At 32.7% G+C, this 72,089-nt stretch overlaps 1 non-coding gene across 1 annotated transcript; it reads left to right on the top strand.

Annotated features, from left to right (window-relative positions):
- Positions 1-41,545: 41,545 nt before the first annotated feature.
- Positions 41,546-41,652, top strand: LOC139886836 (small nucleolar RNA R71). Its single transcript, XR_011772697.1, has one exon. It is a non-coding gene; the product is annotated as a small nucleolar RNA R71 (small nucleolar RNA).
- The last annotated feature ends 30,437 nt before the right edge of the window (positions 41,653-72,089 follow it).

The raw sequence follows: 72,089 nt of genomic DNA, 5'->3' as shown, positions 1-72,089 counted from the left end.
TAAATATGTGTTGAAGACTTTTGTGGTCGGTATATATAATACTTTTAACCCCATATAAGTAGTGCCTCCAAGTCTTTAATACAAAAACAACCGCGCCTAATTCCAAATCATGCGTCGTATAATTTTGCTCGTGAATCTTCAATTGTCTAGACGCATAAGCAATCACCGTCATCCGTTGCATTAATACACAACCGAGACCTTGCTTTGATGCATCACAATAAATCACAAAATCATCATTCCCTTCAGGCAATGACAATATAGGTGCCGTAGTTAGCTTTTTCTTCAATAATTGAAACGCCTTCTCTTGTTCATCCTTCTATTCAAATTTCTTCCCTTTATGCGTTAATGCAGTCAAGGGTTTTGCTATTTTGGAGAAATCTTAGATGAATCTTCTGTAGTAACCAGCCAATCCTAAAAATTGTCGTATATGCTTCGGAGTTTTTGGGGTTTCCCACTTTTCAACGATTTCGATCTTTGCCGGGTCCACCTGGATACCTTCTTTGTTCACTATGTGACCGAGGAATTGAACTTCTTCCAACCAAAATGCACACTTTGAAAACTTAGCGTACAGTTTTTCTTTCCTCAATACTTCTAGCACTTTTCTCAAATGTTCTTCGTGCTCTTGATCATTCTTTGAGTAAATAAGTATATCATCGATGAAAACAATGACAAACTTGTCAAGATATGGCCCACACACACGGTTCATAAGGTCCATGAACACAGCTGGTGCATTAGTCAATACAAACGGCATAACCATAAACTCGTAATGACCATAACGCGTCCTAAAAGCAGTTTTTGGAATATCATCCTCCTTTACTCGCATTTGATGATATCCAGATCGTAAATCGATCTTCGAATAAACCGACGAGCCTTGTAGTTGATCAAATAAGTAGTCAATTCTCGGCAGTGGATAACAGTTTTTGATGGTAAGTTTGTTCAACTTTCTGTAGTCAATACACAACCTAAATGTACCACCCTTCTTCTTGACAAACAAAACAGGAGCTCCCCATGGTGATGTGCTTGGTCGAATGAAACCACGTTCTAATAGTTCTTGCAGTTGGCTTTGCAATTCTTTCATCTCGCTGGGTGCGAGTCTATAAGGAGCACGAGCTATTGGTGCAGCTCTTGGTACAAGATCTATTTGAAATTCAACAGATCGATGTGGAGGTAGTCCCGGTAATTCTTTCGGAAATACATCGGGAAATTCTTTTGCGACGGAAACATCATTGATGCTCTTTTCTTCAGTTTGTACTTTATCGACGTGTGCTAGAACAACATAGCAACCTTTTCTTATTAGTTTTTGTGCCTTCAAATTACTAATAAGATGTAGCTTCATGTTACCCTTTTCTCCGTACACCATTAAGGGTTCTCCTTCTTCTCGTACAATGCGAATTGCATTTTTATAACATACGATCTCTGCTTTCACCTTCTTCAGCCAGTCCATGCCAACTATTACATCAAAACTCCCTAACTCTACTGGTATCAAATCAATCTTAAATATTTCGCTACCTAGTTTAATTTCTCGATTCCGGCATATATTATCTGCTGAAATTAATTTACCGTTTGCTAATTCGAGTAAAAATTTACTATCCAACGGCGTCAATGGACAACTTAATTTAGCACAAAAATCTCTACTCATATAGCTTCTATCCGCACCCGAATCAAATAAAACGTAAGCAGATTTATTGTCAATAAGAAACGTACCCGTAACACGCTCCTGGTCTTCCTGTGCCTCTGCCGCATTAATATTGAAAACTCTTCCGCGGCCTTATCCATTCGTGTTCTCCTGGTTCGGGCAATTTCTAATAATGTGGCCCGATTTTCCACATTTATAACAAACTACATTGGCATAACTTGCTCCGACACTACTTGCTCCGCCATTACTCGTTCCGACACCATTTGTTCCTTTCGTTCTGTTAACCCCTGGTCCGTAGACCTCACACTTCGCCGCGCTATGACCATTTCTTTTACACTTGTTGCAAAATTTGGTGCAGAACCCCGAGTGATACTTTTCACACCTTTGGCATAGCTGCTTCTGATTGTTGTTGTTGTTGCGGTTGTTATTGTTGTTGGGATGATTGTTGTAGTTGCTGCTGTTGTTGTTGTTGTTGTTGTTGTTGTTGGGCCGTTTGTTATAGTTGCGATTGATGTTGCGATTGTTGGGATAATTGTTGCGATTATTATTGTAATTGCTGTTGTTATTGTATTGGTGATTCTTATCACCGTTTTCCTCCCACTTTCTTTTGACTTGCTTCACATTGGCCTCTTCAGCCGTCTGTTCTTTAATTCTTTCCTCAATCTGGTTCACTAGTTTGTGAGCCATTCTACATGCCTGTTGTTTGGAGGCGGGCTCGTGTGAACTTATATCTTCTTGGATTCTTTCCGGTAATCCTTTCACAAACACGTCGATCTTCTCTTCCTCATCTTCGAACGGTCCCGGACACAATAGGCACAATTCTGTGAATCGTCTTTCGTACGTGGTAATATCAAATTCTTGGGTTCGTAACCCTCTAAGTTCTGTCTTGAGCTTATTGACCTCGGTTCTGGGACGGTACTTCTCGTTCATCAAGTGCTTGAATGCTGACTGTGATGACCCAGAAATTTCGACTAAATTTAAACTTAATCTTTGTATGATTAACATTTCCGACACGATAAGCAAAGTCTGTAAAACTGAATCTCAAAATTTTTGAATTACTTTTATATATTTAAATACCCTTCGGTTGTTTTCGACGATTCGCGAACAATTATATGTAAATAGATACATATATACTATAACATGAAAAGGTAACAATGTATTAATTGTTTGATACCGTACATTAAACTTACTGGTTTAAATATCTATTTGAATGTATATGATAAGTTGAAATATTTATTATTAAAATTTATTTATAAATAACTTCCAATGTGTATTTAAAAACTGATTTATGTATATTAAAAAGATATATACATATATATAATAAACGATAGTAACATTCGTTTATTGATTCAATTGATATTTAGATAAGTTAACTAAAGCGTTTAAGATGAACCAGTTAAACACTAATTTGTTACAGTGTTTTCAAATTGCCACATTACTCAAAATGCTACAGTGTTTTCGAAAATCACTATTTGCTACAGTGAAATTGACTTTGCTACAGTGAATTGCTACAGTGAATTGATTTCGATAGATTAGAATCCAAGTCAAGATTAAACGAAAAACATCACTCTTAGATTCCTACATCTTTCAAAACCATGCTTCGAAAACCATGCTTTGAATTCAGAACAGTACTAGAACATCATATGATTACATTTTGCGTTCAAACCCATCGAAATTCTTGGAAACACTTCAACTAATGAACAAACGAGAAGACAAACCAACTACACGATATCTACGAGAAGAAAGATTTGTACTTATAATCATATATCTGGAAAGCTCTCGAAACCTAAGTAAAACTTTAACACGTATCTGTGATAAATCCTTCGGCATTATTATTACTGAAAATAACCTTGCAATTCCTTTTTAAAAGTATCCAGTATTATCACCCATTCAACTAGTCAATGACGACCTTTCAGACTTATAACTTTGGCATATACGTTTTTGTTACTGGGGAACCTTTTATATTCCACCATATTAGCAGTAAATGTACCAGCGACTCCGTCACTCTGCTATTTGAAACTCTCCGGAAATCACTATATATACATTGAAACCCTATCATGTACTCATTCACATCTTGTAACAATAGTTGCCATTCCAACTATCGGGAATTTGCAATCAGTATTTTGAAATCTTGTAGCACGTCTATGCCAACAGTTATATGTGTACATATAACGTCTACCTCCTCGAATTACATACTTCGAATGTGAAGTTTTTGAAAAACACCCCAAACTATGAAACTAGTTCTCTGAAATTGGAACAATGCTGATGAAGCAGCAAAAACTGTAAACGACCTTAACAGTCAAAAGTTTGATGATAAAGAATAATATGGTGGTAAAGCTGAGAAAAAGAGAAGGTTTGAAACTGGAAAACGGATTGAGCAAAGTATGAAGGAGGGCTGTGGATAAATCACAAAGACTAAACCTGCCTTCAAAGAATACAAATGATTCAGTATCTGCTGAAGTCATTAACGAATACCTTGCTCCTGATACTAAACCCCTACGGACAATATTCTTCATCATCCTTCGATATTAGAAATTCTAAGATATTATCATATCTTTCATTATAAATATCTTCGATATTTCTGAAGATATCTTCATAACTATTATCATCCGAAATTATTTATCTCTTCACGCTATCTGTGTTACATCATAAAAGAAACTATTTTAGTTTCTAATTTCTGAAAATTTTGAAAAATGGATGTTTTTGAAGTAGTGTTGGGAACTGAAGCATGAGTTAGTATAATATAATGACACTTGATCAACGTGATTATATTACAGTAAGTCATGCTGAGTTTCTAATGGAACGTGATAAAGGTTCACAGATCCCACCCTCATAATGAACCATGTTACATAACTCTTTTATTCTATTTAACCTCTAAACATATCAAGAAAATATTTTCTTGATGATTTGGTCTTTTCCGGATATTCTGGTAATTTGACAAATCAAGATCGTGCCATTGCGATTACCTTCTTAGAACATTAACTATGTTCATTCTGAAATGTATAGCTACGAATTCTGGACCAGTATCCGCTTGACTTAAGGTCGGGAAGAGAAAACGAAAGCATGAAGCTCCGAAATATAATGGAAAATAAAAGCCAGATAAAAACACATAAATTTACAAACCGTATATATCAATGCGTATAGCAATATAAAGACACGGGAGAATGATAAATACAACTATCCCTAGAGCATAATAGAAATAAACAGATTCTTCTGGTGGGAGCTGGAAAAGAAGGATGAGTGTGGCAAACGTCAATATTAGGTCAAGAACCAGAACTGGATTAAACATTTTCACAATCTTTTGAATGTATTAATTGGGAAAGAAAGTAGGAGTGGTGAAAATAAATGAAACGGAAGAGGTCAATTTATAGCGAAATATCAGACATAGCAATCGAGGTAGATTACGCATTTAATCAAAGGAAATAATAATTTCCTTAATTCCCGAAGAATCAAATCTTATTTAGATAATGAAGATTTTCTATTCCTTAAATTCCGGAAATCAATCGTTACTACATCAAGAGATAAGACGCATCTCTATTCTCCATTTCACTCTATTACGATAACTTCTCTTATACGCTCCGAGTAATTGGATTGTTTTATCCATATTACTCAACGGTAATAAAATTCTATTTATCAACTCATATTCGTCATGAAAACATTTTTATTGTTAGCCAAGACGACCTCACTCAAATTTCGGGACGAAATTTCTTTAACGGGTAGGTACTGTGATGACCCAGAAATTTCGACTAAATTTAAACTTAATCTTTGTATGATTAACATTTCCGACACGATAAGCAAAGTCTGTAAAACTGAATCTCAAAATTTTTGAATTACTTTTATATATTTAAATACCCTTCGGTTGTTTTCGACGATTCGCGAACAATTATATGTAAATAGATACATATATACTATAACATGAAAAGGTAACAATGTATTAATTGTTTGATACCGTACATTAAACTTACTGGTTTAAATATCTATTTGAATGTATATGATAAGTTGAAATATTTATTATTAAAATTTATTTATAAATAACTTCCAATGTGTATTTAAAAACTGATTTATGTATATTAAAAAGATATATACATATATATAATAAACGATAGTAACATTCGTTTATTGATTCAATTGATATTTAGATAAGTTAACTAAAGCGTTTAAGATGAACCAGTTAAACACTAATTTGTTACAGTGTTTTCAAATTGCCACATTACTCAAAATGCTACAGTGTTTTCGAAAATCACTATTTGCTACAGTGAAATTGACTTTGCTACAGTGAATTGCTACAGTAAAATTTGACTTTGCTACAGTAACTTTGCTACAGTAAAACACTATTATAAAAATGTATTTTAACAAATAGCGAGACGATGATTTATAGAAGTAAATGACCAAAACACTCGAAAGTTTAAGATACACTTTGAGTGATATAATTAAGGGATAATTTAAGGCTATATTTTGACAAAGGTACGTGTCACGAAATGTAAAATGCAAGTTTTCTAAGCGTACGAAAATGCGTTCGAGAAATCGGAACCGGGACATAAGTCGAGTGATGACGTACGACTTATCGGAACAAAAATTACAAGTCAACTATGCACGTGAATTTAATATAATATATAATTAATTATATAAATTATATAAATTATATTTATATTTATTTAATATGTCGACAAGCAAAATGTTAAAAATTTGTGAGCTGTCCCAGGGTGCCATGCGATCGCATGGCCTTGAAGCACAAATCCCATGCGATCGCATGGGGTGCTTTTTCAGGTATGATTGCTATAAATTGCAGTTTTTGGCTCGAGATAATCACACACATACATATTACTCCGTATTTATTTTATTTATTATTTATATTATTATTATTATTATTATTATTATTATTATTATTAATAAGATTATTATTAATCTTATTATTTTTTATTATTAGTGTTATTATTTTTGCGATACAAAAATAATAATGTACATCAAATATTACGACGGAGTGCTGTCCAAGTAATTTTCAAAATGAGTTTTCGAGCAAGCTAGAGCTAAGGAAATTATGGGTTATTGCCAAGGAGGTTATGGGTAATGTTCGGGGGCTTGATATCCCCGTCCGAGCTAGAGCGCTAGCCTTTTAACGGACGTATGCTATTTGAGAAGCGTACACGTTGGTTTGCGTGTATTATTAAGATGATTATACAAAGGGTACAAATTATATAAACGTTAAAGTTTAGTTACCAGGGTGCTCAATTTTGTAGAACCGATTGATAAACGTTTCGGATGAAACAACTGAAATCTTGTGATCCACCTTTTATGTAAAACCTATTGATAAACGTTTTGAATAAAACAACTGAACTTTTGTAATCCACATTGATATACGGATTATGTGTAATATTAAAACTATGAACTCACCAACCTTTGAGTTGACACTTGAAGCATGTTTATTCTCAGGTTTCTATAAGTCTTCCGCTGTTTGCTCATACGTGATACAAGTTATGTGCTTGGAGTCATACATGCTATATACAAGAAACTTGCATTCACCAAACCATTACCATGTATCTTATTTTGACTGTATTGTCAACAGATGTACTATTGTAAACCATTTAAATGGTGATTGTCTATACCTAGGAATCATCAGATGTTAAAAACCTGGAATTTATATATTCATTTATGAAATACCTTTTCAAACGAATGCAATATTACAAAACGTATCACATAGAGGTCAAATACCTCGCAATGAAATCAATGAATGACGTGTTCGTCCATATGGATTTGGAGCGATCGTCACAGTTGGTATCAGAGCGTTGGTCTTAGCGAACCAGAATTTGCATTAGTGTGTCTAACCGGTTATTGTTATGATACATTAGTGAGTCTGGACTTCGACCATGTCTGCATGATAAAAGTTGTTGCTTATAATTTTTTTGTTAGAAATTACCTGCTTATCATTCCTTGTGTGGAAAATTACCTGCTTATCATTTGTAGTCTAGACACACCTTATTGCATGGATTGCATGACTAGTGTATAGACAAAATGAATATCTTAGCGTATCTGTTACTGTTACCTTTACTTGACAGTTTTCGAAAGTTTCTCCGTAATTTGCGGATCCTTTGTACTATATAAAGGTATTCTATGTAATTAGAATATCATCCGATATCCGAAAATCATTTCACATCGAAAATTATTTATCTAACCGTGTAAGATGAATTCTGCAAGTAATTCGAGTTCTTCGGATTCCGATATGAGCTTCCACCTGAGTTCCGAAAGCAGTGTAACCGGAATGAATCAACCAATCAGTCACCACCAATTCTGGATGAATTGGGGATGGGTTCGTAATCAACTTAATCAATGGAGACAAGAGGAAGGTGATCCTTTCCACCAACCGAATTCACCTCTTGGTGAGGAACCTGAGGCACTTACCGGCGAACCCGTTCGAAACACTATCTTTACCCTAATTTCCAGGATATTTCGCAACGATTATATGATAACTAGAATTTTAAACTTTATTCATCCTCTCGTACCAACCGCCAATCATCCCGGAATAATAGAAAAAGTTAACGAGCTTCGCGCTCGAGTTGTGGCTTTGGAGAATATGATGCACAATTTGCAGGCATCACAGGCAGCACCGGTAGCACCACCAGAACCAGCAGCACAACCAACAACAGTACCAGTACCACCAACAACAACATCCGCACTGTAAACCTTAACCTCATAATCTGTCCCACGAGTATCAACCTCATACACACCGTAGGCACCGAAGAATACTAATAACCATAAACGATGAAGTATTAATTCATAACTTCATTAGAGAAATATCCTGCGACGATTATGTAATCTTTAATATAGAAGAGATTATTCGTTTCTAGTTCTAACCGAAAATCAAATGAGTTTAATAACTCATTAAATCTATATTACATCTGAAGGAAATATACATACATATATTTTCATAAAGATTGTAATTGAAAATCCTTTTGTACAAACTGTTAATGATGAGAATATTTTAACGGGTAGGTAATACCCTAGAAATATATAAATTCCACATTAATATGTTACACTATACATTCTTCAATTCTGATTCAGCAATCATTAACTATACTGCTCAAACCTATAGATATACGTATCTGTTCATCGCAGAATAACCATTTTCATTCAATTTCATATTCTGATTTCGATAGATTAGAATCCAAGTCAAGATTAAACGAAAAACATCACTCTTAGATTCCTACATCTTTCAAAACCATGCTTCGAAAACCATGCTTTGAATTCAGAACAGTACTAGAACATCATATGATTACATTTTGCGTTCAAACCCATCGAAATTCTTGGAAACACTTCAACTAATGAACAAACGAGAAGACAAACCAACTACACGATATCTACGAGAAGAAAGATTTGTACTTATAATCATATATCTGGAAAGCTCTCGAAACCTAAGTAAAACTTTAACACGTATCTGTGATAAATCCTTCGGCATTATTATTACTGAAAATAACCTTGCAATTCCTTTTTAAAAGTATCCAGTATTATCACCCATTCAACTAGTCAATGACGACCTTTCAGACTTATAACTTTGGCATATACGTTTTTGTTACTGGGGAACCTTTTATATTCCACCATATTAGCAGTAAATGTACCAGCGACTCCGTCACTCTGCTATTTGAAACTCTCCGGAAATCACTATATATACATTGAAACCCTATCATGTACTCATTCACATCTTGTAACAATAGTTGCCATTCCAACTATCGGGAATTTGCAATCAGTATTTTGAAATCTTGTAGCACGTCTATGCCAACAGTTATATGTGTACATATAACGTCTACCTCCTCGAATTACATACTTCGAATGTGAAGTTTTTGAAAAACACCCCAAACTATGAAACTAGTTCTCTGAAATTGGAACAATGCTGATGAAGCAGCAAAAACTGTAAACGACCTTAACAGTCAAAAGTTTGATGATAAAGAATAATATGGTGGTAAAGCTGAGAAAAAGAGAAGGTTTGAAACTGGAAAACGGATTGAGCAAAGTATGAAGGAGGGCTGTGGATAAATCACAAAGACTAAACCTGCCTTCAAAGAATACAAATGATTCAGTATCTGCTGAAGTCATTAACGAATACCTTGCTCCTGATACTAAACCCCTACGGACAATATTCTTCATCATCCTTCGATATTAGAAATTCTAAGATATTATCATATCTTTCATTATAAATATCTTCGATATTTCTGAAGATATCTTCATAACTATTATCATCCGAAATTATTTATCTCTTCACGCTATCTGTGTTACATCATAAAAGAAACTATTTTAGTTTCTAATTTCTGAAAATTTTGAAAAATGGATGTTTTTGAAGTAGTGTTGGGAACTGAAGCATGAGTTAGTATAATATAATGACACTTGATCAACGTGATTATATTACAGTAAGTCATGCTGAGTTTCTAATGGAACGTGATAAAGGTTCACAGATCCCACCCTCATAATGAACCATGTTACATAACTCTTTTATTCTATTTAACCTCTAAACATATCAAGAAAATATTTTCTTGATGATTTGGTCTTTTCCGGATATTCTGGTAATTTGACAAATCAAGATCGTGCCATTGCGATTACCTTCTTAGAACATTAACTATGTTCATTCTGAAATGTATAGCTACGAATTCTGGACCAGTATCCGCTTGACTTAAGGTCGGGAAGAGAAAACGAAAGCATGAAGCTCCGAAATATAATGGAAAATAAAAGCCAGATAAAAACACATAAATTTACAAACCGTATATATCAATGCGTATAGCAATATAAAGACACGGGAGAATGATAAATACAACTATCCCTAGAGCATAATAGAAATAAACAGATTCTTCTGGTGGGAGCTGGAAAAGAAGGATGAGTGTGGCAAACGTCAATATTAGGTCAAGAACCAGAACTGGATTAAACATTTTCACAATCTTTTGAATGTATTAATTGGGAAAGAAAGTAGGAGTGGTGAAAATAAATGAAACGGAAGAGGTCAATTTATAGCGAAATATCAGACATAGCAATCGAGGTAGATTACGCATTTAATCAAAGGAAATAATAATTTCCTTAATTCCCGAAGAATCAAATCTTATTTAGATAATGAAGATTTTCTATTCCTTAAATTCCGGAAATCAATCGTTACTACATCAAGAGATAAGACGCATCTCTATTCTCCATTTCACTCTATTACGATAACTTCTCTTATACGCTCCGAGTAATTGGATTGTTTTATCCATATTACTCAACGGTAATAAAATTCTATTTATCAACTCATATTCGTCATGAAAACATTTTTATTGTTAGCCAAGACGACCTCACTCAAATTTCGGGACGAAATTTCTTTAACGGGTAGGTACTGTGATGACCCAGAAATTTCGACTAAATTTAAACTTAATCTTTGTATGATTAACATTTCCGACACGATAAGCAAAGTCTGTAAAACTGAATCTCAAAATTTTTGAATTACTTTTATATATTTAAATACCCTTCGGTTGTTTTCGACGATTCGCGAACAATTATATGTAAATAGATACATATATACTATAACATGAAAAGGTAACAATGTATTAATTGTTTGATACCGTACATTAAACTTACTGGTTTAAATATCTATTTGAATGTATATGATAAGTTGAAATATTTATTATTAAAATTTATTTATAAATAACTTCCAATGTGTATTTAAAAACTGATTTATGTATATTAAAAAGATATATACATATATATAATAAACGATAGTAACATTCGTTTATTGATTCAATTGATATTTAGATAAGTTAACTAAAGCGTTTAAGATGAACCAGTTAAACACTAATTTGTTACAGTGTTTTCAAATTGCCACATTACTCAAAATGCTACAGTGTTTTCGAAAATCACTATTTGCTACAGTGAAATTGACTTTGCTACAGTGAATTGCTACAGTAAAATTTGACTTTGCTACAGTAACTTTGCTACAGTAAAACACTATTATAAAAATGTATTTTAACAAATAGCGAGACGATGATTTATAGAAGTAAATGACCAAAACACTCGAAAGTTTAAGATACACTTTGAGTGATATAATTAAGGGATAATTTAAGGCTATATTTTGACAAAGGTACGTGTCACGAAATGTAAAATGCAAGTTTTCTAAGCGTACGAAAATGCGTTCGAGAAATCGGAACCGGGACATAAGTCGAGTGATGACGTACGACTTATCGGAACAAAAATTACAAGTCAACTATGCACGTGAATTTAATATAATATATAATTAATTATATAAATTATATAAATTATATTTATATTTATTTAATATGTCGACAAGCAAAATGTTAAAAATTTGTGAGCTGTCCCAGGGTGCCATGCGATCGCATGGCCTTGAAGCACAAATCCCATGCGATCGCATGGGGTGCTTTTTCAGGTATGATTGCTATAAATTGCAGTTTTTGGCTCGAGATAATCACACACATACATATTACTCCGTATTTATTTTATTTATTATTTATATTATTATTATTATTATTATTATTATTATTATTATTAATAAGATTATTATTAATCTTATTATTTTTTATTATTAGTGTTATTATTTTTGCGATACAAAAATAATAATGTACATCAAATATTACGACGGAGTGCTGTCCAAGTAATTTTCAAAATGAGTTTTCGAGCAAGCTAGAGCTAAGGAAATTATGGGTTATTGCCAAGGAGGTTATGGGTAATGTTCGGGGGCTTGATATCCCCGTCCGAGCTAGAGCGCTAGCCTTTTAACGGACGTATGCTATTTGAGAAGCGTACACGTTGGTTTGCGTGTATTATTAAGATGATTATACAAAGGGTACAAATTATATAAACGTTAAAGTTTAGTTACCAGGGTGCTCAATTTTGTAGAACCGATTGATAAACGTTTCGGATGAAACAACTGAAATCTTGTGATCCACCTTTTATGTAAAACCTATTGATAAACGTTTTGAATAAAACAACTGAACTTTTGTAATCCACATTGATATACGGATTATGTGTAATATTAAAACTATGAACTCACCAACCTTTGTGTTGACACTTGAAGCATGTTTATTCTCAGGTTTCTATAAGTCTTCCGCTGTTTGCTCATACGTGATACAAGTTATGTGCTTGGAGTCATACATGCTATATACAAGAAACTTGCATTCACCAAACCATTACCATGTATCTTATTTTGACTGTATTGTCAACAGATGTACTATTGTAAACCATTTAAATGGTGATTGTCTATACCTAGGAATCATCAGATGTTAAAAACCTGGAATTTATATATTCATTTATGAAATACCTTTTCAAACGAATGCAATATTACAAAACGTATCACATAGAGGTCAAATACCTCGCAATGAAATTAATGAATGACGTGTTCGTCCATATGGATTTGGAGCGATCGTCACACTGACCACGGTAGTGCGTACGCATCATCTTGTCCCACTTGCTCTAGATAGGTATTCCACCATGTTAACGCAGAACCTGTAAAGGTATGTGTAGCGTACTTCACTTTGTCCTCTTCAGTACACTTACTTATGTCAAACACCGATTCGACCTTCTCGGTCCACCGTTTCAATCTGATCGGTCCTTCGGTTCCATCAAATTCCAAAGATTTACAGGCAGTGAATTCTTTGTAGGTGCATCCTACACGATTTCCTGTACTGCTAGATCCAAGGTTATTGTTGGTATGTAGCGCAGCCTGTACTGTGGCTATCTTTGAAGCTAGAAAATTACGGAATTCCTCTTCATTTATATTCACGGTGTGTCGAGTAGTCGGTGCCATTTCCTTCAAAATATTCAAATGGAACAAGTTAATCATACAGAATATTAAGAGTAGTTAATAGTATTTCGTAGCATAATATGAACTCATTTATAAAAGCTTTTTCTTCATATTAGCGTTTTATAAGTTTAAATTCGGGTAGTACCTACCCGTTAAGTTCATACTTAGTAGCTAATATACAATTCAACTACTACAATTCTATATGAAAAACTGATTATAATAATATTTCGCTTTCAAACTTTTATACAATATTTTACAAACTTACAATACCGCTTATTTTACATAAAGCATGGAATATAGCACACAATAACTTTGATACAAGATAGTTGTAAAGATAATTCTAGCTAGTACACAAGTCGTTCAGCAAAGGCAATAAAGACACGTAATTCATACGTCCAGGAACAAGTCATGCATTTTGGTTTTACTAGGACTACTTTCCATCCTTGGTCTTGCGGAACATAACCATTATGGCCATTGATAAGACAGCGTGTTGTAACGTCGTCAAAGGGACGAGGGTTACGTAATGACCAACAGTCTCGTAATAACCTAAAAACCTCATTTCTTACCCCAATTACCGACTCCGTCACTTGTGGGAACGTTTTGTTTAATAGTTGTAGCCCGATGTTCTTTTTCTCACTTTGGTGAGAAGCAAACATTACTAACCCGTAAGCATAGCATGCTTCTTTATGTTGCATGTTAGCCGCTTTTTCTAAATCATGAAGTCCTATATTTGGATACATTGAGTCAAAATAATTTCTTAACCCGTTGCGTAAAATAGCATTTGGGTTCCCCGCAATATATGCGTCAAAGTAAACACATCGTAACTTATGGGTATCCCAATGTGATATCCCCCATCTTTCAAACGAATGTCTCTTATAAACCAAGACATTCTTGGAATGTTCTTCGAATGTCTTACAAACTGATTTCACCGTAAATAGTTGTGCCGAAGAATTCTGACCGACTCTAGACAAGATTTCATCAATCATGTCTCCGGGTAGGTCTCTTAAAATATTGGGTTGTCTATCCATTTTGTGTTTTTATACTGTAAAATAGACAAGAGTTAGATTCATAAAAAAAAAAATACTTATTAATACAAGCAATTTTTACATATATCATAAAGCATAAGCACACTATATTACATATATTACACCACACGAATACAACTATCTTATTCCGACTCGCTCGTTTTTTCTTCTTTGGTTTTGGTTCGTTTTGCCAAGTTTCTAGGGATATATGATGTTCCCCTAATACGAGCTGTCGTTTTCCACAACGGTTTAGAAAAACCTGGTGGTTTAGAGGTTCCCGGGTCATTGTTACAACTTAAGGGCTTCGGGGGTTGACGATACATATAAAGTTCATCGGGGTTGGAATTAGATTTCTCTATTTTTATGCCCTTTCCCTTATTATTTTCTTTTGCCTTTTTAAATTCAGTTGGGGTAATTTCTATAACATCATCGGAATTCTCGTCGGAATCCGATTCATCGGAGAATTGGTAATCCTCCCAATATTTTGCTTCCTTGGCGGAAACACCATTGACCATAATTAACCTTGGTCGGTTGGTTAAGGATTTTCTTTTACTTAACCGTTTTATTATTTCCCCCACCGGTTCTATTTCCTCCTCCGGTTTCTCCTCTTCCGGTTCTGATTCTTCTTCCGGTTCTGATTCTTCTTCCGGTTCTTCTTCGGGAACTTGTGAATCAGTCCAATATATATTCGACTCTTCGTTATTATTAGGTGAGTCAATGGGATTTGTGCTAGAGGTAGACATCTATCACACAATATCAAACATGTTAAGAGATTAATATATCACATAATATATATATGTTAATAATATATAGTTTCCAACAAAAATGTTAAGCAATCATTTTTAAAGAAAACACGGTCGAAGTCCAGACTCACTAATGCATCCTAACAAACTCGATAAGATACACTAATGCAAATTTTCTAGTTCTCTAAGACCAACGCTCGGATACCAACTGAAATGTCCCGTTCTTATTGATTAAAAACGTTCCATATTAATTGATTTCCTTGCGAGGTTTTTACCTCTATATGAGACGTTTTTCAAAGACTGCATTCATTTTTAAAACAAACCATAACCTTTATTTTATAAATAAAGGTTTAAAAAGCTTTACGTAGATTATCAAATAATGATAATCTAAAATATCCTGTTTACACACGACCATTACATAATGGTTTACAATACAAATATGTTACAACGAAATCAGTTTCTTGAATGCAGTTTTTACACAATATCATACAAACATGGACTCCAAATCTTGTCCTTATTTTAGTATGCAATAGCGGAAGCTCTTAGTATTCACCTGAGAATAAACATGCTTTAAACGTCAACAAAAATGTTGGTGAGTTATAGGTTTAACCTATATATATCAAATCGTAACAATAGACCACAAGATTTCATATTTCAATACACATCCCATACATAGAGATAAAAATCATTCATATGGTGAACACCTGGTAACCAACATTAACAAGATGCATATATAAGAATATCCCCATCATTCCGGGACACCCTTCGGATATGATATAAATTTCGAAGTACTAAAGCATTCGGTACTTTGGATGGGGTTTGTTAGGCCCAATAGATCTATCTTTAGGATTCGCGTCAATTAGGGTGTCTGTTCCCTAATTCTTAGATTACTTGACTTAATAAAAAGGGGCATATTCGATTTCGATCATTCAACCATAGAATGTAGTTTCACGTACTTGTGTCTATTTTGTAAATCATTTATAAAACCTGCATGTATTCTCATCCCAAAAATATTAGATTTTAAAAGTGAGACTATAACTCACTTTCACAGATTTTTACTTCTTCGGGAAGTAAGACTTGGCCACTGGTTGATTCAGAACCTATAACAATATATACATATATATCAAAGTATGTTCAAAATATATTTACAACACTTTTAATATATTTTTGATGTTTTAAGTTTATTAAGTCAGCTGTCCTCGTTAGTAACCTACAACTAGTTGTCCACAGTTAGATGTACAGAAATAAATCAATAAATATTATCTTGAATCAATCCACGACCCAGTGTATACGTATCTCAGTATTGATCACAACTCAAACTATATATATATTTTAGAATCAACCTCAACCCTGTATAGCTAACTCCAACATTCACATATAGAGTGTCTATGGTTGTTCCGAAATATATATAGATGTGTCGACATGATAGGTCGAAACATTGTATACGTGTCTATGGTATCTCAAGATTACATAATATACAATACAAGTTGATTAAGTTATGGTTGGAGTAGATTTGTTACCAATTTTCACGTAGCTAAAATGAGAAAAATTATCCAATCTTGTTTTACCCATAACTTCTTCATTTTAAATCCGTTTTGAGTGAATCAAATTGCTATGGTTTCATATTGAAATCTATTTTATGAATCTAAATAGAAAAAGTATAGGTTTATAGTCGGAAAAATAAGTTACAAGTCATTTTTTTAAAGGTAGTCATTTCAGTCGAAAGAACGACGTCTAGATGACCATTTTAGAAAACATACTTCCACTTTGAGTTTAACCATAATTTTTGGATATAGTTTCATGTTCATAATAAAAATTTTTTTCCCAGAATAACAACTTTTAAATCAAAGTTTATCATAGTTTTTAATTAACTAACCCAAAATAGCCCGCGGTGTTACTACGACGGCGTAAATCCGGTTTTACGGTGTTTTTCGTGTTTCCAGGTTTTAAATCATTAAGTTAGCATATCATATAGATATAGAACATGTGTTTAGTTGATTTTAAAAGTCAAGTTAGAAAAATTAACTTTTATTTGCGAACAAGTTTAGAATTAACTAAACTATGTTCTAGTGATTACAAGTTTAAACCTTCGAATAAGATAGTTTTATATGTATGAATCGAATGATGTTATGAACATCATTACTACCTCAAGTTCCTTGGATAAACCTACTATAAATGAGAAAAATAGATCTAGCTTCAAAGGATCCTTGGATGGCTTGAAAGTTCTTGAAGCAGAATCATGACACGAAAACAATTTCAAGTAAGATTTCCACTCGAAATAAGATTGTTATAGTTATAGAAATTGAATTAAAGTTTGAATATGATTATTACCTTGTATTAGAAAGATAACCTACTGTAAGTAACAAAGGTTTCTTGATCTTGGATGATTACTTGGAATGGATTTAGAAAACTTGGAAGTAAACTTGCAATCTTGGAAGTATTCTTGATTTTATGAAACTAGAACTTTTGGAATTTATGAAGAACACTTAGAACTTGAAGATAGAACTTGAGAGAGATCAATTAGATGAAGAAAATTGAAGAATTAAAGTGTTTGTAGGTGTTTTTGATCGTTGGTGTATGGATTAGATATAAAGGATATGTAATTTTGTTTTCATGTAAATAAGTCATGAATGATTACTCATATTTTTGTAATTTTATGAGATATTTCATGCTAGTTGCCAAATGATGGTTCCCACATGTGTTAGGTGACTCACATGGGCTGCTAAGAGCTGATCATTGGAGTGTATATACCAATAGTACATACATCTAAAAGCTGTGTATTGTACGAGTACGAATACGGGTGCATACGAGTAGAATTGTTGATGAAACTGAACGAGGATGTAATTGTAAGCATTTTTGTTAAGTAGAAGTATTTTGATAAGTGTCTTGAAGTCTTTCAAAAGTGTATGAATACATATTAAAACACTACATGTATATACATTTTAACTGAGTCGTTAAGTCATCGTTAGTCGTTACATGTAAATGTTGTTTTGAAACCTTTAGGTTAACGATCTTGTTGAATGTTGTTAACCCATTGTTTATTATAACAAATGAGATGTTAAATTGTTATATTATCATGATATTATGATATATAATATATCTTAGTATGATATATATATATATATATATATATATATATATATATATATATATATATATAGTTAAATGTCGTTACAACGATAATCGTTACATATATGTCTTGTTTCGAAATCATTAAGTTAGTAGTCTTATTTTTACATATGTATTTCATTATTAATACACTTAATAATATATTTAATTATATTTAACATAATTAACCAAGTGTATCAATATCTTAATATGATTCATATGTACCTAGTAAGACGTTGTTATAACGATAATCGTTATATATATCGTTTTCGAGTTTCTTAAATTAATAGTCTCATTTTTATGTATATAACTCATTGTTAAAATACCTAATGAGATACATACTTATAATAAAATCATGTTAACTATATATATAACCATATATATGTCATCGTATAGTTTTTACAAGTTTTAACGCTCGTGAATCACCGGTCAACTTGAGTGGTCAATTGTCTATATGAAACCTATTTCAATTAATCAAGTCTTAACAAGTTTGATTGCTTAACATGTTGGAAACACTTAATCATGTAAGTAACAATTTCATTTAATATATATATATAAACATGGAAAAGTTCGGGTCACTACAGATACACTGAACCAACACGCGAATTTATAGGCCTTGTGATCTAATAAAGTTGGCCATGTGATCGCATGGGATTTCTTCCTCCAGGTCATGCGATCGCATGGCCGTCGGTGACAGCTCAAAGTTCTTGTTTTCTTGTTTGTCGACGTTTTAATTAAATAAATATAATATATAAATAATTATAAGAATTATTTAAATATTATATTATATTTATGTGCATAGTTGACTTGTAATTTTTAGTCCGTTGCGTCGAGTGTTGAGAGTTGACTATGGTCCCGGTTCCGAATTTTCAAACGTCCTTGCGTATAATTTAATATCTTGTACTTTGCGTTTTGAATCTTGTACTCTTGTAATTTTGAGACGTTTCTTATCAATAATTGGAACCTCTTTGATTGTATTTTGTACTTTTGAGCTTTTTGGTCGTTTGCGTCTTCAATTCGTCGAATTTGTCTTTTGTCTTCACCTTTTATTATTTAAACGAATATCACTTGTAAATAGAACAGTTGCAACTAAAAGCTTGTCTTTCTTGAGGAATAATGATATGAAATATATGTTCGTTTTTAGCATTATCAAATATTCCTACACTTGAGCGTTGCTTGTCCTCAAGCAATATATTCTTGAAATACTAGAATCACTTCTTTATTCTTCACACTTTGTACATCAGTGATTTCTATACGGCGGTATGAACAATTGTAGTAACGATGTGGCTTACAGTCCTACATGACTATAAAATTTAGATCCATTAAGGAAATTGGATCTTTATGAAAACATATGATCTTTTTGAAAATTAAATCTAGCTTTTACCCTAGATAAGTTTTCTGGAATAACCCTTCACCGGTGTTTGCAAAATATTTTTGTGGGTTTGGTGGGTTTCAGATTTGAAAATTTTAGCTCAAAACTTGCGGTTTTGTGTCACCCACTTGCTAACCTTGTATTAGGAAAGCAACACGTCCAGTATACTTGCTCCGAATATTACCTTTCGATAAACTACCATCCGGTTGTAAAGGAAAGCGTTGAACAAGCAACTGTTAAGGCAATGTCCCCTGACATGCTTTTAATTATGGTCTATAACGTGTCGGACGCAATTACTATCCTTTGTAGGAGCAATAGTAAAGCTCACCCTTATAATTTGCCGGTCTGGCACAAGGTCCTGTCTTTGACCATGCTATGCAACCACCGTTCTTACGGTTGACACCTGATTTGGTTCAGGTGACCTAATGAATTCCAGGTGAATTCCTAGGATTTTACGTTCAATGGTAATGAACGCATTGAAAAATGGGTTTTCAGAAAACAAATCGGTTTGTAATTTTGATCAAAATATTTTCTCGTTCAAGCTCGAATTTAGATATCATTGAATTCCATGAGTTTGTAATTCTCAATCTTTAAGGTCAATCTCTAGGATTGAGTAATATCAGGCTTAAAAGCTGATTTTTGATCTTTTAAGGAGATTATCCTTTCTGGGGATCTGATTCATTAGTCTTATCAAGCTAATTTGCATGGTGCCCCCCATTGTACGAGATAAATCCTTCTCATGGTTAGGATAAATCTGACTACTTGGCGACCCTGTTTTATGCTGAGGTCCGTGGATTTCCTGCTGATTTTAGTGATGACTTTTCTAGGTTTTTCGTCAACCTACAGCTGGTCTGGACGACAACTTCATGACCTAAATCAAGAAGCGCGTTTCTTTTTCGGAAGACTTTACTTCCTTTTAATGATGGAATTGATTCATCGTGTAGATCCATCTCTTCTTTTCTTTCATCGGGTAAAACAGTTAATTATCGTTCAAAACAAAAGTATTTTCAATTATTTGTTTACGGAAATATGTGACATATGTTTAAGATAACTTGGTGAATTTTCCCACACTTGGCTTTTATTTTTCCTTTTTGTTCTCCTCTATTCCATTCTTAAATAAATTCTAACATTTTGGTTTATTTCTCAATTTATGTCCTTTCTGAGGTAACAATAATTTCGGTGTTAATACCTAGTTTTATCGTTCATAAATATGTATAAACATGATTTTGAATTCATTTAATTGAAAATTTTGAAAAATTTTACTAGAATTGGGTAGTCAGTATATAAGACTAGGGCTGTTCTTTATTATCAGAGAGCACTAGATTCTAATACAACTACTGCTTTACTAGTATTTCTAATGGTAACCAAGTGTATAAAGTAAAAATTTTAAAATCCGAAAGAATTTAACCCCTTCCCACACTTAAGATTTTGCAATGCCCTCATTTGCAAGAAATCAGTAACAATTTAAATTATTGAGGGTGATTAGCGTAGAAATGATTAAATTTTACCAAAGTTTCCAAACATATTGGCGTTTCTTTTGCTGAATGATAAATTATGCATATCATTTGTTCTTTCCTTCTGTTGTTACATCACATTTATTTGTCATCTTGTCGTCAAAATTAGTAGCTTTTGCTGAACTTAATGCCAGTCTTTGAAAATGCGCTGTTTTACCCTGTTTTATACAATCGACAATATACATACATACAAATATAAACATGCATGGCAATTTGAAATGGGACTTAATATCCCACTTTCAAATCCTAAATGTGAAATATTAGTACACAATAATAATAAAAATGATAAAAATTACACAAATATATCCAATAACATAAGTTTAAACATGAAAAAGTTAAAAGATAAAAACATAACAATCATAAAAATAACCAAATGGAACCAAATCAGTCTGGATAGGGGTTCCGGTTCATCTCATCAGGTGGGTTCCATTGTTGGTTATAGGTGTTCTGATAGGCTTGGTTATAGTCATACCGATTAAAGGGTGGTCGGATATTGGGGTTGTGTGGTGAAAAATAAGCAGGTCGAGTAGGTACATAGTTATTTGGTACCTGATATGATAGCTGGCTCATGATTTGGTGCTGATGAACTAACCAGCTATCGTGTTGGCGTCGCCTATAATCCTCGTATACTCGCTCGGAGTTCCACTGCTCGTACATACTATGTCTGGCCGCGTTCGTCATTGATTCCTCCTCTATACGAACGTGGACGTCGAGAATTGCATCTCGAAAGACATCCCTAATGTCTTTCGCTTCCTCCATTTCCTCGTCTGAGCCCCTTTCTACCTATGGATGAGGTCCCTCATAGGGTACTGCCTGGTTACGTCTACTTTTCAATACCTTAGCACCCACATAAACTTTCAATCCTAAGGGCTCAACCTGTTCTCTACAAAGCTGTAATGGACCCCCTTGGTTCCTATCAACACCTAAATACTCTCCAATGAGAGTAACAAAAATACCTCCTCCTATTATACTCCCGTCCTGCATTCCCTCTACCATTTTAGATAAATAAAAAGCAATACAGTAAGGGATATTAACAAAGCTTCTAGGATCCCGAATACACTTTAGGTAGAATAAATCATGTAAGGTAATTTTTTTTTATTATGACCTCTCTGTGTAATCGAGTTAGCCAAAAATCTATGAATAATACGAAGCTCGGCTCTGTCAATATGTGTATAGGAGTGTCCTCCTGCTCGTGTAAAAACATCAAAATGTGACATACGCCTCCAAATGGCGTCAGTGTCAAAGTTGCTATCTACCCTTTCACCATAATGAATCAAGTTTGTACAATCGGGTAGTAGCAACTCACCAGGAGTATATATCTGTAAAGCCCTGGCCATGTCCAGTATGGACATTCTGTACATCCTACCGCCAAGGATAAACCTAAGAAATCTTCTATCATCTATTCTAACTATATTTGTATCAAGTGATACAGTACTCATCAACTCAACACACCATTCCTTATATACAGGTCTACGAATGGTGAAAAGACGTTCCCAATCTGTAAAAAAAGAACTGCCATACCTTTGAACTAAAAGCTGTCTAACACGGTCAGCTAGATGGACCGTTTCCAAAGGAACCCAATCGATTACCCTTGACACCTCTACATTTTTTGTTATCAATTTGAATTTGTTCCTTTGATATGTCTCGTAATCTCTCCATCTCCTATCAAATCTCAGATTAAGATGCAGAGTGTGCTCAGGAATCGTTGGGAATTCTACTGGCGGCCTCATTGGGAATACTATGAATTCATCAACAAACTGTACCGGATCATAATAAGGTATGTGCTGATCAAGCTGTTGTTGTGGTTCTTGTTCGTGTTGCATTTCTGGTTCTTTTTCTGGTGCTGGTGCTGGTCGTCTAGATGATGATGCTCCTGAACCTCCCGTATCGGTTTTTTGCAAAACACATTAAACACAAAATTTGTGCATCCAAATATGCATTAGTGTTAGCAAAATAACAACTTAAAACAATCACTATAACATGTTAAATCAAAATTAAACTTATACACATTTTCACAATTTTTCACAATTCTTCACTTTTTCAAATGAGCACATATGAAAATGTATATAAAGTTCATAAGCATTTAACTCAAATAACATGTCAAAATAGTCATTACTAATAATTAAACAAGTCTCAAATGGCAATTACATCAAATTAATCAAGTTCATGAATTTTGGATTTAAAAAGTCCACTTTAATCTCTAAAAATCATGTTTAGGATCAATGTTTGGATCATTTAACTATCTAAACATGTTACACTACTCAATTTAGCAATAATTCATGACAAAAATCGGCCATAACCTGTTTATATCAAAAAGTCCCAAATTGCTCAAGAACATAAACCCTAGATTTCTAAAAATTTTGAAGTTTTTGGCTTCAAATCATGTTAAATAGCATCAATCTAGGTTATACATGCATAAAATACTAACAATTTAACACTAGAAATTAACAAAATTGCATTAGGTAAAATATTAGTAATTATCACAAAAACTAGGAATTTATAGAGTTTAGGGGTGTAATTTTTACCATTTTGCTGAAGAATGAGAATCTAGGCATGATTAGAGCAAGAAAAATGACGAATTACGGTGGAAAATTGGCGAAATTTGGTGAAGATTTGAGAGAGTTTCGTGTTTGTGTGTGTGTTGTGTGGAGAAGACAGACCCGTTGGCCTGTTTGTATCAGGCCTGAAATCCAGCTCCATGCGATCGCATGGAGTTGGAGTTTAAATCCCATGCGATCGCATGGGTATCCGGCTACAGTGATTTGGCTTTTTTTTTTTTTAACCTTATACTTTATAAAACATAAAATTAATAAAATTTTAAAAATTTGATTTCCTTTAGGAGCGAGGGCGTTTCGGATCGTCGTCATAGTCTGTCCCTCGACAAAATTTTAAAATTTGTCAATTCAAAGCGCGGTTTTAAAAGTAAAGATTTTTGGGTTTTTTTTTAATGTTTTTGGCATACTTTAATTCAATAAGATTAAAAATAATGATAATAAAAGTTCTCGTCCCTCCCTCGGGTAAAGCAATTTCGGTTCAATGACCTAGTCTTCAACTTACGACGAATTTTAAAAATCATATTTTTAACTTAGCAAAATAAAGTAAATTTTTGTTTTTAAATTCACACCAAACTTAAATTTAAAATGCATAAAATTAAAAATTCACACCAAACTTAATTAAAAATTCATATTATAAATTCACACCAAACTTATATTATATTTTTGTTTTTTATACATACAAACTTATATTAAAAAGATTAATTTTTTCAAATATTTACAATTTTAAATATATTGATTTAAAAAGTTTACAATTTTAATATTAATATATTTATTTTAAAACATGGTAAAAATAAAATTAAAAATCTTTTTGGCTTTTTATCCCACTTTAATCAATCAAATATTATCAAAAATATGCGCCCCTCTTTTCGGTAAAGTAATTTCGGTTCCATGACCTAATTTAACTCATGACGAATTTTTGAAATATTTTGGTTGATTGATTAAAGATATTTATACCTTAAGAATAAACGTTAAATTTCGCAGTGATGTAATAAATTTTTGAATGATATCAATAATTTCGGTCGCTAAACCTAATTTCATCGAATACCAATTTAATACTTTATAGCGAACAAATTAGCGTTTATTATCAAAAGGTTAAAAATAAAAATAAAAAAATAAAAACTGTACAGACTTACTTGTGAGATAGTATTCTTAGTGATACGATCTATCCCACTCATAAAATAGTCGGTTTAATTGGTTTTCCATAGCTACATAGGCGTAACCTCGAGCATTCAGTGTTTTTTCTTCTAAACATATGAACGGTCCGTTTCTGCATAAAGTAACAAATTCGGTGTTTGAATTGGTTTGATTATTTGAACATTTACCTCCATGTGACCATTTTCCGCATTTGTGACATTTTTCAAGGTGTCGTGCTCTTCTTTTCACTGCGGATTTTGATTTTCCTTTACCAAATTGTAACTTATTATCTTCGCATCTGGATTCTTTTCTTACTCCGTCCAATCTTTCTCTGATTACTGATACTAGTTCACTTGGAAGTGTGTCATTATTACGTTTAGTGATCAAAGCGTGTAGCATTAGACCATGGTTTAGTTCACAGGAAGTCTTCATTTCGTAAAAACCTAAAAAAAATAAAAATTCAGAATGGGGGGAGAAGACTAGTTCTTTAGGGTCTGCTAGGGAAAGGCCATTCGGGTTCCATTTTTGAGAATTACACGAAAACAGAAAATCTAACTCTAACAGAAATACATATTATCCTTTAAAGACTTGATTCTCCCCACACTTAGTTAGCTGTGGTATCGAAATTGTGATTAACTTCGTTGTCGACTTCCATCGGACTATGTATGTAATGTTTAACTCTGTGAACATTAACTTTAAATTCAATCCCATTTAAATTTATTAATTCTACTGTTCCGTATGGGAAAACTCTTTTGACTATGAATGGTCCAGACCATCTTGATTTCAATTTTCCAGGAAATAGCTTGAATCGTGAATTGAAAAGAAGAACTCTGTCTCCTTCTTTAAATTCTTTTAAACTTCTGATTCTTTTATCATGCCATTTCTTTGTTCTTTCTTTATAGATTAACGAATTTTCGTATGCTTCATGTCTTAATTCTTCTAATTAGTTTAGTTAACTTAACCGTAGACGTCCAGCTTCATGTAAATCAAGATTACATGTCTTCAAAGCCCAAAATGCTTTGTGTTCAATTTCTACTGGAAGATGACATGCTTTTCCATAAACGAGTCTAAAAGGTGTGGTTCCAATTGGAGTTTTGTAGGCTGTTCTAAAAGCCCAAAGTGCATCCTCCAATTTTATGGACCATTCCTTCGGATTTGATCCTACGATTTTTTCTAGAATACGTTTTAAAGCTCGGTTGGTATTTTCAACTTGTCCACTTGTTTGTGGATGATATGCAGTGGAGATTTTATGAGTTACTCCATATCTTTTGAGAACTTTCTCAAGTTGATTATTACAAAAATTAGTTCCCCGATCACTTATTAAAGCTTTCGGTGTTCCAAACCTTGCAAAAAGACGTTTTAAAAAGTTGACTACAACTCGTGCATCGTTAGTTGGGAGAGCTTGTGCTTCCGCCCATTTAGATACATAATCAATGGCTACGAGAATATATAGATTATTATGAGATTTTGGAAATGGACCCATAAAGTCAATACCCCAAATGTCAAATACTTCACATACTTGAATGACATTTTGTGGCATTTCATCACGTTGACTTATTTTTCCGGCCTTTTGATAAGCATCACAGGATTTGCAAAGAAGGTGTGCGTCTTTGTAAATTGTAGGCCAATAGAATCCAGCATCATAAATTTTTCTTGCTGTTAGTTGAGGCCCATAATGCCCTCCTGTTGGTCCTGTGTGACAATGGTTTAAAATTTTACTAGCTTCATCTCCGAATACACATCGGCGTATTATTTCATCTGGACAACTTTTAAACAAATGTGGATCTTCCCAGAAATAGTGTTTTATATCACGGAAGAATTTCTTTCGTTTTTGGTACGATAATCCTTTTTCAAGGAATCCACATACTAAGTAGTTTGCATAGTCTGCAAACCATGGAATTTCATTATAATCTATCTTCAATAGATATTCATCAGGAAAGTTGTCTTGTATGGCCGATTCATTTAGAACTTCTAATCCGGGATTTTCAAGACGAGAAAGATGATCAGCGGCGAGATTTTCTGCTCCTCTTTTATATCGGATTTCAATATCGAACTCTTGTAAGAGTAAGATCCAACGGATTAATCTTGGTTTGGCATCTTGTTTCGAAAATAGGTATCTAAGAGCAGAATGGTCGGTATAGACCACCGTTTTTGCTAGAACGAGATATGAACGAAATTTTTCAAAAGCAAAGACAATAGCAAGGAGATCTTTTTCAGTAGTTGTGTAATTTGTTTGTGCTCCTTGTAACGTCTTACTAGCATAATATATAGGTTGAAATCGTTTTTCAATCCTTTGTCCTAAAACGGCTCCCATTGCAAAATCACTTGCATCGCACATTAGTTCAAATGGTAGATTCCAATTTGGTGTTATCATGATCGGCGCATTAGTGAGTTTCTCTTTAAGAATATTAAAAGATTTGATGCATTCATCTGAAAAGATGAATGGAGCATCTTTTTCTAGGAGTTTATTCATAGGAGTGGCAATTTTAGAAAAATCTTTTATGAAACGTCGGTAAAAACCGGCATGCCCTAGAAAACTCCTAACTCCTCTAACATTGGTGGGATGAGGAAGTTTAGCAATTACATCTACTTTAGCTCTATCCACTTCAATTCCTTCTTTTGAAATTTTATGTCCAAGAACGATGCCTTCTTTAACCATGAAATGGCATTTCTCCCAATTAAGTACTAGATTTGATTGTTCGCATCTAATAAGCATTCGTTCCAGATTAACTAGACATGATTCAAAAGTATCACCGAAGACTGAAAAGTCATCCATGAAAACTTCCATGCATTCTTCTATCATGTCGTGAAAAATCGCCATCATGCACCTTTGAAAGGTTGCAGGGGTGTTGCAAAGTCTAAATGGCATGCGTTTGTAAGCAAAAGTACCATAAGGGCATGTGAACGTGGTTTTCTCTTGGTCCTCGGGTGCTATTGGAATTTGAAAATATCCGAAAAAACCATCAAGAAAACAATAGTAACTATTTCCGGCTAATCTTTCCAACATTTGATCAATGAAAGGTAAGGGAAAGTGATCTTTTCTGGTGGCGTCATTTAATTTTCTATAATCAATAAAAACACGCCATCCTGTTACAGTCCTAGTAGGAATAAGCTCATTTTTATCATTTGTGATGACAGTCATGCCACCCTTCTTAGGCACGCATTGAACTGGGCTTACCCATGGACTATCAGAAATTGGATAAATTAAACCTGCATCTAGCAGTTTAATTATTTCTTTTTTAACAACATCTTGCATATTAGGATTTAGTCTTCGTTGGCGTTGCACATACGTTTTATGACCTTCTTTCATAAGGATTTTATGTGTGCAATACGAAGGACTTATTCCTTTAATATCATGAATCTTCCATGCAATGGCTGGTTTATGAGCTTTCAACACAGAAATGAGTTGAGATTTTTCATTTTCAGTAAGAGAAGACAATATTATTACAGGTAATTCAGATTCACCATGTAAATAAGCGTATTCTAAATGGTTTGGAAGTGGCTTTAACTCTAATTTCGGAGGTTCTTCTATCGATAATTTATATCGATATCTGTCTTCTTCTTTTAGCATTTGAATTTCTTCTGTTGTTGGTTCATATCCATTAGCCATAAGTGTAGCTAACATTTCAGCTTCATCAATTGGTTCAGTTCCTTCTCCTAAAGAACATTATCCTGTTCCTTGTAATTCTGAAAATTCTTCTAACAATTCTGCATGTGAATCTATAGTTTGAATATAATAACATGTATCATCTGCAGATTGCGGTTGTTGCATTGCTTTATCAACTGAAAAGGTAACACTCTCGTCCTCTATACTTAGGGTCAGTTTCTTACCAAACACATCTATCATTGCTTTAGCCGTGTTTAAGAATGGTCTTCCTAATATGAGAGGAACTTGAGAATCTTCTTCCATGTCCAGAACAACAAAATCTACTGGAAATACTAAAGTACCAACTTTAACTAGCATGTTCTCCATTATCCCTCTAGGATATTTTATTGATCTATCGGCTAGTTGTATACTTATTCTTGTTGGTTTCAATTATCCAAGGTCTAGTTTAGTGTATAGTGAATACGGCATTAAATTTATACTAGCACCTAAGTCTGCTAATGCTTCTATTGAACTAAGACTACCCAGAAAATATGGAATTGTGAAACTTCCTAGATCAGATAGTTTTTCTGGTATCTTATTCAACAGCACTGCTGAACAATTAGCATTCATAGTAACAGCTGAGAGTTCTTCCATTTTCTTTCTATTTGAGATCAGATCTTTCAAGAATTTAGCATATCTAGGCATTCCTGAAATCACATCAATGAAAGGAAGATTGACATTTATTTGTTTAAACATATTCAAGAATTTGGATTGCTCGGCTTCAAGTTTCTCTTTTTTCATTTTACTCGGGTAAGGAAGTGGTGGTTGGTATGGTTTAACATAAGGTTTAGCCTTAACTATGTTATCTTCATTAACCTTTTCAACTACCGGTTCTTTTTCCTTATCTTGATCAGGTTGTGGTTCTTGTGGAGTAGGAATAGTTTCATCAGAAGTTACAGGTATTTCAGATGGTTTAAGTGTTGTACCACTTCTTGTGGTAATGGCTTTAGTTGTTTCATTCTGGGGGTTTGCATTTGTATCACTAGGTAAACTTCCCGGTTTTCTTTCACCTATTAACCTTGCTAGGTTACTTACTTCTTGTTCTAAATTTTGAATAGAAGTTTGTTGATTTCTAAATGCTTGAGCATTTTGTTCATTCGTTTGTTTCAGAGATGTGAAAAACTGCGTTTGAGTTTCAACTAGCTTTATCATCATATCTTCTAAATTCGGCTTTTTATCATCGGTTTGTGGTGGTTTGTTTTGAAAATTAGGTCTTTGCTGATTGTAAGTATTATTGGATACTTGTTGATTACTAGGACCTTGTTGGTTGTTGTATGAAACATTTCGATTATAATTCTGGTTTTGATTGTAAATCGGTCTTGGTGGTTGACAATTATTCTGATAATTAATTCCAGGCCTTTGGTTTATGTATGAAATATTCTCTCTTTGTTCCATCATTAGCTCAATACTAAGACAATCTTTTGTCAAATGTGGTCCTCCACATTGCTCACAACTAATTCGTATTAAGTGTATATCTTTAGTCATCTTTTCCATTCATCTCTCGATAGCATCTATCTTTACTGAAATGGAATCTAAGTCATGGCTAGAATCGGCTCTAGCTGCTTTAGATGATCTAACGATATCTTTTTCTTGGTGCCACTCATGTGAGTGGGAAGCAGTGTTATCAATAATTTTGTAAGCATCAGTTTCGGTTTTCTTCATAATAGAACCACCAGCTGCTATATCGATGTCTTTCCTTGTAGTGATGTCGCATCCTTGGTAGAATATTTGTACTATTTGACAGGTGTCTAAACCATGTTGCGGACATCCTCTTAATAACTTTCCAAATCTTGTCTACGCCTCATATAGAGTTTTATTCGGTTTCTGTGTGAACTTAACAATTTCTCCTTGAAGTCTTATGGCTTTAGATGCCGGAAAGAATTGTTTAAGAAATTTTTCAGCTAAAACGTCCCATGTATCGATCGCCCCTTCAGGTAATGATTCCAACCAATCTTTGGCTTCTCCCTTTAAAGTCCAGGGAAATAACATGAGATATATCTATTCATCCTCAACTTCTCTTATTTTAAATAGTGTGCAGATCCTATTAAAGGTACGAAGATGTTCGTTTGGATCTTCCTTCGGCGCACCACTAAATTGGCATTGATTAGTCACCATGTGTAGAATTTGTCCTTTGATTTCATAATCTGGCACATTAATGTCAGGATGAGTAATTGCGTGACCTTGGCCAGTGCGTTTAGCTCTCATTCGGTCTTCCATGCTTAAAGGTTCCAGATTCTCCATAATTGAATTTGTTGAATCGGAATCACTAGAGGATTCTGATTTAATGGTTCGTTCCTCATCAATCTCTGTTTGAATGATTGGTGGTTCCGGAGGAAAAATTAATGGTTCAGGATCTATGAATCGTCCCTGAATATTCTCCGGATTCTCAATTGTGAGGTCGGGTTCAAAAAATAGATTATCGGAAATTTGAATTGGAGTACTTGGTCGACTGGATGATGATTCTAAAGAAAAATCAACGGCGGTAATATTTGCTAGATGTCTTGATCTGGTTACAGGTGGTGAACGTACAAAAGGTGGTGAACGTCTTGCTCGGTGCATTAACTGAATATCCTATTAGTTTTTAAAAGGAATGAAAAATTATGTAAGTTATCCAATTAATAGACTTTTCTGATTTTGCCCACGTTTCGAATAGCCAAAAGATGCAGCAGAGGGGCAGGATTCGTTTGGTCTCAATATAATTGAGGACTGTTTGGCTCCAATAACCCGGTCCACGTACAAATCCAACTATTACTACGAACCAGAAAATTTTGATGTCTATCAATTTAACCACTTAAAATAAATTTTCGTAATTTTAAGAAATTTAGATAAGAAGTAGAATAAAAATCTATGTCCTAAAAACTAGAATAGCGAGAAATAAGAAAGAAAAAGAGCGTCGAAAAAGGTTGAAAAACAAAAGGCGTCGAAAAATAAGAAAGAAAAAGAGATACTTATAAAACTTAAAAACACTCGACTAACCCAACCTTATTACTATCACTAACTTAAAATTAAAATTGCAAATTGAGATTACTAATTGGAGTGATAATTGATACATAGGTAAAAGGCGTCGAAAAATAAAAGTAAGAAAGTAGCGTGTTGAAACTTAAAAAGGCACTAAAAACTAAAAATTAAAAGTTGCTTCTAAAAATATTAAAGCTTACAAGTAAAACTATATCCCAAATGGAAATAACATAAAAAGGTACTAAAACTTAAAAAGGCGTCGCAAAATTCTAAAGCACCTAAATCTTAATTTAAAGAAAAAGCACTTAAGGTATTTTACGGCAAAGCCTAAAAATCTAGAAGGTAAAAAAATAACTATGGAAAAAACTATATTTAAAAACTAAATACGAACGAAAAATACAAATATTACGCTAAAAACAATTAAAAAGGAATAAAATATAAAAATATACTAAAAGTTGTAAAAATTACAATTTTTATAAAAATATTATTTTTATATTATTTATTTTATAAAAGTATTAATTGTATAAATTATTAAAACTAATTAAACATAAAAATACAAATTAAATAAACTAAACTAAATTAACTAATAAAATACTAAACCCTAATTAGGGTTTAAGTATAATTAATAATAATACTCCGTAATGATTACTGAATTGGTCAACCCTGGCGTGTCTGCAGGGCTCATGCGATCGCATGAGTCCTATGTTAACCAGCCATGCGATCGCATGGGCTAGGGTTTCGGGCACAGAGTGGGCTGCTACAGTACGGGTCGAATATAATTTTTTTTTTTAGTTTTGTTTTTGCTGTATTTATTTTTTTCTGTTTTAAATATTTATATAATATATTTATATAAATTAAATAAAACTTATATTTTTGTAAAATAAAGATAAAGAAACTTTTATAGAACTTAAATATTTAACAAACTCTAAAAAAATATTTATATTTTTGTTTTTCTTTTAATATTTAAAACGTATTTTTACAAAAGCGTATTTTTTTTATAAAAGTAACTAAAAATTAAATTTTTTATTTTTATTTTTTTATTTAGCGTTGCGCTTTCGGCTTTTAAGCTAGATTTTAAGTTCCCCGACAGCGGCGCCAAAAATACTTGATGTTCTGCGAGGTGTATATAAAATAGCTTTATTTTTACAACGAAATACTATTAAATATGATACAATTTTTACACAAGATATTTATTTATTTATAGAATGGATATACTTAAACCTTGCTACAACACTTATAGGCAGTGTACCTAATCGTACAGTAGTGTAGTTTTTAGTAAGTCTGGTTCGTTCCACAGGGAATCTTTTAATCAAAGCTTAACGCTATATTAGTTTTATTTTATAAAAATACAAATATATATATAAGTAATATTATTATTATAAAGGGGGGTTTTTACCGTTTAATGATTGGTTTGTCAATTTTAAAAACTTAAGTCGCAGTTAAAACCAAATGTAAAATATTAAAAATAAATACAAGACTTAATCTAAAGCGTAAAATAAATAACGATAATGAAATTGCAATAAATAAAAGTGCGATAAAATAAAATTGCGATAATTAAAAAGTACGATAATTAAAAGTGCAATTAAATACAATAACAATAAATAAAAGTACGATAATTAGAAGTGCAATTAAATATAAAATAAAGGAAATTAAATATGAAATAAAAGAATTATGCTTATTTAAACTTCCGTAATCATGATGTTTGATGTGTTGATTTTAGTTTTATGCCCATGGGTTAATTGTCCTTTGTCCTGGATTATTTAATATGTCCGTCTGGTTTTTGTCCATAACAGTCCATCAGTCATAAATATAAAGTGCGAGTGTCCTCGTCAAATTATCCTTATACTCGAAGTTAAATATTCCAACTAATTGGGGACTTAAACTGTAACAAGGTTTTAATACTTTGTTATCAATTATGCCAAGTGTCCTTGTACATAATTTCACCCCTGTTTTAATAATTCCATAGACTATTAATCCATTCCCGTGTCCGGTTAAATGAACGATTATTCGTACATATAAATACCCCGCCCATCGTGTCCGATTGAGTGTATATGGTTATTCATAGGGACGTCCAATTGTAAATCTTTATATTAAAATTAACAAATTATCATTTAGTTAAACAAATATAAAGCCCATTAATAGCCCATAGTCTAATTTCCACAAGTGTAGTTCTTTTGTTCAAACCCCAATTATGGTACAAAGCCCAATTACCCAATTTTAATAATTAGCCCAACATCATGATTACTTCGGCTTAAATAAGCATAATAATAACTTAGCTACGAGACATTAATGTAAAAAGGTTAAACATAACTTACAATGATTAAAAATAGCGTAGCGTTACACGGACAGAATTTCGACTTACACCCTTACAACATTTGCTAACATACCCTTATTATTAGAATTAAAATTAAAATTATAATATATATATATATATATATATATATATATATATATATATATATATATATATATATATATATATATATATATATATATTACGTTTGTAAGATAGAGAGATAGGATGGATGATACACTGAACCAACACGCGAATTTATAGGCCATGTGATCTGAAAAAGTTGGCCATGCGATCGCATGGGATTTCTTCCTCCAGGTCACGCGATCGCATGGCCGTCGGTGACAGCTCAAAGTTCTTGTTTTCTTGTTTGTCGACGTTTTAATTAAATAAATATAATATATAAATAATTATAAGAATTATTTAAATATTATATTATATTTATGTGCATAGTTGACTTGTAATTTTTAGTCCGTTGCATCGAGCGTTGAGAGTTGACTATGGTCCCGGTTCCGGATTTTTGAACGTCCTTGCGTATAATTTAATATCTTGTACTTTGCGTTTTGAATCTTGTACTCTTGTAATTTTGAGACGTTTCTTATCAATAATTGGAACCTCTTTGATTGTATTTTGTACTTTTGAGCTTTTTGGTCGTTTGCGTCTTCAATTCGTCGAATATGTCTTTTGTCTTCACCTTTTATTATTTAAACGAATATCACTTGTAAATAGAACAGTTGCAACTAAAAGCTTGTCTTTCTTGAGGAATAATGCTATGAAATATATGTTCGTTTTTAGCATTATCAGTGACCTGTAAACACGTTCTAAATAATGTGTGATACATGAACCTAATTTTTAACTTAATATTATATTAATTACTCCGTGAATTCATGAAATCATTAAGGGACTATGTATTTGATTCAATTGATTAGTTATCTATCCCAATCCATCATTATCCATCTTAATCTATCTCTATCTCTATCTTTCACATCTCTTTTTCTAATTCTCCACTAACTCTATAAAACATATATGCATATACATGCACCAGAAAAGTAGGAATTATCTTGCTCTCTTTTCAATCTCTCTTCTTGAATTCTGTTATAACCAAGAACACTACCAAATCACCATCAAACCACCAAGAAACCTTTAAAACCTTACAACCATAACACACCTTCAATCACTAATCATCTAACCATTATCATCATTGTTTCTTGTTCGAACCATCTCCACCACTCCACCATGAGCACCACCACCTACTGCTATTTAGTTACCTGTTGTTATTGTTAGCCACACAGATATTGGGTTTTCATGATTGCCGCACAAGACTGAAACCAACGAAAACCCATCACAACACATGAACTCACTCATGTATCGTCATGATTCAAACTCCTATATATATATTTTTTTGTTGCTGCTATGCTTGAAAACCCCACAAACCATCGAGGAAACTACTGCTAAAATTGGTCGGACACCAACCAACCATGCGGCTACTACTACTGCTCGTTTTACAGCTAAATGATGCAGTTGCTGTAACCGTTTTCTATTTCATACCTTGGCCGCTGTTGTGCATTTATGTTTCACTAAACAACCCAAACAACACCCCACTTTCGGTGTTATCTTTTTTGTTTTCTACACAAAGAGTGCTACTACTAATCATGAAGGTGATATAACTTTTGTTTCCTATTATTTAATTCTAATAAAACTGACCATCACCATCGAAATTCCTTTATTTAATGTGCTCCCCACTAGTGATTAACAAATTGGACTTAATCTTTTGATGGGGTCGTAGATTTGTGTGATATGCCAAAGTGAGTAGGGATGGGGAGAATTCAAGGTGGGGATTGATGTGTTCTAGAGGGTGTGTATGAAACAGCTATCAGTTTTATATTTATTTACTACAGGAAATCACATAAATTAAACTAAAACACAAAAGGCAAGTATACCTATCGTGTAATAATATAGCTAAGGTAAAGTCCAGGAGGTCGATCCGTGGACACTATTATTGGGTGTCTTACTAGGTCAAATTAGTTAATTAAGTAGTTAAGCTAGATATAGTAATTATAGGTGACTTTGGGGGGATTTACCGTTTAATGACCGGTTTGTCGATTTTATATTTTAAGCGTACAGATAAATGATGATAATTAAAGTGCGTAAAATAAATAACAATATTAAAATGACAATAAATAAAATTGCGAGTAAATGAAAGTACGATGAGAAATACAATAAAAGAATTATGTTTATTTAAACTTCCATAATTATGATGTTTGACATTTTGATTTTAATTTATTATGCTGGGTTAATTGTCCTTTGTCCTGAATTTATTTGATACCTATCTGGTTTTTGCCCATAATAGTTCATTGGTCATAATTATAAAATGATCGTCAAATTAACCTTATATCCGAAGTCAAATATTCCAACTAATCGGGGATTCAAACTGTAACAAGGTCTTAATACTTTGTTAATAATTACACCAGGTTATCGACTGTGTGTAATCCAAGGTCTTAATACTTTGTTAACAATTACACCAATTACCCTTGTATGTAATCCACCCCTGTTTTAATTAGTCCATGATTATTAATTTACCCACTTGGCCAGAATGAATAATAAATTACCCAACCCAATTGATTAATTAAATGATTTTAAAAGATGTCGTATAAACGTCACTAAATAGGACATGCATAATCATTTAATAAATATTAGATTAACTAATTTAAAGATAGGTTCGACAGACTCCAAAGAGTTGTCATTCGATTAGACAATACCCCCCATCTATTAATGGTCCATGGTCCAATGTCCACAAGTGTCGGTCTTTTGTCCATACCCTAATTATGGTACAAAATCCAATAACCCAATCTTTAATATTTAGTCCAACATCATGATTACTTCAGCTCAAATAAGCATAATAATGACTTAGTTACGAGACATTAATTTAAAAAGGAAGAACATAGCTTACAGTGGTGAATAATCGCGTAGCGTTACACGGACAGAGTTCCGACTTTAAAACCCGTAAAACATTTCTTACAATAACTCAATTATTATTAAACTTAAATTAAAATTATAATTATAAATATATAAATTACATATATAGAGAAAGAAGATTGGAAAAAGGTGTGTCTTTCTTCATTCTCTGTAGTCTCGTTTTATAAGCAAATGTTGATTTGAAATTTTCACTTATGACCCCTTAACTATGCTCAATTAACAACTTTTTATTATTTATTATTATTCTTATTATGAATTATTTAAATATTATATTATATTCTTGTGCATAGTTGACTTGTACTTTCAGCTCCGTTGCGTCGAGCGTTGAAAGTTGGTTCATGTCCCAGTTTCGGATTTTTGAACGCCTTTTCGTATAATTTAATATCTTGTACTTTGCGTTTTGCGGCTTGTACGTTTGTAATTTTTAGATGTTTCTCATCAATATATTGAACCACTTGGATTGTACTTTGTACTTTTAGCTTTTTGGTCGTTTGCGTCTTCAAATCCTCGAATCTGCCTTTTGTCTTCACCTTTTATTATTTAAACGAATATCACTTGTAAATAGAACAATTGCAACTAAAATCTTGTCTTTCTTTAGGGATAATGCTATGAAATATGTGTTCGTTTTTAGCATTATCAATATTCCCACACTTGAGCGTTGCTTGTCCTCAAGCAATATAGTCTTGAAATAAAAACATACTTGAATCACTTCTTTATTCTTCACACTTTGTACATCAGTGATTTCAATACTGCGGTTATGAACAATGATAGTAACGATGCGGTTTACAGTCTCACATGACTATAAAAATTTAGATCCGTTAGGAAATTAGATCTTTATGAAAACATTTGATCTTTTGAAAATTCAATCTAGTTTTTATCCTAGATAAGTTTTCCGGAATAACCCTTCACCGGTGTTGCAAAATGTTTTTGTGGGTTGTGTGGGTTTTAGATTTGAAAATTTTAGCTCAAAACTTATGGTTTTGTGTAACCCACTTGCTAACCTTGTATTAGGAAAGCAACACGTCCAGTTTACTTGTTTCGTATATTACCTTTCAGTAAACTACCGTCCGGTTGTAATGAAAAGCGTTGAACAAGCAACTGTTAAGGCAATGTCTAATGACATGCTTTTGATTATGGTCTATATCGTGTCGGATGCAATTACTATCCTTTGTAGGAGCAATAGTAAAGCTCACCCTTATGGTTTTTCGGTCTGGCACAAGGTCCAGTCTTTGACCATGCTATGCAACCACCGTTCTTACGGTTGACACCCGATTTGATTCAGGTGACCTAATGAATTCTGATGAATTCTCAGGATTTTACGTTCAATGGTAATGAACGCATTGAAAATAGGTTTTCAAAAAATAAATCGGTTTGTAATTTGATCAAAATATTTTCTTTTTCAAGTTCGAGTTTAGATATCATCGAATTCCATGAGTTTGTAATTCTCAATCTTTAAAGTCAATCTCAAAGATTGAGTAATATCAGGCTTAAAAGCTGATTTTTAATCTTTAAGGAGATTATCCTTACTGGGGGGTCTGATTTATTAGTCTTATCAAGCTAATTTGCACGGCGCCCTCCCCATTTTACGAGACATATCCTCTCATGGTTAGGATAAGTCTGACCACATGGCGACCCTGTTTGATGCTGAGGTCCGTGGATTTCCTGCTGATTTTAGAGATGACTTTTCTAGATTTTTCGTCAACCTACAGCTGGTCTGAACGACAACTTCTTGACCTAAATCAAGAAGCGTGTGTCTTTTTCGGAAGACTTTACTTCCTTATAATGATGGAATTGATTCATCGTGTAGATCCATCTTTCTTTCAAAAGTATTACAATAAATCGGGTAAAACTGATTAGTTTAGTCCAAAACAAAAGTACCTACAATAAGCTTGTACAGATATGTGATATATGTTTTAAAGAACTTGGTGAATTCCTTGGTGAATTCTTCCCACACTCAGCTTTTATTTATTTCTTTCTTTGCCTTTTTATTCTCCTCTATTCCATTTTAAATGAATTCAAGCGTTTTGGGTTGTTTCTCAATTTATATCCTTTCCAAGGTAACAATAATTTCGGTAGTATCACCTAGTTTTATCGTTCATAAATATGTATAAACATGATTTTGAATTCATTTAGTTGAAAATTTTTCAAATTTTCACAAAATTTGGCAATTAAACCAAGCGTAAACCCGAGAGAATTTATAACCATTCCCCACACTTGAGATCTTGCAATGCCCTCATTTGCAAGAAATCAGTAAAAATTTAAATTCATGAGGGTGATTAGTGTAGAAAAATGATTAAAATTACCGAGTTTGCAAACATATTGTTGTTATTTCACATTTGATATTTTGCGTCTTGTCGTCAAAATTAGTAGCTTTTGCTGAACTTAATGACAGTCTTTGAAAGTGTATTGTTTTACCCTGTTTTGTACATAAGATAAACTACAAACATATATACATATTTTTGAAGTTTGGTATATTACCCCACTTTCAAAAATTTATAAAATCTAATATATTTTTTTGGCATACTTTAAATTAAAAATAATGATAACAAAATTTGTCGTCCCGCCCTCGGGTAAAGCAATTTCGGTTCAATGACCTAGTGTTTAACTCACGACGAATTTTAGAAATCATTTTTTTTAAACTTAATTAAATAAAGTAAATTTTTGTTTTTAAAATCACACAAAACTTAAATTTAAAAAGCATATTAATTTCATATAAAACCTACAAAACAAAAAAAAAAAATTCAGAATGGGGGGAGAAAACTAGTTCTTTAGTGTCTGCTAGTGAAAAAGACCAATCGGATTCTATTCTCGGAACTACACGAGAACAGAACAATTAACTCTAGACAGCATTTTCTTTTTAGAACATTTTGAATCTCCCCACACTTAGGTAGCTGTGGAGTCAAAATTGTGATTAACTTCATCGTCAATTTTTCTTGGACCATAATCAACTTGCATATCTGTGACTTTTGCTTTAAGCCATTGGTCGGATTCTTGTGTAATATCCACAAATTCAACTAATTTCGCCTTTTCTTTAGGCGATAGATTGGATACTAACCGGTTACATAACTTAAAGTTTCCCTTGGTTCTAGCATCGCGAATTCGTTTAATAAGTTTCTTCATTGAACTATTAATAACGGGATCATTTAATTTCGTATCAACAACGGGGTTCTTTGTTATCAGGTCATCATTAGGTGTTACTTCATTTTCCCCACACTTAGGCGTTTTATTATTGTTGAGCACTACCATTGGAGTTGGTAAAACAACATGGTTCTTACCAATCGTTTTTGCTGGTTCAACGGTTTTGGTTGGTGGAGATTTAGACTTTCGAATCATAAAGGTGATCGATTTCTCATCATTACTAAGTGTCATTCTACCCTTTCTTACATCAAATAACGCCCCGGTGGACGCTAAGAATGGTCGACCTAAAATTAGAGGAATGTTTGGGTCCTCTTCTATGTCAATGACAATGAATTCGACTAGAAAGGTTAAATTACCTACTTGAACGAGTAGGTTGTCAGCAATTCCAACTGGGTGCTTAATGGTTTGATCAAGGAGTCGAACACTCATATCCGTTGGACCTAACTCACCTACTCCTAATCTCTTATATAATGAAAGAGGCATAACACTCACACTTGCACCTAAATCTACTAGTGCATCATACATGACACAGTCACTTAGTAGACAAGGAACAACAAATTCACCCGGATCACCTACCCTAGGTGGAGGTTTTGGTGGAACTGTCTTCACCGGGTTTACTTCTACGGTTTTTGTTTCTTGCACTTTCTTATTCTTCTTCTTCTTCTTTTTTCCAAAGGTATCACAAAATTTATTACCTATCACTTGCTCATACTCAACTCCTTTTCTTGGAAACGGGATGGGTGTTTTGTATGGTGCCACCACTGGCTTTACATACTCGGGTGGTGGTGGTGTTGTAACTTCTTCATTGTTACTCACATCTAAAACTTTCCCATCTTCTGGTGTTGGTTTTTCAGAATTTGTTGATACCATGTTAACATTTTCATTCCGAGGATTTACTTCATTATTACTCGGTAGCTTTCCTTGTTCCCTTTCACTCATCAATCTAACAAGAGTACCTACTTGTTTTTCTAGATTCAAAATGGAAGCTTGTTGAGTTCTAAATGACTGATCAAACCTCTCATTCGTTTGGGTTTAAGTTTCAATAAATTGTGTTTGAGATTCAACTAGCTTAAATACCACTTCTTCCAGATTTGACTTTTTCTCTTCGATTTGTTGTGGTGGTTTATACAAGCCAGGTCTTTGTTGATTGAAAGTGTTGTTTTGAGTTGGTTGGTTATTCGGACCTTGTTGGTTGTATGAGTTATTATTAGGTCTATTTAGATTGTAAAGAATGTTTTGATTTCGATTAAAGTTTGGCCTTGGCGGTTGATAATTATTTTGATAATTATTTCCTAGCCTTTGGTTTATGTAGGAAACATTCTCTCGTTGTTCCATCGTTTGCTCAACATTCAATCTTTCGTTAAGTGTGGTCCACTGCATTGCTCATAACTGATTCGTATTGCGTGAATATCTTTAGTCATCTTTTCCATTCGTCTCTCGAAAGCATCTATTTTTGCGAAAACAGAATCAAAATTATGGCTAGAATCGGCTCTAGCCGCTTTAGATGAACGAAAAATATCTTTTTCCTGATGCCACTCATGAGAGTGGGATGATGTGTTATCAATGATCTTGTGAGCTTCGGTTGCGGTTTTCTTCATAATGGTACCACCAGCTGCTGTGTCGATGTCTTTTCGTGTGGCGATGTCGACGCCTTTATAGAAAATTTGCACTATTTGAAAAGTATCTAAACCATGTTGAGGACATCCTCTCAACATCCTTCCGAATCTTGTCCATGCCTCATATAACGTTTCATTTGGCTTTTGCACGAACGTGGCAATTTCTCCTTAAAGTCTCACGGCTTTAGATGCCGGAAAGAATCTTTGAAGAAATTTCTCAACTAAAATATCCCATGTATCAATCGCCCCTTCAGGTAACGATTCCAACCAATATTTGGCTTCTTCCTTTAAAGTCCAGGGAAATAACATGAGATAGATCTGTTCATCCTCAACTTCTCTGATTTTGAATAAAGTACAAATCCTGTTAAAGGTAAGAAGATGTTCGTTTGGATCTTCCTTCGGCGCACCACTAAATTGGCATTGATTAGTTACCATGTGTAGGATTTGTCCTTTGATTTCATAATCCGGTGCATTAATGCCTGTTTGAGTGATTGCGTGACCTTGGCCAGTGCGTTTAGCTCGCATTCGGTTTTCCATACTTAGAGGTTCCAGATTTTCCATGATTGAATTTATTGAATCTGAATCACTAGAGGATTCTGATTTAATGGTTTCTTCCTCGACAATCTCTGATTGTATGATTTTTGATTCAGGAGGAATGATTAGTGGATCAGGATCTTGGAATTGTCCCTCCGGATTCTCAATTGTGAGATTGGGTTCAAAAAATGGATTATCGGAAATTTGAGTTGGAGTACTTGGTCGACTAGATGACAATTCTAAAGAAAAATCAACTACAACAATATTGGCTAGATGCCTTGATCGAGTTACAGGTGGTGAACGTATGAAAGGTGGTGAACGTTTTGCTCGGTGCATTCACTGAATATCCTATTAGTTATAAAAATAAAAATTATATAAGTTATCAAATTAATAGACTTTTCTGATTTTGCCCACGTTTCGAATAGCCAATAGATGCAGTAGGTAGCCAGGACCCTTTAAATCGGAAGCCCACAACTCCCCACTAACAAATCCAACTATTACTACGAACCAGAAAATTTGGATGTCTATCAATTTAATCGCTTAAAATAATTTTTCGTTTGAAATTTTAGAGAAGAAATAGAAAATTCTATGTCCTAAAAACTAGAGCGTCGAGAAATAAGAAAGAAAAAGATTGCGTCGAAAAACGTCGAAAAAATAAAAGGTCGAAAAATAAAAATAAGAAAGTAGCGTGTCGAAACTTAAAAGGGATTCTAAACGAAAAACGGCAATTACTTAAAATGATACTAAAATTTTAACACGTCGTCGCAAAATTTTAAGCCACCTAAATCTTAGTCTAAAGAAAAAGCACTTAAGAGATTTTACGGCAAAGCCTAAAAATCTAAAAGTATAAAAATAATTATGGCAAAACTAAACTTAATACTAAAAGTTGTAACTAGAGTCTAAAAATCTAAAGGTAATAAAACTTAAAATAAATATATTTTTTTTATTTTATAGACAAAATCTTAAAAATATATATATATATATTTTTTATTTAAATTTTTTAAAAAAAAAATTTTTTTTTTATATATTTTTTTATTATTTTTGTAACGATTTTAATATTTCTTTTTTTAAGGATTTTAATTTTTTTAACTCATTTACTATTCATGAATAGTAAATGAAACGAAATTAATTAATTTACTATTCACATGAAAGCGACATGATAGAAATTATTAATTATAAGTTACATAATATACTCCTGAAGTATTTAATAAATACGACTTTTTAAAACTTTACGATTCAAATTTGATTCAAAATTATTATTATATTATTATATTTTATTTCAATATTATTATATTATTATATTTTATTTTAATATTATTATATTATTATATTTATTAAATTATTATATTTAAATTAATATATCTTTAATCAATCAAAAACTAAAAAAAAAAAAACTTAAATACCCCGTGAAGACACAAAAAGTGTCCCCGGCAGCGGCGCCAAAAACTTGATGTGTTCTAGAGGGTGTGTATAAAACGGCTATCAGTTTTATATTTATTTACTATAGGAAATCACCTAAATTAAACTAAAACACAAAAGGCAAGTATACCTATCGTGTAATAATATAGCTAAGGTAAAGTCCGGGAGGTAAATCCGTGGACACTATTTTTGGGTGTCTTACTAGGTCAAATTAGTTAATTAAGTAGTTAAACTAGATATAGTAATTATAGGTAACTTTGGGGGGATTTACCGTTTAATGACCGGTTTGTCGATTTTATATTTTAAGCGTACAGATAAATGACGATAATTAAAGTGCGTAAAATAAATAACAATATTAAAATGACAATAAATAAAATTGCGAGTAAATGAAAGTACGATGAGAAATACAATAAAAGAATTATGTTTATTTAAACTTCCGTAATCATGATGTTTGACGTTTTAATTTTAATTTATTATGCTGGGTTAATTGTCCTTTGTCCTGGATTTATTTGATACCTATCTGGTTTTTGCCCATAATAGTTCATCGGTCATAATTATAAAATGATCGTCAAATTAACCTTATATCTGAAGTCAAATATTCCAACTAATCGGGGATTCGAACTGTAACAAGGTCTTAATACTTTGTTAATAATTACACCAGGTTATCGACTGTGTGTAATCCAAGGTCTTAATACTTTGTTAACAATTACACCAATTACCCTTGTATGTAATCCACCCCTGTTTTAATTAGTCCATGATTATTAATTTACCCACTTGGCCAGAATGAATAATAAATTACCCAACCCAATTGATTAATTAAATGATTGTAAAAGATGTCGTATAAACGTCACTAAATAGGACATGCATAATCATTTAATAAATATTAGATTAACTAATTTGAAGATAGGTTCGACAGAATCCAAAGAGTTGTCATTCGATTAGACAATACCCCCCATCTATTAATGGTCCATGGTCCAATGTCCACAAGTGTCGGTCTTTTGTCCATACCCTAATTATGGTACAAAATCCAATAACCCAATCTTTAATATTTAGTCCAACATCATGATTACTTCGGCTCAAATAAGCATAATAATAACTTAGTTACGAGACATTAATTTAAAAAGGAAGAACATAGCTTACAGTGGTGAATAATGGCGTAGCGTTACACGGACAGAGTTCCGACTTTAAAACCCGTAAAACATTTCTTACAATAACTCACTTATTATTAAACTTAAATTAAAATTATAATTATAAATATATATAAATATATAAATTACATATATAGAGAAAGAAGATTGGAAAAAGGTGTGTCTTTCTCCATTCTCTGTAGTCTCGTTTTATAGGCAAATGTTGATTTGAAATTTTTACTTACGACCCCTTAACTATGCTCAATTAACAACTTTTTATTATTTATTATTATTCTTATTATGAATTATTTAAATATTATATTATATTCTTGTGCATAGTTGACTTGTACTTTCAGCTCCGTTGCGTCGAGCGTTGAAAGTTGGTACATGTCTCGGTTCCAGATTTTCGAACGCCTTTTCGTACGTTTGTAATTTTTAGACGTTTCTCATCAATATATTGAACCACTTGGATTGTACTTTGTACTTTTAGCTTTTTGGTCGTTTGCATCTTCAAATCGTCAAATCTACCTTTTGTCTTCACCTTTTATTATTTAAACGAATATCACTTGTAAATAGAACAATTGCAACTAAAATCTTGTCTTTCTTGAGGGATAATGCTATGAAATATGTGTTCGTTTTTAGCATTATCAGGGATGTACTTTGGATTCTAAATCCAACGATTTATGAGACACAGTTTCCATATTTTATTTTTCTATACAAAACTTGAAGTGGGTCACTAATGGGTCGAAGGCCAATTTACTTTTTTCCTATTGGGCCGAAGATATGGTGATGAATGATATTGGATCATGATAATGATAATGGAGATGATATAATATAGATGATGAACATGGTTACGTATGATCAAGATTAACGATGATTACGTTTATGATTGTGGCAAACGAAAATGATAATGATATATGATGATGAGACGTTTTGTTGCTTCTATCTTCAATTTCCCCGACGACAAGAAAACACCTCAATAAGGATAATATATGATATATGGTAGTGATGTTGGTTAGGGAAAGAGATTAAAATAATAATTAATAATATGATGAGTGCTTGCAATAATTTGTATTCTGTTAGGTTCGGATTAAAAAAAAAGAGTTTAAACAAACACCAATACCCTACTTCTTGTCCCACTTCCATTTCCTATCCTTTTCCTTTTCATTGTTGAGCCATACAAAGAACCGACCCACATATGTAATGGATTAAATCAAAATGGACTAGATTAAGATGTCACTTGAGCCCACTTAATTAAATGAACTAAATCATAAGCCCATTCCATAAACCGAGCCCATCAACCTTTGTTGCTGCCATTTTTTGAGTTTCTAATATGGACCATGAAGTTGATGGTGCTAATATGATAATAAAGGCGACGACTAAACGGAGATAAGTTGGTGATGATAAATGACAATGATCTTGATGATCATGATGGAATAATGATAATAGTGATGACACATGTCGCGACTGTGTTGATAGATGATATAATGTTGATGGAAGTTGGAGTGATGGTTAAGGAGTGTTTTTGGGTTAGCGGAACGTCGCGGGTTCAAACCCGGACTTGGGCATTTTTTTGGGACTACTCCTTTGAGGTAGTTTACTTATTACTCATTTTATTATTATTATTATTATTATTATTATTATTATTATTATTATTATTATTATTATTATTATTATTATTATTATTATTATATTATTATTATTATCATCATTTTTAATGTAAGTAGTATTATTATTGAAACTAATTTATTATAAAAATTATCATATTATTATTAGAACTATCATTATTATAATCATTAGAATTATCATTTTTCTTTATCATTATTATTTTTACTATCATTTTTATTATTTTTAACACTAATATTATTATTTTTATCATTATTATTAGTATTATTAATATATCAAATAAAGATTTTCTATATAAAAATATATTATTTACATAAAACATAACTAAATTAATATGTTTGTAATAAATATTAATTATCTATTTAATGTATATAAAAATAAATATAGTTAATTTAGTTATTAATGAAACGTACAAGTTACAAAAATAACAATTAATAATAATACCTAAATTTGTTCGATTACAAGTATATGCTTTAATAGATATATGAATAATATAGGTTCGTGAATCCGAGGTCAACCCTATACTTGTTAAATGACGTCATATGTATTTTTACTACAAAATACATTATGGTGAGTTTCATTACTCCCTTTTTAAATGCTTTTGCAATATATATTTTTGGGACTGAGAATACATGCGCTGCTTTTATAACTGTTTTACGAAATAGACACAAGTAATTAAAACTACATTATATGGTTGAATGATCGAAGCCGAATATGCCCCTTTTGCTTGGTAACCAAAGAATTAGTAAACCGATCTACTAATTGACGCTAATCCTAAAGATAGATCTATGGGCCCGACGAACCCCATCCAACGTACCTGATGCTTTACTACTTCGATGTTGTTTTATATCATGTCCGAAGGATTTCCCGGAATGATATGGGATATTCTTATATGCATCTAGTTAATGTCGGTTATCAGGTGTTCAATCCATATGAATGATTTTTTTCTCTATGCATGAGATGTATATTAATGAGAAATGGAAATGAAATTCTTGTGGTCTATTAAAATGATGAAAATGATCGATTATGATAAACTAATGAACTCACCTACCTTTTGGTTGACACTTTAAAGCATGTTTATTCTCAGGTACGAAAGAAATCTTCCGCTGTGCATTTGCTCATATTAGAGATATTACTTGGAGTCATTCATCACACATTTCAAAAGACGTTGCATTCGAGTCTTTGAGTTCATCAAGATTATTATTCAGTCAATTATAGTTGGATATAGTATGAAATGGTATACATGCCGTCAACTTTTGATGAAATGAAAGTTTGTCTTTTAAAAACGAATGCAATGTTTGTAAAATGTATCATATAGAGGTCAAGTACCTCGCGATGTAATCAACTATTGTGAATCGTTTGTAATCGTTGTGGACTTCGTCTGGATGGATTAGGACGGGTCACTACAGTTGGTATCAGAGCGGTGGTCTTAGCGAACCAGGTCTTGCATTAGTGTGTCTAACTGATAGTTGTTTAGATGCATTAGTGTGTCTGGACTTCGACCGTGTCTGCATGTCAAAAGTTTTGCTTATCATTTCTAGTCGGAAATCATCTGCTTATCATTCTTAGGAAATTACCTGCTTATAATTCTTAGTCTAGACATGTCTTACTGCCTCTATTGCATAGACAATGTATAGATAAATTCATATCTTAGCGTATCTGTTATTGTTACCTTTGCCTGATAGCTTCCGTAGATTCCTCCGTAACTTATGGGATTTTAGTATTATATATGCATATGTAAATTATGTATTGCATGGTACTAATCTATATCCTATATTCTATTTCTTATCGAAAATTCTTTATCTGATCGTACGAGATGAATTCCTCAACCAGTTCAAGTCCCTCAGATTTCGATAGCTATTCCGATAGTTATTTCGACAGCTATTCCGACATGGATATTCACCTAAGCTCCGAAAGCGGTGTCACCAGAATGAATCAACCAATCATCTATCCCCAATTCATCTGATGGGTTCGTAGTCTACTTAATCATTGGAGACAAGAAGAAGCGATCCGTTTCATCCACCATATTGTCCTCTGGGCGAAGAACCTGAAGCACTTACCGGCGAACCCGTTCGAAACACCATTTTCTCTCTCCTTTCCAGAGTATCTCGTCATGATTATATACTACACCAAATTCTAGATTTTATTTATCCGCTCGTCCGAACCGACAATCACCCCGGTGTAATAGAAGAAGTCAACGAGCTTCGCGCTCGGGTAGTGGCTTTAGAGAATGTGGTGCAAAGGTTACAAACATTATCAGCAGTATCAGCAGCATAAACAGTACCACCATCAGCAACATCAACAGTACCACCACCATCCAGCAACAACAACATCCGTATCTTACACCTCAAATTCACAATCAGTCCCACGAACATCAACATCATACGCACCATAGATACCAAGGAGTACCAACAACAATGAATGATGAAGTATTGATCCATAACTTCATTAATATTCTGCGAAGAATATGTGATTCCTAATAATTAACGATGAAGTATTGATCCATAACTTCATTGATATTCTGTGAAGAATATGTGATTCCTAATAGTTAACGATGAAGTATTGACCCATAACTTCATTAATATTCTACGAAGAATATGTAGTTCCTAATAGTCTTAGAGATTACTTATTCTAGCTCAAACCGAAAATCATATGAGTTTAATATCATATTAACTCATTAAATCTATGATTACATCTGAAGAAAATATATATGTATATATATGTTTTCATAAAGATTGTAATTAAAAATTCTTTCGTATAAACTGTTAATGGTGAAAATATTTTAACGGGTAGGTAATACCCGGGGAATATTTAGATTTCACATTAATAAGTTACATTGTACATTCTTCGAATCTGATTCAACAGTCATTTACTATCCTAATCACATTCACCGATATACGAATCTGTTCATCACAAAATAACCATTTTCATTCAAATTTCATATTTGGATTTTGACTTCTCAGAATCCAACAAGTGGCATAAAGAAGAAAGCATTGGATAAATAAAATTTGTTAGAAACAAACAATTTAACTATGAGAAGAATTTTGTTAAGAATCCACGCTAACTGTTCCTAGCTAACTGTTCTTAGCTAACTGGTTACATTTTATTTACCGCAATTTAATTATTGCAATTTATATTCTCTTAATTTTATTTATCGTCATTTAATTTCTGTTATTTATTTTACGCACCTTAAATATCGGGACATGTATACAAGGTTTTGACATATCATATCGACGCATGTATATATATTATTTGGAATAACCATAGACACTCTATATACTGTAATGTTCGAGTTCGCTATACAGGGTTGAGGTTGATTCTACAATAATATATATACTTTGAGTTGTGATCGAGTCTGAGATCTGTACACGGGTCACGATACGTATTAATTAATTTGAATATTATGTATTAAATTATTGAACTGCTAACTGTAGACTATCAACTATATACTACCAATAGTGGACAATTAAAATAAATTAAAATATCGATTATAACAATGAAACTAAACAATTCTTCAAGTTTGCCACTTGATTTCATCTTAAACCTCAATTGTATCTTAACGATTACAATCTGCGTTCAAATCCTTTGAAATTCCTGAAGACACTTCAAATAATGAACAATCGAGATGATGATCCAACCACATGTTACCAACAGTTGTATACTTAAAAGGCTCTCGAAACCAAAGTCATAATATGACACGCATCCGTGTCAGATCCTTTGGCATTTACTAGCAAAAATGACTTTTCAATTCCGTTTCAAAATAGACAGTTTTGTCACAGCTCCAGCAAGCCAACTTCGACTTTTCAGTCAAAATTTCCTTATTATAACATTGATATATACGTTGCCTTTTCGCCATTGTTACTGGGGAACCTTTCATATCTCGCCACATTAGCAATAAACTTACCAACAATTTCACCTATCTTTGACTTCCCGAAAAATCATTATATTTATCGAAATCCCATCATTTACTCATTCGCATCTTGTAACGAGAATTGCCATACGAATCATCGGGAATTAGCAATCAGTATTTTGAAATCTCGCAGCATGTCCATGCCAACAGTTATATGTGTATATATAACGTCTATCTCCTGGACTTACATACTTGAATGTGAAGTTTCTGAAAAACACCCTAAACTGCGGAATAGTTCACGAAATTGTTGATGAAGCAGCAAAAACTATAAAATGACCTTAACAATAAAAAGTTTGATAATAAAGAGTAGTGTGTTGGCAGAGCTCAGAAAAAGAAAAGAGTTGGAACTGAAAAACGGATTGAGCAAAGTATGAAGGAGGCTGTGGACAAATCACAAAGGCTAAACCTGCCTTCAAAGGATCCAAATGATTCAGTATTTGCTGAAGTCATTATCGAATACCTTGCTCCTGACTCTAAACCCTTGCGGACAATATTCTTCATCATCCTCTGATATTAGAAATCCTAAGATATCATCATATCTTTCATTATAAATATCCACCATATTTCTGAAGATATTTTCTTAATTTTTCTTATTTGAAATCATTTACCTCTTCGCGCTATCTGTATTACATCATAAAAGAAACTATTTTAGTTTCTAAATTCTGAAACATTCAAGTTTAAAATAGGAATATTTTGAAGTAGTGTTGGGAACTGAAGCATGAATTAGTATAATATAATGACACTTGATCAACGTGATTCTATTACAGTAAGTCATGCTGAGTTTCTAAATAGAACGTGATGATTCACATATCATAACATCATCATGTGCCATGTTATACGACACTTGTATTCTATTTAACCTCTAAAATATCAAGAAAATATTTCTTGATGATTTGGCCTTTTCCAAGGTATTCTGGTAATTTGACAAGTCAAGATCGTGCCATCACAATTTCCTTCCTAGAATATTAACAATGTTCATTCCGAAATTCATATCTGTGAATTCTGGACCATTATAAGCGGTGATTAATCGCAAGAAGAAGAAACGAAAAGACAAAAACTCCGAAATAGAAATTGGGGTATAAATTGCAGCAAATAAAAGAGAGCATTAACTGTGAATGACAATGATTATAGAAGACAGAAGCAGAGACTTTGAAATATAAGGGAAGATATAAAGCCCAACGACAAACCAGAAATTATAAACCATATATATCGACGCATATAGCAATATAAAGACACGGGAGAACTAGAAACACTATAAACCCAAGAGTATAGTAGAAGTAAACAGATTCTTCCGGCGGTAGATGAAAAAGAAGAATAACCGATATGAAAGTTAGAAGTATATCGAGAATCAGAACTGGATGGAGCATATTGATGAATACTTTAAAATATGAGTTGAGGGAGAAAGAATAGAAGGTGATGAAACATGACTAGGAACTTAGAAATCAACAGATTTAACTCACACAATGGCGGAATAAGTTAATCAAACCCTCTAGTGAATAGGTTAAGTTTTTTTTTTTTTGGATTAATTTAGTCAAACCACAACTAAATCAAGTGTGATTAGATCAACACCTAGAGCTATTATTCACCACCTGGGTGATTTGGACCGAGAGAGAATCGAAGGAGCTCACCAGATCAGAGTGTGTGTAACAAATGAGAGGCTTAACCTAAAATGAAGAACATAAGACTTTATATACCCCTGCTATTGACTCACCCGTACGATTCATCCATCACACGTACGAGTTGGCTTCATCAGCCGTACGGGTGATCACTCACTCGTGTCTTCTCATTTAGGTTGTAATTATGACTTAGCCCAGCATCAACCGTGCGTATGAGCCTGTCAGCCGTACTAGTGAGGCTTCACTCGTACGTCTGACTAAGTCTAACATAGTCAAACATCTAAATCCTGTTCCTACAGTTCCTGTAACCACATACCAACACGGATAGGATAATAACGAGCAATCATGGTGGCCTGTAAACTGTTGTACCTGCAATGGACGTGGGTAGATGTCTAGGGACTTGCATAAAATGCATCAACAGAAGGTGTGAGTTGTAAGGAAACGAAGGAGGTGAATTTATAAGAAAATCTAAGACAGAACAATTAAAATGGACGATCGCATTTAAAGCGGATCCTAATTCCCTTGGTTACCAGAGAATCAAATCTTATTACAAAGATTTTCTTCAAATCCCTTGAAATCTGGAAATCAATCAAACCTACGTCAAATGATAAGATGAATCTACACTTACTCATTTCACTCTTCTATGTTAGCTTCATTCGTACTCTTCATATAAATGGATTGTTTATCCAAATTATTCGCTGATGATAAAACTATAATTTTCAGCCCGTATGCATCATGAAAACATACTTATTATCATTCACGACCTTTCCACTCAAATTTCGGGACAAAATTTCTTTAACGGGTAGGTACTGTGATGACCCGGAAATTTTCGATCAAATTTAAACTTTTTCTTTATATAATTTCGACACGATAAGCAAAGTCTATGATATTGAGTCTCGAAAATTTTGGAACTATGTTCATGTAATCAATTACCCTTTGACCATTCCCGATGATCCACGAACAACTATTTGTAAATAGATACATATATATTTAAATGTGTATGTGTGTGTGTGTGTGTATATATATATATATATATATATTTTAATTTAAAATATTATTGGAAATAATATGCAACTTAATTGTTAGAAATAAATATGAAAAAGTATGTAAGTAATAATAAAATTTATTATAAATCTATATATATATATATATATATATATATATATATATATATATATATATATATATATATATATATAAAGTATATTGAATATACATATTTGGGTTCGAATTCATTTAGTAAATGATGGTAGCGCTTGTTCATCACTCGATGGCTGTTTAAGCGACTTAAACTCAAACTTATATTATTCTAAAATAAACGGTGATCTGAAAATGAGTTATATAAATTTTAGACTTATTAGAAATATATTTAGAAGCTAATTAATAAATTTTATTACTTTGTACCTAACTTTTCCTTTTACATCTTTACAAGTTAAATTTTAAATATGTAATTTATAATACACTATTAATTGTATTTTGTTGAAATTTTAAAACATACTTAAGTTAATAACTTTCATTAAAAAGCATTGTCATCATACGTTGATTAACAAATGATTATTGAATGTACATGTGAATCATTTACTTTTAAACGAATATTGATATAAGCTTTCAGATTATTTGTTTGTATTTTATACGAAATGATAATAAGATATATGTGGATAGAATCCTTATAAGATATATGATGGCTTCACTGATTGCAATTAGATATTCTCTTATTACTTTTACATATCTTTACTTTATGTGTGACCTGTAAACACGTTCTAAATAATGTGTGATACATGAACCTAATTTTTAACTTAATATTATATTAATTACTCCGTGAATTCATGAAATCATTAAGGGACTATGTATTTGATTCAATTGATTAGTTATATATCCCAATCCATCATTATCCATCTTAATCTATCTATATCTTTCACATCTCTTTTTCTAATTCTCCACTAACTCTATAAAACATATATGCATATACATGCACCAGAAAAGTAGGAATTATCTCGCTCTCTTTTCAATCTCTCTTCTTGAATTCTGTTATAACCAAGAACACTACCAAATCACCATCAAACCACCAAGAAACCTTCAAACCTTACAACCATAACACACCTTCAATCACTAATCATCTAACCATCATCACCACTGTTTCTTGTTCGAACCATCTCCACCACTCCACCATGAGCACCACCACCTACTGCTATTTAGTTACCTATTGTTACTGTTAGCCACACAGATATTGGGTTTTCATGATTGCCGCACAAGACTGAAACCAACGAAAACCCATCACAACACATGAACTCACTCATGTATCGTCATGATTCAAACTCCTATATATATATATATATTTTTCGTTGCTGCTATGCTTGAAAACCCCACAAACCATCGAGGAAACTACTGCTAAAATTGGTCCGACACCACACAACCATGAGACTACTACTACTGCTCATTTTGCAGCTAAATGCTGCTATTGCTGTAACCGTTTTCTGTTTCAAACCTTGGCCGCTGCTGTGCATTTATGTTTCACTAAACAACCCAAACAACACCCCACTTCTGTTGTTATCTTTTTTGTTTTCTACACAAAGAGTGCTACTACTAATCATGAAGGTGATACAACTTTTGTTTCCTCTTATTTAATTCTAATAAAACTGACCATCACCATCGAACTTCCTTTATTTAATGTGCTTGATGTCGTAGCGTGGGGTTACGAAATATACTATATTTTACTACGAAATACGTTACAAATTACACAAGTTTTAATTATTTATTTACAAAATGGATATACCTAAACCTTGCTACAACACTATAGGCAGTGTACCTAATCGTAGAGTAGTATAGTTTTTAGTAAGTCCGGTTCGTTCCACAGGGAGCGGGCTTATTGCACACTATATTTTTAAACAACTATATTTGTACAAAATATATATAATTATATATAATAATATATAAAAGGGGGTTTACCGTTTAATGACCGGTTTGTCGATTTATATTTTAAGCGAAGCGTATAGTAAATGATGATATTTAAATAACAATAAAATAAATAACAATAATTAAAATGACAATAAATAAAAGTACGAGAAAAAAATGAAATAAAATATATTATGCTTATTTAAACTTCCGTAACCATGATGGTTGACGTGTTGATTTTAGTTTTATGCCCATGGGTTAATTGTCCTTTGTCCTGGATTATTTAATATGTCCGTCTGGTTTTTGTCCATAACAGTCCATCAGTCATAAATATAAAGTGCGAGTGTCCTCGTCAAATTATTATTATACCCGAAGTTAAATCTTCCAACTAATTGGGGATTCGAATTGTAACAAGGTTTTAATACTTTGTTTAATGAATACACCAGGTTATCGACTGCGTGTAAACCAAGGTTTTACTACTTTGTTAACAATTACACCAATTACCCTTGAATGTAATTTCACCCCTGTTTTAATTATTCTAGTGGCTATTAATCCATTCCCGTGTCCGGTTAAATGAACGATTATGCGTACATATAAATACCCCGCCCATCGTGTCCGATCGAGTGTATATGGTAATTTATAGGGACGTCCAATTGTAAATCTTTATATTAACATTAACAAACTTTCATTTAGTTAAACAAATATAAAGCCCATTAATAGCCCATAGTCTAATTTCCACAAGTGTCGTTCTTTTGTCCAAACCCCAATTATGGTACAAAGCCCAATTACCCAATTTTAGTAATTAGCCCAATATCATGATTACTTCGTTTTAAATAAGCATAATAATAACTTAGCTACGAGACATTAATTTAAAAAGGAGAACATAACTTACATTGAGTATTTATCGCGTAGTGTTACACGGACAGAATTTCGACTTCAAAAACCCGTAAAATAACCTTTACATAACCCGAACTAATCTAATATAACACTAATCTATACTATATATATATATATATATATATATTTATTATCTTATGGAGTATTATTATTATTATTTGTGTGTGTCTTTAAAAACGAACGAAAACTGGCAAATTTATAGACCAGGCCTGATTCTGATCCTCATGCGACTCGCATGGGAAATAGCCTTCTGGCCATGCGAGTCGCATGGCCACCCTGGACAGCTCACATTGATTTGTCTCATAGCTTGCCGACATAATATTAAATATAAATAAAATATAAATAATTTTAATAATTATTTATATATTATATTATATTTATATGCATAGTAGACTAGATATTTTTGGTCCGTTGCGTCGCGCGTTTCTTCTTGGCTCGGGTCCCGGTTCCGGATTTTCGGACGTCTTCGCGTATTATTTTATATCGTGTACTTTGCGTTCCGCAACTTGTACTCTTGTCATTTTTAGACGTTCTTCATCAATAATTTGAACCACTTTAATTGTATCTTGTACATTTGAGCATTTTGGACCTTTCCGTCTTCAATTCTTCGTTTTCGCCTTTTGTCTTCGCACTTATTAAATATAAACGAATATTACTTGAATACGGAACAATTACAACTAAAATTCTGTCTTTCTTGGGGGATAATGCTATGAAATATATGTTCCTTTTTAACCTTATCAATATCCCCACACTTGAGCGTTGCTTGTCCTCAAGCAATACAGTCTTGAAATAGGATAATACAAATCACTTCTTTATTCTTCACACTTTATACATCAGTGATTTTGATAGAGCGGTATAAACAATGATAGTAACGATGTGGTTAAAGGTGGGTGTGTCTTTTATAGTTGCCTCGGGTTTAGGTCAACGACACTGGCAATCAAATAGCCGATTTACTTTCGGTTTCCAAAGCAAAGTGCACATTTGAAAGGCGGTTTACAGTCCCACATGACTTATAAAAATGTAGATCCTTAAGGAAATTGGATCTTTATGAAAACATTTGATCTTTTGAAAATTCAAGCTAGATTTTATCCTAGACAAGTTTTCTGATTTAATCCATTCTTTGGTGTTGCAAAATATATCTGTGGATCAATATTTTGGCTAAAACTTTTAGGCTCGTGTAATCCACTGCTATCCCTGTATCGGAAAGCACACATCCAGTTTACTTGTTCCGTATATTACCTTTCGGTAAACTACCTTCCGGTTGTAAAGGAAAGCGATGAACAAGAAACTGTTAAGGCAATGTCTTGTGACATGAAGATGATTATGGTCTTATTAACGTGTTGGATGCTAGAACTATCCTTGGTAGGAGCGATAGTAAAGATCATCCTATGATTTTTCGGTCTGGCACAAGGTCCTGTCTTCGACCATGCTATGCAACCACCGTTCTTACGGTTGACACCCGATTTGGTTTAGGTGACCTAATGAATTCCAGGTGAATTCCTAGGATTTTACGTTCAATGGTAATGAACGCATTGAAAATGGGTTTTCAGAAAACAAATCGGTTTGTAATTTTTATCAAAATATTTTCTCGTTCAAGCTCGAGTTTAGATATCATCGAATTCCATGAGTTTGAATTCTCAATCTTTAAGGTCAATCTCAAGGATTGAGTAATATCAGGCTTAAAAGCTGATTTTTGATCTTTAAAGGAGATTATCCTTTCTGGGGATCTGATTCATTAGTCTTATCAAGCTAATTTGCACGGTGCCCCCCCATTGTACGAGATAAATCCTTCTCATGGTTAGGATAAATCTGACCACCTGGCGACCCTGTTTTATGCTGAGGTCCGTGGATTTCATGCTGATTTTAGTGTTGACTTTTCTAGATTTTTCGTCAATCTACAGCTGGTCTGAACGACAACTTCTTGACCTAAATCAAGAAGCGCGTTTCTTTTTCGGAAGACTTTACTTCCTTTAAATGATGGAATTGATTCATCGTGTAGATCCATCTTTCATTACAGTAAATCGGGTAAAACAGTTAATTTAGTCCAAAACAAAAGCACTTGCAATAAACTTTACAGAAACATGTGATAGATATTTTTTAATTGAATAACTTGGTACATTCTCCCCACACTTAGTTTCTTTCTTTGCCTTTTTATTCTCCTTTATTCTATTTTAAATGAATTCAAGCATTTTTGGTTGTTTCTCAATTTATGTCCTTTTCGAGGTAACGATAATTTCAGTATTATCACCTAGTTTTCATCGTTCATAAATATGTATAAACATGATTTTGACTTCATTTAGTTGAAATTTTTTTCAAATTTTCCCAAAATTTGGCAAATAAACCAAGTATAAACCCGAGAGAATTTATAACCCTTCCCCACACTTAAGATCATGCAATGCCCTCATTTGCATGAAATCAGACTATAATTATAAATTCATGAGGGTGATTAGTGTAGAAAAGTGATTAAGATTACCTAGTTTGTACTTACAAAGCTCGTCGAATGATAGATGGCGCGCCTCACCGTTCATTCCTTCTTGTTTTATCACACATGTTTTTCTTCAAAAATGGTTGCTTTTCTGAACTGTTTGCTAATTTTTGAAAATGCATATTTTACCCTAAGTTATCATGCATGTTTATTAACGAGTTATGCACTAACCCGAACCCCTAATTTAACGTTAAGTGGGGTTAGACTTCCCTACACTTTAGCTGACGATATGTGAAGTCGGTGGAATAAGTTCCACGAATTAAAATAGTGAGCCAGTTATTTATATCTCGGGTGGTGTATAATATATCAATGGGTTTAAAGTTTAGACTCACCCAAACGTCACTACTTAATTCTTTTTTAAGTGTAGCTTTTAGTAAATGGATATGTCTCTTTTCTGTTTCTTGGTCAAATGGATCGATATACACCGACATACATTCTATAGGGCGGACAATTCCTAATATTTTCTTCCTTTTATTCTCGGGATCAAAGTTTTCACCTCTATTACCCAATTGGGTGAAATCCGAAGTGTCATTATCTATTACAGCTCGTAGTTCATTTCCGGTGGATGACTCGTCTATTGAGAATATTGGGTTGGAAGGTTGTGGAATGGTGAAGTTAGGTTTGGCCTCGGGGGTAAAATTTTCAACGTTATCGTATTCCCAAGAGTACCAATTTGTCACCCTTACTTCTTCTTTATCCATTGATGGATGGATGATTTCGTCGGTAGAGGCTAATGTGTCAATATGTTGTGAAATTGGTAAAGCTGAATAAAAAGTATCATCGGGATAGTTGGTGATTTCGGAGCTCTCGAATTCATCAAAATTCGATGATTTGAGATTTTCTTGAACAATACTCCTCAGATCAACAGGTGTGTAGTCTGATAGAGTTTCAGCTTGCCGGTTTACAAACTCGCTCATTTGTTCATTTTGAGCATCGAGTTCTTCGAGTTTGATTTTCATATGATCTAAAGAATTTTCGGACACGTAATTTTCCTCGTCTTCTGGTTGTTGAGTTTGGATATATTCTTGGGAATAATCCCAGTTTGAATTGCGTTCTTCATAATCGTTCCATGCAGGTTCTGTGGGTGCGTAATTTTCCATAGGAACGTAATAGTTACATTCCCATGTTGAGTGATAATCTCCACAGATTTCACAACCAGTTATTGTTTCATCATTCGTGATCCAAGATTGACCGAACGAATTGTCATCAACACTCGTTTGAGAGTATTGATTTAATTGATTTTGGATATCAAAAAGGGTTTCCATAGCCTTGTTTTCAAAATTTTCCATTTTATTGCGATGGCCAAATTTTAGCTACAATGTGGTGCATTTACTAATTATCCTATTAGTTATAAAAATAGAAAAACTTATATAAGTTGTCCAATTAATAGACTTTTCTGCTTTTGCCCACGTTTCGAATAGCCAAAAGATGCAGCAGGGAGCCAGAACCCTTTAAATCGGAAGCTCACAACTCAGCCACTAACAAATCCAACTATTACTACGAAGCAGAAAATTGTCAACGTCCATTAATTTAACCACTTAAATAATTTTTCTTTCTGTTTGAGATATTAGATAAGAAATAGAGAAAATTCTAGGTCCTAAAAACTAGAGTGTCGAGAAAATAGAAAGAAATAGATTGCGCGTCGAAAAGTGTCGAAAAATAAAAAGGTAGAAAAATAGACGTCGAAAAATAAAAGTAAGAAAGTCGTACGAAAAATGGCGTCGCAAAATTCTAAAGCACCTAAATCTTAGTCTAAGGAATAAGTACTTAAGGGATTTTACGGCAAACCTAAAAATCTAGAAATATAAAAATAAACTACGGCAAAATCTATATTTAAAACCAAGTACGAACGACAAAATACAAATATTACGCTAAACGACTAAAAGATACAAAATATAAAAATATATAAAAAGTTGAGAAAAAGAATAATTTTTATAAAAAAAAATATTATTTTTATATTATTATTTATTAAAGATATTAATTTATATATTAATAAAACTAATTAAAAGTAAATACAAATTAATTAAGAATTAAAACTAATTAATATTAAATTAATAAACTAATTAGGGTTTATATTAATAATAATAAATAAAATACCGTATTTAATGCGAAAGTAGGGTTGTATGTGGCCCTGTCAGACTCCTCATGCGACTCGCATGGGGTTCAGGCTAAGGGTCATGCGAGTCGCATGACCTCCAGAGCCGGATCAAATGAGGGGGGTCAAATGACAGGCTCAACCGTATTATTTATATTTATTTATATTTTCTGTTTTAAATATTAAATAAAATATATATATAATTTAAATAAAAACTTAATATTTTTATAAAACTAAAAATAGAAATATTTGATAATTTTATAAATAAAAATCTTAAAATTATATAAAAATATATATATTTTTTTTCTTTTCGGTTTTAATTTTTTAAATTTTTAGATTTTTAAATTTTTTAATTTTTAGGATTTTATATTGTTTTTCTAAAAATAATAAATATATATATACAAAAATGAAAAATAGATAGTTTCGCCGACTCCCCGGCAGCGGCGCCAAAAACTTGATGTCGTAGCGTGGGGTTACGAAATATACTATATTTTACTACGAAATACGTTACAAATTACACAAGTTTTAATTATTTATTTACAAAATGGATATACCTAAACCTTGCTACAACACTATAGGCAGTGTACCTAATCGTAGAGTAGTATAGTTTTTAGTAAGTCCGGTTCGTTCCACAGGGAGCGGGCTTATTGCACACTATATTTTTAAACAACTATATTTGTACAAAATATATATAATTATATATAATAATATATAAAAGGGGGTTTACCGTTTAATGACCGGTTTGTCGATTTATATTTTAAGCGAAGCGTATAGTAAATGATGATATTTAAATAACAATAAAATAAATAACAATAATTAAAATGACAATAAATAAAAGTACGAGAAAAAAATGAAATAAAATATATTATGCTTATTTAAACTTCCGTAACCATGATGGTTGACGTGTTGATTTTAGTTTTATGCCCATGGGTTAATTGTCCTTTGTCCTGGATTATTTAATATGTCCGTCTGGTTTTTGTCCATAACAGTCCATCAGTCATAAATATAAAGTGCGAGTGTCCTCGTCAAATTATTATTATACCCGAAGTTAAATCTTCCAACTAATTGGGGATTCGAATTGTAACAAGGTTTTAATACTTTGTTTAATGAATACACCAGGTTATCGACTGCGTGTAAACCAAGGTTTTACTACTTTGTTAACAATTACACCAATTACCCTTGAATGTAATTTCACCCCTGTTTTAATTATTCTAGTGGCTATTAATCCATTCCCGTGTCCGGTTAAATGAACGATTATGCGTACATATAAATACCCCGCCCATCGTGTCCGATCGAGTGTATATGGTAATTTATAGGGACGCCCAATTGTAAATCTTTATATTAACATTAACAAACTTTCATTTAGTTAAACAAATATAAAGCCCATTAATAGCCCATAGTCTAATTTCCACAAGTGTCGTTCTTTTGTCCAAACCCCAATTATGGTACAAAGCCCAATTACCCAATTTTAGTAATTTGCCCAATATCATGATTACTTCGTTTTAAATAAGCATAATAATAACTTAGCTACGAGACATTAATTTAAAAAGGAGAACATAACTTACATTGAGTATTTATCGCGTAGTGTTACACGGACAGAATTTCGACTTCAAAAACCCGTAAAATAACCTTTACATAACCCGAACTAATCTAATATAACACTAATCTATACTATATATATATATATATATATATATATATATATATATATATATATATATATATATATATATATTATTATCTTATGGAGTATTATTATTATTATTTGTGTGTGTCTTTAAAAACGAACGAAAACTGGCAAATTTATAGACCAGGCCTGATTCTGATCCTCATGCGACTCGCATGGGAAATAGCCTTCTGGCCATGCGAGTCGCATGGCCACCCTGGACAGCTCACATTGATTTGTCTCATAGCTTGCCGACATAATATTAAATATAAATAAAATATAAATAATTTTAATAATTATTTATATATTATATTATATTTATATGCATAGTAGACTAGATATTTTTGGTCCGTTGCGTCGCGCGTTTCTTCTTGGCTCGGGTCCCGGTTCCGGATTTTCGGACGTCTTCGCGTATTATTTTATATCGTGTACTTTGCGTTCCGCAACTTGTACTCTTGTCATTTTTAGACGTTCTTCATCAATAATTTGAACCACTTTAATTGTATCTTGTACATTTGAGCATTTTGGACCTTTCCGTCTTCAATTCTTCGTTTTCGCCTTTTGTCTTCGCACTTATTAAATATAAACGAATATTACTTGAATACGGAACAATTACAACTAAAATCCTGTCTTTCTTGGGGGATAATGCTATGAAATATATGTTCCTTTTTAACCTTATCAGTGCTCCCCACTAGTGATTAACAAATTGGACTTAATCTTTTGATGGGGCCGTAGATTTGTGTGATATGCTAAAATGAGTAGGGACGGGGAGAATTCAAGGTGGAGATGTACTTTGGATTCCAAATCCAACGATTTATGAGACACAGTTTCCATATTTTATTTTTCTATACAAAACTTGAAGTGGGTCACTAATGGGTCGAAAGCCAATTTACTTTTTTCCTATTGGGCCAAAGATATGGTGATGAATGATATTGGATCATTATAATGATAATGGAGACGATATAATATAGATGATGAACATGGTTACATATGATCAAGATTAACGATGATTACGTTTATGATTGTGGCAAACGAAAACGATAATGATATATGATGATGAGACGTTTTGTTGCTTCTATCTTTCAATTTCCCCGACGACAAGAAAACACCTCAATAAGGATAATATATGATATATGGTAGTGATGTTGGTTAGGGAAAGAGATTAAAATAATAATTAATAATATGATGATTGCTTGCAATAATTTGTATTCTGTTAGGTTCGGATTAAAAAAAAAAAAGAGTTTAAACAAACACCAATACCCTACTTCTTGTCCCACTTCCATTTCCTATCCTTTTCCTTTTCATTGTTGAGCCATACAAAGAACCAAACCACATATGTAATGGATTAAATCAAAATGGACTAGATTAAGATGTCACTTGAGCCCACTTAATTAAATAAACTAAATCATAAGCCCATTCCATAAACCGAGCCCATCAACCTTTGTTGCTGCCATTTTTCGAGTTTCTAATATGGACCATGAAGTTGATGGTGCTAATATGATAATAAAGGCGATGACTAAACGGAGATAAGTTAGTGATGATAAATGACAATGATCTTGATGATCATGATGGAATAATGATAATAGTGATGACACATGTCGCGACTGTGTTGATAGATGATATAATGTTGATGGAAGTTGGAGTGATGGTTAAGGAGTGTTTTTGGGTTAGCGGGACGTCGCGGGTTCAAACCCGGACTTGGGCATTTTTTTAGGACTACTCCTTTGAGGTAGTTTACTTATTACTCATTTATTATTATTATTATTATTATTATTATTATTATTATTATTATTATTATTATTATTATTATTATTATTATTATTATTATTATTATTATCATCATCATCATTTTTAATGTAAGTAGTATTATTATTGAAACTAATTTATTATAAAAATTATCATGTTATTATTAGAACTATCATTATTATAATCATTAGAATTATCATTTTTCTTTATCATTATTATTTTTACTATCATTTTTATTATTTCTAACACTAATATTATTATTTTTATCATTATTATTATTAGTATTATTAATATATCAAATAAAGATTTTCTATATAAAAATATAATATTTACATAAATCATAACTAAATTAATATGTTTGTAATAAATATTAATTATCTATTTAATGTATATAAAAATAAATATAGTTAATTTAGTTATTAATGAAACGTACAAGTTACTAAAATAACATTAATAATAATACCTAAATTTGTTCGATTACAAGTATATGCTTTAATAGATATATGAATAATATAGGTTCGTGAATCCGAGATCAACCCTACACTTGATAAATGACATCATTTGTATTTTTACTACAAAATACATTATGGTGAGTTTCATTACTCCCCTTTTAAATGCTTTTGCAATATATATTTTTGGGACTGAGAATACATGCGCTGCTTTTATAACTGTTTTACGAAATAGACACAAGTAATTAAAACTACATTATATGGTTGAATGATCGAAGCTGAATATGCCCCTTTTGCTTGGTAACCTAAGAATTAGTAAACCGATCTACTAATTGACGCGAATCCTAAAGATAGATCTATGGGCCCGACGAACCCCATCCAACGTACTGGATGCTTTAGTACTTCGATGTTGTTTTATATCATGTCTGAAGGATTTCCCAGAATGATAGAGGATATTCTTATATGCATCTAGTTAATGTCGGTTACCAGGTGTTCAATCTATATGAATGATTTTTGTCTCTATGCATGGGACGTATATTAATGAGAAATGGAAATGAAATTCTTGTGGTCTATTAAAATGATGAAAATGATCGATTATGATAAACTAATGAACTCACCAACCTTTTGGTTGACACTTTAAAGCATGTTTATTCTCAGGTACGAAAGAAATCTTCCGCTGTGCATTTGCTCATTTTAGAGATATTACTTGGAGTCATTCATCACATATTTCAAAAGACGTTGCATTCGAGTCGTTGAGTTCATCAAGATTATTATTAAGTCAATTATAGTTGGATATAGTATGAAATGGTATGCATGCTGTCAACTTTCGATGAAATGAAAGTTTGTATTTTAAAAACGAATGCAATGTTTGTAAAATGTATCATATAGAGGTCAAGTACCTCGCGATGTAATCAACTATTGTGAATCGTTTGTAATCGATGTGGATTTCATCCGGATGGATTAGGACGGGACACTACACATGGGCTACTATAAAGTTGATTTTCAGTTAGCTCTGTTTGAGTAGATAACTTTTCGTTTAATACTCATCTTAATCCGAGTTACGGTCTAGGATCTATGGCCCTCCGAACGTCACTATGTCCTTTTAACGTTGTGCTGAAAATTCTGACCTACTCGCACTTAAACCATCGCCACGGTCAAACGAAGATGAGTTTGTTCTGGAATTTTTATAGAAACTAAAGGACTCATATATGGAGCCATGGCCACTGGTCCCACCTCAATTCAGTTTGTATAGAGGCCGTGGCGACTGAACGAAATCAGCCTTTGTTTTAAACCCTAGTCTTGACTTAAAACTTACTTTACACTTTTTGTTAAATGATGAATGATGATTATACTTAAGACCTAATTTACATACATTTAAACCTTTGGGAACGATTTACTGACTTAGTAACTTTTGACTTAGGTTGAGGACTTTCCGGACCTACATACTTGCTTTCTTTCCCGAATCAACTTTACTACTACTTTACACTGTGAGTTATAGCATCCCTTTTTACTTTAACTACTTTGGGACTGAGAATACTTGCGCATTTTACATTTTACATACTAGGCACGAGTACTTAAACTTATTATATGTGTGGGTTATACAACGGCATAAACTTTCCCCTTAGCTCGGTAACGTTTAGTCATTGGTCTTTGAACCGGTGAACGCGAATCTTAGATATGGATCCATAGGGTTTGACATCCCCACTCGGGCTAGTAGCGCTAGCATTTAACGGGTGTTTAATACTATGTAAACATACGCACTCGCCAAGTGTACTTTTAGGGGGTGATAAACGTTAAGTTAGTTGCCAAGTGCCCACGGTTATACATATACTTTTCATACTATTTTGAAATGCTGTTGAAGCACTGAAATCTCATGGCCTACCTTACATTACTGTTATACTTAAACTATAGTTCACCAACATTCGTGTTGACATTTTTAAGCATGTTTTTCTCAGGTACTTAAGGTTACTTGCTTCCGCTGTTGTACTAGTCTTGCTGATTAGCCACCCGCTGCCTTATTAGAGATGTTACCGCATGAAACATTTTATCTTGCATTCAAACTTTATTACTTTTGAACAATGATTTGTAATGACCTAAGGGTCACGTACTATTATTACTTGCTTCCGTTCACATAAGCATACTTTTGGTTGTAAAACATTTGACGTTGGTTATGACGTCACCTTTTATCATGAATGCAAACTTGTTTTAAAAACGCATATAGTGTTTGACCTTGTAATGATCCTATTGTTGATAATTCGTACACGATGGTTTTGTACGGGGCATCACAAACTAAAAATCAAATTTCAATTTCTAGATCGTTTTGGATAAAAATCGTAACAAGAAATAGGTAATAAAACGTTCCTAAAACCTTTCTCCATCCTCAGTTGAATTGGAAACATTAAACTAAATTCGAATTTTACTGAAGAACAATTGTTGACTTTTTTCAATTTGAACTTTGACTCAAGAATTCGAAATCAAAAGAAGAAATTTGGACTTGAAAACTTACAGAAAGTATAACTAGATCATTCCTAACAACATGGCATTTACACATTTTGAAAATTTATTCGAAATTGAGACTTGACAAAAAAAAAATGGAAGAACGGAGCAGACCGTGTTCTTCATCTGTTTCTGTTTAAATTCTATTAGATAAAAGGTGTTAAATTGAAAATTGATAATGGTAATGAAGGAGTGGAGAGAGTTAACTATATTTACTAAACAACGCGTTTGATTTATAGGTCAATTAGTCGACACAAAGAATCGATCAGTACATAAAATAAATAAAATAAATAAAGGTTGAAAATGAATTCTAACAGAATTTGTTGTTATTATGATTTGATATCGATTTATAACAAGCTCAAAAACAGAAAACAAAATTAAAAACAGTTTGATAGCTATGTTCAACAGATTACGTACAATTCTTTTTATTATTTATTTATTTATATTTTTTTATAATTTATATATTAATATTAATATTTAGTAATTATATTAGTAATAATAATAATAATAATAATAATAATAATAATAATAATAATAATAATAATAATAATAATAAATAATGATACTAATAATCAAATGATAATATTATTATTGTTAATAATAAAATGTATAATAAATAATAATAATAATAATAATAATAATAATAATAATTTATAGATTCCTGTTTTTATAAATTTATAAAATAAAAATATAAAAATTATAAGTTTTTTTGCGCCAGTGGTCCCTCACTTTTAGTTAAGATATTTTTGCGCCGGTGGTCCCTTGTTTTTTAGTAAAAAGACAATTTTACCCTCACATGCATTGCACATGACAAGGTTAACGGACATTTTTAACAGAAATTTGATGGAGGGACGCCGATTGCAAAATCAAAATAACTCAGGGACCCTGATTGCCAAATTAAAAAAAGAGGGACCAAACTAGCGATTTTTCGGGCTATATTTCATAGAGGGGCATCGTTAAAAAAACGCTAAATATTTCGGGCTATATTTCATATCGCTCGGTGCGAGTTAAATTTTTCCGAAATCATCGTTCAACTAGAAAAAATCTAACGAACACAACGGGACTAACTACGCGCGAAACGGAAATCGTTAAAAAAATACTAAATATTTCGGGCCATATTTCACACATATACATACACGTACAACAAACAACTCAACCTATTAGATATATTAGGTACCAAACAACATATATCCAAATTCGACCGCGCGTTGAATACAACCGCAGCAACGCGCGGTCGAATTTTTTTCTTGTAATTTCTATTTAAGATCACTCTTAACCATGACATTATGTCATGGTATCACGGAATACCACATCAGCGTATGAAGCGTCCCGTTCATATCGAATATAAACGTCACGTACTCATTGGTGTCATTGCGAGGTATTGACCTCTATATGTGACATTTTTAAAAATCTGCATAAGTTTTTATGATACAAACCATAATCATTACTATAACCAAAGGCTTAAACAACATAATAATGATTATCGTTTAGCGATAATCTTAGTCTTACAAACTTTACATTTGATAATAACAATACGATTTCCAACATATTTCACATTACAAATCTTCCGATATGCAGTTTTATTTTTGACACAAATATGCATACTCCAAATCTTGCTTAAATTCGGCATAATGCAGCGAAAGCTTTTATTTATCACCTGAGAATAAACATGCTTAAAACTTCAATATAAAGTTGGTGACATATAGGTTTAATGCTAGCAGCGTTATAAATATAGACCACAAGATTTCATATACATAAACATTTTAATAAAAATATTCTAAGTGGTTGAGCACTTGATAACCATACTTAACATTTAATCAACGTCGCATATTCCCTTTATTATGAAATCTCACTACACCGTACCAAGTGTAGTCACCGAAACGAAGTACTGTGCAACCGTTGAATACTGGTCGTCCAGTCCGGTTGGGGTTGTCAGGCCCGATAGATCTATCAACAGGATTCGCGTTTACAATACCGCATGTAAATAGTAGTTACCAAGTTACAGGGAAGTATGCCAGTGGTACAACTCAACGTAGAATATATATTTTTAATCACTTGTGTCCATAACGTAAATCATAAAATGCATGTATTCTCATCCTGAAATATTTAGAGTTTAAAAATGGGACTATATACTCACTTTTGCCTTGAAGATATTTAACGCGACTTGGTCTCCGATAGATATCACGAACCTAACCATATATATAATATATCAACATATTTTATTTTCAAATAATCGTTACATATATACTTATAATACTTTTAATATATATTAGTCCGTAGTCAGCAGTCCGATGTTAGTGGTCCAAAATTAGTTGCTCAATAAAATAAATAAAGACCCCATCATATTCGTATTGATCGTAATTAATCTCGACCCATGGTACCGTGTTGTCAAATGACGTGTTGCGTACATAAAGTACCGTGTTGTCAAATGACGTGTTGCGCACAATCATGAGGTCTTATAATTAATCTTCTCGTGTTGTTTACGGGTGGTCCTGAAATATGTAAAATCAAATCATGAGTAAATATATATAAAATATCATGTTAATTAGCCAAGATATGATTAGTTTGGTTTTAGTCAAAATATTTTCGTAGCTAAACTAGCTTCGGATACCCGATTTTGTTTTAGTCGTAGTTTCTTCAATACAACTCTGTTTTTGTTGATTCAACTTGCCACTTTCTTGGATCGAGTCATCATTTATGAATATGAACTGTAAATACCTTGGTTTACATTCAAAATCATAGGTTATAGGTCAAACTTGGGTGAATCTTATGAAAGTGATCATTTCCATCATAAAAACAACATCTAAATGATCATTTTTAAAAATACTTACACTTTGAGTTAAACCATGAGATTTTTATAGGTTAACATTTTCATAAGAAATATCATTTTTCCAGAATATAAACTTCCAATTCAAAGTTTAAGATGGTTTTTAATTATCCAACGCAAAACAGCCCCCGGTTGCACTCCGACGACGTAGATTCAGTTTTAAGGTGTTCTTTGTAAAATCAAGTTGTATCTTGTTAACTTAGCATATCATTATGATATATTACAGGTCTTGAAGTGTTTTAAAAGTCAAGTTAGAAGGATCTCTTTAGTTTGCGAACAAGTTTGAAATCATTCAAACTATGTTCTTGTTGTTATAATTTATAACTCAAAATAAGGTAGCTATATAAATATGAATCGAATAAGATTATGAATAAGGTTACTACCTCAAATTACTTGGATAAAGCTGCTAGAAAGGAAGTATAACTCTTGATCCTAAAGAGTGGTGAAGTTGGATTGAAAGATTGGAAGTAAACTTAGAATATATACTTGAAATGAAAGTAGTATATTGTAGTGTTCTTGTTTGATCTTAATATGATGGTTATTAAGGTGATTCTTGAGAGAGTTTTTGCTGGATTTCTTAGAGGTGAATGAAGCTTACAAGTAGGTGTTTTTAGCTAGAGAAAATGTGTAGTAAAAATGAAAATGGATTGGAGTATAAATGGTGGTGAAATGATGTATAAGTTTGTAATATTGTGTAAAAGTCTTGTAATATGCCAAATTGATTAATCATGCATGCTAAGATCCAAAATTTGCTGACTCATGGCTGCTAATAAAGTGATTGTGATGTGTATATACCAATTGTAAATACATATTGAAGCTGGGTATGATACGGGTACATATACCCTAGATATACTTGTAGAAATCTTGAGGAAACGGAACGAGGATTCAAATATAGCTATCTTTTGTAAATATACTTATATTATTTTATGTATATAAGCCCTTTAAAAGTGATTAAATACATATTTATACGATACTTGTATAAGCATTATAAGTTATAGGTATATATGTCAAAGAACGTTACATATAGTTATCGTTTTGAAAACTTAAGTTAGTAGTCTCAAAGTATACTTATAACTCATTGTTATTAGTACACAATGATATGTTAAACCATCCTTATATCATGTTAAATATGTATAAATATGTATATGTACACAATTGTATAATTATCGTATGTTATATAGTTCGTGATATCATCGGTCAAATTGGACGGTCAAACGTTGTGTAAAACTCTTTTCAAAAACACAAGACTCAACAATTTGGATTGCTTATCATGTTGGTAATGTTTAATTTATATAAATATTAATCTCATATGTATAAAACGATCGGAAAAATCCGGGTCGTTACAGTACCTACCCGTTAAATAAATTTCGTCCCGAAATTTTAAAGTTGTACCTATTTTGCGTTCTCAGGAAACAAATGTGGGTACTTTTGTTTCATCTGATCCTCTCGTTCCCAAGTAAACTCGGGACCCCTTCGAGCATTCCAACGAACCTTAACGATTGGTATGTTGCTCTGCTTGAGCTGTTTAACTTCACGGTCCATGATTTCGACTGGTTCTTCTATGAATTGTAGTTTCTCGTCGACTTGGATTTCTTCAAGAGGAATGGTGAGGTCTTCCTTTGCAAGACACTTCTTAAGGTTTGAAACGTGAAACGTATTATGTACTCCGGCTAGTTGTTGTGGTAACTCAAGTCGATAAGCTACCGGTCCAATGCGTTCGATGATCTTGAACGGGCCTACATACCTTGGGTTCAGTTTACCCCTTTTGCCGAAACGTATTACACCTTTCCAAGATGACACCTTTAGTATAACCATGTCACCGATATGAAACTCTAATGGTTTCCTTCGAACATCGGCGTAGCTCTTTTGGCGACTACGGGCTGTTTTCAATCTCTCCTTGATTTGTACTATCTTCTCAGTAGTTTCATGTATGATCTCGGGACCAGTTAATTGTCGATCTCCTACTTCATTCCAACAGATAGGGGATCTACAATTCCTTCCATACAGTGCTTCGAATGGTGCAGCTTTAATGCTCGTATGATAACTATTATTATACGAGAATTCTGCTAATGGTAGATATTTATCCCATCCATTTCCAAAATCGATCACACATGCCCTGAGCATGTCTTCAAGAGTCTGAATTTTTCTTTCACTCTGCCCATCAGTTTGCGGATGATATGCAGTGCTCATATCCAAACGAGTTCCCAGGACCTCCTGTAGTGATTGCCAGAACTTTGATGTAAATCTACTATCACGATCGGATATAATGGAAATAGGTATTCCATGCCTTGAAACAATTTCCTTTATGTATAATCGTAATAGTTTCTCCATTCTATCCGTTTCTTTTATAGGCAAGAAATGTGCAAATTTGGTGACACGATCAACTATTACCCAAATGGTGTCATAACCCCATGCAGTCTTGGGTAACTTCGTGATAAAATCCATGGTAATACCGTCCCACTTCCATTCTGGGATTTCTGGTTGTTGAAGTAACCCTGACGGCTTTTGGTGTTCTGCTTTAACTTTGGAACAAGTTAAACATTCCCCGACATATGTTGCAACGTCTATCTTTAAATTAGGCCACCAATAATGCGTCTTAAAATCTTGATACATCTTTCCAACTTTAGGATGTATCGAGTATCTTGTCTTATGTGCCTCGTTCAATATCAACTTCCTTAATCCACCCAACTTTGGTACCCAAATACGTTTTGCAAAATATCGAATTCCGTCTTCCCGTGTAACGAGTTGCTTCTCATACTTCTTCATTATTTCATTTCCTATGTTTTCCTTAGTAAGAGCTTCTCGTTGAGCCTCTTTGATTTGTGAGTT

The sequence above is a fragment of the Rutidosis leptorrhynchoides genome, chromosome 1 (genome assembly GCF_046630445.1).
Source record: "Rutidosis leptorrhynchoides isolate AG116_Rl617_1_P2 chromosome 1, CSIRO_AGI_Rlap_v1, whole genome shotgun sequence".
NCBI lineage: Eukaryota > Viridiplantae > Streptophyta > Magnoliopsida > Asterales > Asteraceae > Rutidosis > Rutidosis leptorrhynchoides.
Note: the sequence above shows the minus strand (reverse complement) of the source record. Positions and strands in the feature narration are given on the sequence as shown.